The sequence below is a fragment of the Eleutherodactylus coqui genome, chromosome 8, assembly GCF_035609145.1.
Source record: "Eleutherodactylus coqui strain aEleCoq1 chromosome 8, aEleCoq1.hap1, whole genome shotgun sequence".
In the NCBI taxonomy this organism is placed as follows: Eukaryota; Metazoa; Chordata; class Amphibia; order Anura; family Eleutherodactylidae; genus Eleutherodactylus; species Eleutherodactylus coqui.
Window position 1 is genome coordinate 20,262,401 of NC_089844.1, and position 72,089 is coordinate 20,334,489.

The 72,089-nt window shown below is 47.1% G+C and overlaps 2 protein-coding genes across 2 annotated transcripts; both read left to right on the forward strand.

Annotated features, from left to right (window-relative positions):
• The first annotated feature begins 20,221 nt into the window (after window positions 1-20,221).
• On the forward strand, window positions 20,222-44,213 carry MARCO (macrophage receptor with collagenous structure). The gene is made up of 13 exons (XM_066577776.1): window positions 20,222-20,290; window positions 29,488-29,589; window positions 31,377-31,643; window positions 32,575-32,637; window positions 34,726-34,824; window positions 35,347-35,391; window positions 36,211-36,300; window positions 37,334-37,378; window positions 39,224-39,304; window positions 41,096-41,140; window positions 41,473-41,562; window positions 43,247-43,291; window positions 44,155-44,213. The coding sequence occupies exons 1-13, from the start codon at window positions 20,254-20,256 to the stop codon at window positions 44,211-44,213; spliced, it is 1,068 nt and encodes a 355-aa protein (XP_066433873.1). The 5' UTR covers window positions 20,222-20,253.
• Window positions 44,214-44,336: 123 nt separating this feature from the next.
• On the forward strand, window positions 44,337-48,850 carry LOC136577442 (macrophage receptor MARCO-like). Its single transcript, XM_066577335.1, has 4 exons — window positions 44,337-44,423; window positions 46,780-46,812; window positions 47,043-47,204; window positions 48,228-48,850. Exons 1-4 carry the CDS (start codon window positions 44,354-44,356, stop codon window positions 48,356-48,358), a joined length of 396 nt encoding a protein of 131 aa, XP_066433432.1. The 5' UTR covers window positions 44,337-44,353; the 3' UTR covers window positions 48,359-48,850.
• Window positions 48,851-72,089: the final 23,239 nt, after the last annotated feature.

Sequence of the window (72,089 nt, forward strand, 5' to 3'; positions counted from 1 at the left end):
CCATCAGGCTGCCGTGGCGTACTGTTACACAGTGGGGCGGGAAAGGTTTAAAAAAGCCAGCAAAAACTGTAAGGGCTTCCACCCACTGGCGATAGTTTCTCCACTGCGATGCGATTCTAAAGTTAAAGTCTCGCATCGCAGTGCGAGAAAAAAAATCGGCATCACGACGACATATCGCCAGTCAATCACACAAGCCCTTAGCTATTCATTCATGAATAGCTATATCTTAGTGTGAATAGCTATGTGTGATTGGCTGAGCGCTCAGCCAATAGCTAAGCAGTAGCTGCTATTGGCTGAGCCCTCAGCCAATCTGCACAGCCCTTTCAGGAGGTGGGAATTTTTAAATCCCCGACTGCTGAAAGAGCTTCATAGCAGTGCCGGGGAGCCAGCAGGAGGACGCGGCTGAGCGCAGGAGAGGTGAGTAATAAATTTTTTTATTTTTTCACCACTTATTGATGATTATTGGGGAAGGGCTTATATTTCAAGCCCTTCCCCGATAATCATTCTGCGGGGCTTGGCTGAAACCATTGATTTCAATGGGATCAGCAGCAGTGCCGATCCCATTGAAAGCAATACAATAGAATGGCACGGACGTCTGCCACAGCTGTGACAGCTGTGGCAGAGGATTCCTTCATCCCCGCGGTCCCCGCAGGGATGAAGGAAACTCCTGCCACAGCTGTGACAGCTGTGGCAGAAGTCCGCAGCATTCTCCCTATGCTTTCAATGGGGCTAGCGCTGCTGCCGCTGGCCCCATTGAAAGCACTTGCGATATGCCGGTTCTATACTGGCCTCTGTCTTGCACTGCGATGCGAGAGTTTTCTCGTGCTCTCGCAGCGCAAGAAAAAAAAATATCGCCAGTGGGTGGGAGTCCTGAGAAAAACACAGTGAAATATGCTGCAAAACGCGTTAGGACCCTCCACACCGAAGAGAATTGTTTCACAACTCACAGCGGAATTCGCAGCTGCGGAAATCAGCGTTTGGGCGCCTTCACACTGGCGATCGCGATATCGCTGCATTTTCCTAAATGGCAATGTCAATAGGACTTTCTAATGAAAAAAAACACAGCGCACAAAAATCGGAAGTTTGCGCTTTGCGATTTTTGTAGGATGCGTTTTTAACATTAGAAAGTCCTATTGACATTGCCATTTTAAAAAAAATACAGCGATATCGCGATCGCCAGTGTGACGGCGCCCGAAGGGCACATTTACACGTAGCGGATCCGCAGTATTTCTACGTCCAAAACGGTTGAATTCTGCGCAGAATAGCCCTCACCTGGCGACCGCTAACAAGTGCTGCAGCTGCCGGTCAGGTGACGCACTGACTTCCGCATAACCTGACTGACAGCCGCGGCGCTTAGTAATGGCTACTGGGTGAGAGATTGGAGGGCTGCATCGTGCGCTGCTGGTTGCGAGGTGGGAGGAGCAGCAGGCCCAAATCCGCTGATTTCAAGTCAAGATCCGCAACGGAATTCGCACCAAATCTGCGATTTATTTCACCAATTCTCAATCACAGATGATGATGGATTCCGGACAAACTGATAGTAAGTAGTTACAGGGTAAAGACTCTGCAAAGAACACAAGTGGGAGCGCACCTTCAGTTCATAGTGTGCCCAGATGAGCCGCAGCGCCCCCTGCCCCACGCTGACACCTTCATCCTCCTCTGCCAGCTCACTGCGGGCACGTCTCATTTTCTCCCTGACTGTTACCATGGTATAGAGCGCCCCCTGCTGGCTGATATCCTGCTAATGCTGCTCACTGAGTGCGCTCGCCGCCAGGTGACTTTTACTGACTCGGTAAATATTACAATCGCATCAAAGCTTAAAATGCAGCATTAAACTTTGGAAATACAGCGAGAATAAAAGCTCTAATGACGCCCGCTGTCTGCGCTCAGCCCTCGCTGATTACGGGGCTGGACGCCGCGATGACACCGCGTCCTTGTAGATCCGCTCTGCTGGATTAATTGTGAGGATAAAAGTGAATGTTACAACGCCGACTTTATGTCCGTCTTACCTCATTCACATTCGTAGGTCTGCGCAGCCATCCAGATGCAAGGAATATAGTGGACCCCATTGTATTATATCCCTTTAACCGCTTAGCGCTCATTCACACAACCGTGAGTTCGGCGTGACATGTGATGAGTGGAGTCAATGAAAGTACATGGACTGTCATCAATCCATTCACATGAGCGTGTAGATATGCACGTGGAAAAGATTGCAGCATGCTCTATTGGACCGCGTATCATGCAGTGTAAGCCCTATTCTTCTCTATGGGAAGCGTAAGCAATACATTACTTATGGGCGACGATACATAGCAGTGGGAGTGGGAGACTCGATTTTTAGGGAACAGACAGGACAATCTGCCACAAAGACCAAGATCGTTGGATGGTGTGTTGTCTTCCTGGTGGTCAAGTTCTACACATCGTGGATCGGGTTGACAGATTGCTGGGAGGACCCAGCGGACATGGTGCACATTTGCACCAATAACAAAGAGGTAGGTGGAAGGTCTTTAAAATGATTTCAGGGAATTAGGGTGTAAGGTTAGGGCGAGGACCTCCAAAGTAGCATTTTCTGAAGTACTACCTGCACCACATGCCTCACCAGAAAGGCAGCGGGAGGTAAACAAGTGGCTCCGGAGTTGGTGTAGGAAGGAGGGGTTTGGGTTCCTGGAGAACTGGGCGGACTTTGCTGTTGGCTACAGACTCTACTGTAGAGACGGGCAGCATCCCAATGGGAAGGGGCAGCTGTGCTGGGGGAGAAGATGGCTAGAAGGTTAGAGGAGTGTTTAAACTAGAGAAGGGAGGGCAACTAGAGAGATAGAGGGGAAGGGTACTGGTGTATCTTGATGCCACCAGAAGCTAGGGGTGTGACAGCTGTCACCAGAAGTGAACACCCCTGTCACACCCCTAGCTTCGCATTGGTTCACAAGATACAGCAGTACCTTGTGGGCGGCAGGGCTGCAGGGAGGAAGGCGGTAGCGCAGAAGGGAGCCCTTGGCCGGTGGGGACACTCTGCGCTGGCCCTTCAGCATAGAAATGAGAAAGGCTCCCCCAACCCCTGGGCGGGACAGTGAGAGCGGGGCCGCCAATGCTGAAGATATTATGCCGCCAGAGCACTACTGTGATGGCAGCTGACAACAGTGGGGATCGGCAAATGCGAGGCGCCGCAGGACAAGAGCGGAGTCGGCAATAGCAAGATAACAGCAGGACAGGAGCCTCCCATTTGACAGCGGGGCCGGTGCTATACTACGGCGCCAGGGAACTAGTGACTGCGGCAGCAGGGACAGGGCGCTGTGAGTGAAATTTGCACTCGGCCGTGCTAGCCATGCCGACCCCGATGCTCCTGGTGGCTGGCAGGTGTAACTGTGGACACTGCTGTGGCATCTCCCCAGCTGCTCCTCCACTTTCCTTCCCCTGCCGTTAATCTCTCCTGAACGTCCGCTCTTTGGCTGCTGCTGTGGAATCTCCCCTGTTGGTTTGCCACTCTCTGTCCCCTGCTGTCAATCAGCCCAGCCACTCTGCAAATGGCCAATGTGGAAGTGGGGGCGTCACCTGGCTGTCAAGCAGCCTAACCCTGGTGTACACCAACCACTTCCTATGGCGTCAAGGTCCACCAGTACCGAGGGGAAGATAGTGTAGACAGTGACCTGTAATTAAGTAATGGAATTGGGGACGGAGTGGTGGGATGGTTAGTTAGCCAGTTAGAACTGGCAGAATAGTTAGTAGGAAAACATTTAAAATTATTAAAAACTTCTAAAATGTATGGTGATTAATGCTAGAAGTCTGACCAATGAGGTAGACGAACTGGAAGTAATAATGTCTGAGGAAAACAATGACATAGTGAGAATAACGGTGACCTGGTTGGATGAAAACTGTGATTGGGCAGTGAACTTACAGGGTTACAGTCTGTTTAGAAGGGATCGTAAAAACTGGACAGGGGAAGAGTTTTGTCTTTATGTAAAATCATGTATAAAGCCCACATTACAGGAAGATATATGGGAGAGAGTTGAAGATTTGGAGTCTCTGTGGAGGGAAAAACAACAGTAAAATCCTCCTAGGGGTTTTCTATAGATACCAAATATAACAGAAGCAACCGAAAATCTATTACTGAGGCAAATAGATGAAACAGAAACTCACAATGAGGTGATTATTAGGGGGGACTTTAACTTTCCGGATATAAATTGGGAAGCTGAAATCTGTGGATCTAATAAAGGTAACAAATTCCTGTTGATTACTAATTACCTTAGCAAACTTGTACAGGACCCGACTAGGGGGACCGCCATTTTGGACTTAATATTAACTAACAGATTTGAAAGAATAACAGGGGTGCAGGTTGGTGGCACCTAGGAAATGGTAACCATAATATAATACATTTCCACTTGCCTTTCAAGAAAGAGTTTTATAGGGGAGGTACAAAAACACTAAACTTTGGGAAGGCAAAGTTTGACCATCTCACAGATGCCCTTAACCTTATTTAAATGGCAAATGTTTAAAAACATCCCAAAAAACTTACTATCAGCGGTTTATACTTTACAGGAATAAAATGGTTAGGAATGGTAGAAAACCAATATGGCTCAATGAAGATGTAAAGGGGGCAATAAACAACAAAAAAAACCCATTTAGTCTACTAAAACAAGAAGGCAGCGAAGAAGCACTGCCTATAAGGAAAAAAAGAAATCATGTAGAAATCAAAAGCAGCAAATGTGGAGACAGGGAGATTTATTGCCACGGAGAATAAAACTAACCCTAAACTGTTCTTCAGCTATAGAAATAACAAAAAGATTAATACTGAAAGTGTTGGTCCTTTAAAAGCTAATGTAGGAAAAATATTAGGGGTGATGGGGAGAAAGTAAATCTTTTAAATAGCTTTTTTCCCAGTGTATTCACAGAGGAAAATGAAATGTCAGATGAGATCCAGAGTGATAAAGTAAACTCTCCACTAAATGTCACCAATCTAACACATGCAAGAAGTGCAGAGCCGTATAAAAAAAATTAAAATAGACAAATCGCCGGCCTACACCCTCAGATTTTAAGAGAATTGAGTAATGTGATAGACAGACCCTTGTTTCTTAGATCTTAGGACTCTATCGTTACAGGGTCTGTTTCAATGGATTGGCGCATAGATAATGTGCCGATATATAAAAAGCCGTCAAAAGGTGAACCTGGAAACTACAAGCCATTCACCTGTAAAGCAGAGGGATGGTGAGGGAACACTTAGCTAGCCTAAATTAATTCAAGTCTCAAGGTCCAGATCAATTACATCCTAGGATACTAAAGGAAGCAGCGGAGGTAATTGCTGAGCCACTTGCCATAATTTTTGGAAATTCCTGGAAAACAGAAGTCCCAGAAGATTGGAAAAGGGCAAATGTTGTCCCTATATTCAAAAAAGGGAAGAAGGACGATCCAGGAAACTACAGGCCTGTGAGCCTGACTTTTATACTGGGAAAAAATCTTTGAACAAACTATTAAACTGCATGTATGCAAGTACTTGGATGAAAATGGAGTAATTAACCAGAGCCAGCATGGGTTTGTAACAAACAAGTCATGCCAGATGAATCTACTCTCTTTCTATGACAGAATCACTGTCTGGATTGATCAGAGAAATGCGGTGGATATAGTATATTTTGACTGTAAAGCATTTGAAAAAGTATCTCATACCATCCTTATAGAAAAAATGACCAAACATGGGATTGACAAGGCAACTGTTAGGTGGATTCACAACTGGCTGAGTGATCGTACTCAAAGAGTGGTCATAAATGAGAATATATCAAGTGGGGTGCCACAAGGCTTTGTCCTGGGCCCAGTGTTGTTCAACATTTTTATAAATGATCTGAAGGAGGGAATTGATGGAAAACTGATCAAATTTGCTAACGACACAAAGCTAGGAGGGATAGCTAACACTAGGGAAGAGAGAGAGTATTCAAAAAGATCTAGAAAAGCTTGAACAGTGGGCAGTGACTAACAGAATGGTATTAACAAGGAGAAATACAAAGGCCTACATCTGGGCAAGAAAAATGAAAAAAAAACACATACAGAATGGGAGGAATTGGGCTAAGCAGCACATGTGAAAAAGACTTGGGTATACTAATAGATCATAGATGGAACATGAGTCAACAATGTGATGCAGCAGTCAAAAAGGCAAACACAATTCTGGGATGTGTTAAGAGAAGCATAGAGTCTAGATCATGTGAGGTCATTATCCCCCTCTACTCTTCCTTAGTCAGACCTCATCTGGAATACTGGGTCCAGTTCTGGGCACCCAACTTTAAAAAAAGACATAGACAAACTGGAACAAGTTCAAAGAGTTACCAAGATGGTGAGCGGTCTGCAAATCAGGTCCTATGAGGAACGGTTAAAGGATCTGGGAATGTTTAGCTTGCAAAAAAGAAGGCTGGGAGGAGACTTAATAGCCGTCTACAAATATCTGAAGGGCTGTCACAGTGCAGAGGGATCAGCACTATTCTCATCTGCACAAGGAAAGACTAGAAGCAATGGGATGAAACTGAAAGGGAGGAGACACAGATTAGATATTAGAAAAAACTTTCTGACAGTGAGGGAGATCGATGAGTGGAACAGGTTACCACGGGAGGTGGGGAGTTCACCTTCAATGGAAGTATTCAAACAAAGGCTGGACAAGTATCTGTCTGGGATGATGCAGTGTCGTACAGCGAGGACGCACAGTAGCCAGACCAGCAGCAAACTGACACTCTGCCCCATCTTCATTCTGTTCATCCTTAGCAGACATCAAAAGTGAAGCAACTCTGCTTATAGTCCTAATTAATAATGATCTCTCATGTTGTGTCTGCAGCTCCTGTGAAGAGTGCCGTGTTTCCATGGTAACAGATTCCACATGCGCTGATCTGTTGTCATGCTCCATCCCAACTTGCCCCTTCTAGTGCAAATTTGGCAGGTCAGTTAGATGTCCTATTTAACCACACAGTGTGCCATAGTGCTGGCTGCGAGCCCGTGAGCTCCCCCACTGTCCTACATGTGTGACCACTGAAATTATTAGGCCGCTCTCACACAGGTCCTTATAAAAATGCTGTGTTTTTTAATGTTGCTTTTTACGGCGTTGAGAGCAGCGTTTTTGTGAGCGTTTGCATTTTTACTGCATATTTTGAGAAGTAACAACACAGGTAAAGAATGTTGATGACGTCACCATTTTTCCCGCCCGCTGGCGTAGTAACCAGCATTTTACAGTGTTTTAAATTCTTTCTATTTATTTCAATGGCCAAAACATAGCGTTAGAAACACATTGAAACGCTGTAAAATAGAGCATGCAGCGCTCGATTTAGCACATGTTACAAACTCTACGCTAAAGCCTTCGACTGGGAAGCCGCATTGAAATGAAAGGCGGCTAAGTACAGCGTTTAGACTGTAAAAAAATGCATGAGAGTGGCCTTATATAAAAATATTAATAGTTCATGAAAATCCCCCCGTGACATTAAAAACAATTCAGAAAAAGTGGGGAAATTAAATGAAGAAAAGCAGGTAAAAACACTTTTTCTCCAACATTTATGGGGTATCCACAGCTACTCTAACGGCCAGAGAACAATAGCACTAATACAACCGCTAGAAAAAGGAGAGGAGGAGAACAAAGGGACCTGGAGGAGAACAGAGGGACTTGGAGGAGAACAGAGGGACCTGGAGGAGAACAGAGGGACCTGAAAGAGAACAGAGGGACCTGGAGAAGAACAGAGGGACCTGGAGGAGAACAGAGGGTTCTAGAGGAGAACAGAGAGACCTGGAGGAGAAAAGAGGGACCTGAAAGAGAACAGAGGGACCTGGAGGAGAACAGAGGGACCTGGAGGAGAACAGAGGGACCTGGAGAAGAACAGAGGGACCTGGAGGAGAACAGAGGGACCTGGAGGAGAAGAGAGCAATCTGGAGGAGAACAGATGGACCGAGAGCAGGGGTCCCCAACTCCAGTCCTCAGCGACCACCAACAGGTCATGTTTTCAGGATCTTCTATAGCAAGAATACCTGTGACAATGTCTGAGGCATTGACAATAATTACATCACCTGTGCAACACTGAGGAAATCCTGAAAAGATGACCTGTTGGTGGTCCCTGAGGACTGGAGTTGGGGAACACTGACCTGTAGTAGAAGAGAGGGATCTGGAGACGAACAAAGGGGCCTGGAGGATAACAGAGGGACCTGGAGGAGAACAGAGGTACATGGAGGAGGACAGAGGGACCTGGATAAGAACAGGGGGTTCTGGAGGAGAACAGAGGGACCCGGAGGAGAAAAGAGGGACCTGGAGGGGAAAAGAGGGACCTGGAGAAGAACAGAGGGACTTGGAGGGGAAAATAGAGACCTAGAGAAGAACAGAGGGACCAGGAGAAGAACAGAGGGATTTGGAGGAGAACAGAGGGATCTGGAGGAGAACAGAGGGGCCTGGAGGAGAACAGAGGGTTCTGGAGAAGAACAAAGGGACCTGGAGAAGAACAGAGGGACCTGGAGAAGAACAAAGAGACCTGGAGGAGAACAGAGGGACCTGGAGAAGAACAAAGGGACCTGGATTAGAACAGAGGGACCTGGAGGAGAACAAAGGGACCTGGAGGAGAAAAGAGGGACCTGGAGGAGAAAAGAGGGACCTGGAGAAGAACAGAGAGGCCTGGAGGAGAACAGAGGGTTCTGGATGAGAACAGCGGGACCTGGAGAAGAACAGAGGGACCAGGAGAAGAACAGAGGGACCTGGAGGAGAACAGGGGAACCTGGAGAACAGAGGTACCTGAAGGAGAACAGAGGGCAGAGGTCAGTAGTCTGTAGGAGACAGAGGGGTCTGAATGGGACAGAAGTGTCTGGAGGGGATATAGAAGTCTGTGTGTGCGTGTGTGTGTGTGTGGGGGGGAGATTTCTGGAGAGGTTAGAGGAGTCTGGAGAGGACAGAGGAGTCTGGAGAGGATAGAGGGGCCTAGATGGGGTTTGAGAAGTCTGAAGGTTGACAAAAGAGCCTGGAGAGGACAGGAGAGTCTGGAGGAATGGAGGACAGAGGAGCTGGGCAGCAACCTACCTCCCTTTTCCCATAGTGACCACATGCATGTTCAGCTAAGCCCAACACAAGTGATAGAAGGGGATCAGCAGGAATAGATGTGTAGGGTATATGGCTGGCTTAAATATGATGGAAACTACCAAATTTCCAGTTAGAGAACCAGCAAAGGAAAGTGCTGACAATTATAACTTACTCCACTAGATGGCGAAAAATAACCATAAACTGAGGACTAAGCTGGAATTTGAGTTCCAGATCAAACACGGACACTGGCATCAAATAATGCCACCTGTGATATAGTCTTCATTCCAGTGCTAGTGGTCTGTGCCCTCCACAGTCATTGTATGTACCCCGCTGTAGTGCATACAATGTACTTTTGTTACCTTCACCAATTTCCCTTCTATGACGCTCATCGTTTACTAACCTGCTCCTCCATTATCCCTCTGCTACCCATCTTCTCCATCAACCTCCTATTACTAATCACCTCCATTACCTTTCTATTACAGTCTTCCATTAATCATCTATTACTCATCCACTACCTTCGACCTGGAGAAGAACAGAGGGACCTGGAAGAGAACAGAGGGTTCTGGAGGAGAAGAGAGGGACCTGGAGGAGAACAGAGGGACCTGGAGGAGAAAAGAGGGACCTGGAGGAGAAAAGAGGGACCTGGATTAGAACAGAGGGTTCTGGAGGAGAAGAGAGGGACCTGGAGGAGAAAAGAGAGACCTGGAGAAGAAAAGAGGGATCTAGAGGAGAAGAGAGGGATCTGTAGGAGAACAGAGGGACTTAGAGGAGAGCAGAGGGATCTGGAGGAGAACAGAGGGGCCTGGAGGAGAACAGAGGGTTCTGGAGAAGAACAAAGGGACCTGGAGAAGAACAGAGGGACCTGGAGAAGAACAAAGAGACCTGGAGGAGAACAGAGGGACCTGGAGGAGAACAAAGGGACCTGGATTAGAACAGAGGGACCTGGAGGAGAACAAAGGGACCTGGAGGAGAAAAGAGGGACCTCGAGAAGAACAGAGAGGCCTGGAGGAGAACAGAGGGTTCTGGAGGAGAACAGCGGGACCTGGAGAAGAACAGAGGGACCAGGAGAAGAACAGAGGGACCTGGAGGAGAACAGGGGAACCTGGAGAACAGAGGTGCCTGAAGGAGAACAGAGGGCAGAGGACAGTAGTCTGTAGGAGACAGAGGGGTCTGAATCGGACAGAAGTGTCTGGAGGGGATATAGAAGTCTGTGTGTGCGTGTGTGTGTGGGGGGGGGGGGGGAGATTTCTGGAGAGGTTAGAGAAGTCTGGAGAGGACAGAGGAGTCTGGAGAGGATAGAGGGGCCTAGATGGGGTTTGAGAAGTCTGAAGGTTGACAAAAGAGCCTGGAGAGGACAGGAGAGTCTGGAGGAATGGAGGACAGAGGAGCTGGGCAGCAACCTACCTCCCTTTTCCCATAGTGACCACATGCATGTTCAGCTAAGCCCAACACAAGTGATAGAAGGGGATCAGCAGGAATAGATGTGTAGGGTATATGGCTAGCTTAAATATGATGGAAACTACCAAATTTCCAGTTAGAGAACCAGCAAAGGAAAGTGCTGACAATTATAATTTACTCCACTAGATGGCGAAAAATAACCATAAACTGAGGACTAAGCTGGAATTTGAGTTCCAGATCAAACACGGACACTGGCATCAAATAATGCCACCTGTGATATAGTCTTCATTCCAGTGCTAGTGGTCTGTGCCCTCCACAGTCATTGTATGTACCCCGCTGTAGTACATACAATGTACTTTTGTTACCTTCACCAATTTCCCTTCTATGACGCTCCTCGTTTACTAACCTGCTCCTCCATTATCCCTCTGCTACCCATCTTCTCCATCAACCTCCTATTACTAATCACCTCCATTACCTTTCTATTACAGTCTTCCATTAATCATCTATTACTCCTCCACTACCTTCGACCTGGAGAAGAACAGAGGGACCTGGAAGAGAACAGAGGGTTCTGGAGAAGAAGAGAGGGACCTGGAGGAGAACAGAGGGACCTGGAGGAGAAAAGAGGGACCTGGAGGAGAAAAGAGGGACCTGGATTAGAACAGAGGGTTCTGGAGGAGAAGAGAGGGACCTGGAGGAGAAAAGAGAGACCTGGAGAAGAAAAGAGGGACCTAGAGGAGAAGAGAGGAATCTGGAGGAGAACAGAGGGGCCTGGAGGAGAATAGAGCGATCAGGGGGAAAACAGAGGGACCTGGATGAGAACAGAGGAAAGAGGAGGAGAACAGAGGGACCTGGAAGAGAACAGAGGGACCTGGAGGAGAACAGAGGGACCTGGAGGAGAACAGAGGGACCTGGAGGAGAACAGAGGGACCTGGAGGAGAACAGAGGGTTCTGGAGGAGAACAGAGGGATCTGGAGGAGAAAAGAGAGACCCGGAGAAGAACAGAGGGACCTGGAGGAGAAGAGAGCGATCTGGAGGAGAACAAATGGACCTAGAGCAGGGGTCCCCAACTCCAGTCTTTAGCGACCACCAACAGGTCATGTTTTCAGGATTTTCTATAGCAAGAACACCTGTGGCAATGTCTGAGGCACTGACAATAATTACATCACCTGTGCAACACTAAGGAAATCCTGAAAAGATGACCTGTTGGCGGTCCCTGAGGACTGGAGTTGGGAAACACTGACCTAGAGGAGAACAGAGGGGCCTGGAGGAGAACAGAGGGGCCTGGAGGAGAACAGAGGTACCTGGAGGAGAACAGAGGGACATGGATAAGAACAGAGGGTTCTGGAGGAGAACAGAGGGATCCGGAGGAGAAAAGAGGGAGCTGCAGGAGAAAAGAGGGAGCTGGAGGAGAAAAGAGGGACTTGGAGGAGAAAAGAGAGACCTGGAGACGAACAGAGGGACCTGGAGAAGAACAGAAGGACTTGGAGGAGAAAAGAGGGAGCTGGAGGAGAAAAGAGGGACTTGGAGGAGAAAAGAGAGACCTGGAAAGGACAGAGGGGTCTGGAGAGGATAGAGGGGCCTAGATGGGGTTTGAGAAGTCTGAAGGTTGACAAAAGAGCCTGGAGAGGACAGGAGAGTCTAGAGGAATGGAGGACAGAGGAGCTGGGCAGCAACCTACCTCCCTTTTCCCATAGTGACCACATGCATGTTCAGCTAAGCCCAACACAAGGTATAGAAGGGGATCAGCAGGAATAGATGTGTAGGGTATATGGCTAGCTTAAATATGATGGAAACTACCAAATTTCCAGTTAGAGAACCAGCAAAGGAAAGTGCTGACAATTATAACTTACTCCACTAGATGGCGAAAAATAACCATAAACTGAGGACTAAGCTGGAATTTGAGTTCCAGATCAAACACGGACACTGGCATCAAATAATGCCACCTGTGATATAGTCTTCATTCCAGTGCTAGTGGTCTGTGCCCTCCACAGTCATTGTATGTACCCCGCTGTAGTGCATACAATGTACTTTTGTTACCTTCACCAATTTCCCTTCTATGACGCTCCTCGTTTACTAACCTGCTCCTCCATTATCCCTCTGCTACCCATCTTCTCCATCAACCTCCTATTACTAATCACCTCCATTACCTTCCTATTACAGTCTTCCATTAATCATCTATTACTCCTCCACTACCTTCGATTAGAACAGAGGATTCTGGAGAAGAACAGAGGGACTTGGAGGAGAACAGAGGGTTCTGGAGGAGAACAGAGGGACCTGGAGGAGAACAGAGGGACCTGGAGGAGAACAGAGGGGCCTGAAGGAGAACAGAGGGTTCTGGAGAAGAACAGAGGGACCTGGAGAAGAGCAGAGGGACCTGGAGGAGAACAGGGAAACCTGGAGAACAGAAATACCTGGAGGAGAACAGAGGGTTCTGGAGGAGAAAAGAGGGATCTGGAGGAGAACAGAGGGACCTGGATTAGAACAGAGGGTTCTGGAGGAGAAGAGGGACCTGAAGGAGAAAAGAGAGACCTGGGGAAGAACAGAGGGACCAGGAGGAGAAGAAAGCGATCTGGAGGAGAACAGATGGACCTAGAGCAGGGGTCCCAACTCCAGTCCTCAGCGACCACCAACAGGTCATGTTTTCAGGATCTCCTATAGCAAGAACACCTGTGGCAATGTCTGAGGCACTGACAATAATTACATCATCTGTGCAACACTAAGGATTTCCTGAAAAGATGACCTGTTGGCGGTCCCTGAGGACTGGAGTTGGGGAACACTGACCTAGAGGAGAACAGAGGGATCTGGAGGAGAACAGAGGGGCCTGGAGGAGAGCAGAGGGGCCTGGAGGAGAACAGAGGTACCTGGAGGAGAACAGAGGGACCTGGTAAGAACAGAGGGTTGTGGAGGAGAACAGAGGGATCCAGAGGAGAAAAGAGGGAGCTGGAGGAGAAAAGAAAGACCTGGAGGAGAACAGAGGGACCTGGAGAAGAACAGAGGGACTTGGAGGAGAACAGAGGGATCTGGAGGAGAACAGACGGTTCTGGAGAACAACAAAGGGAGGTGGAGAAGAACAGAGGGACCTGGAGAAGAACAGAGGGACCCGGAGGAGAAAAGAGGGACCTGGAGGAGAAAATAAGAGACCTTGAGAAGAACAGAGGGACCTGGAGGAGAAGAGAGCAATCTAGAGAAGAACAGATGGACCTAGAGGAGAAGAGAGGGATCTGGAGGAGAACAGACAGGCCTGGAGGAGAAGAGAGTGATCTGGAGGAGAGCAGATGGACCTAGAGGAGAAGAGGGATCTGGAGGAGAACAGAGAGGCCTGAAGCAGAACAGAGGGGCCTGGAGGAGAACAGAGGGTTCTGGAGGAGAAGAGAGGGGCCTGGAGGAGAACAGAGGGTTCTGGAGAAGAACAAAGGGACCTAGAGAAGAACAGAGGGACCTGGAGAAGAACAGAGGGACCTGGAGGAGAACAGAGAGACCTGGAGAAGAACAAAGAGACCTGGAGGAGAACAGAGGGACCTGGAGGAGAACAAAGGGACCTGGATTAGAACAGAGGGACCTGGAGGAGAACAAAGGGACCTGGAGGAGAAAAGAGGGACCTGGAGGAGAAAAGAAGGACCTGGAGAAGAACAGAGAGGCCTGGAGGAGACCAGAGGGTTCTGGAGGAGAACAGCGGGACCTGGAGAAGAACAGAGGGACCAGGAGAACAACAGAGGGACCTGGAGGAGAACAGGGGAACCTGGAGAACAGAGGTACCTGGAGGAGAACAGAGGGCAGAGGACAGTAGTCTGTAGGAGACAGAGGGGTCTGAATGGGACAGAAGTGTCTGGAGGGGATATAGAAGTCTGTGTGTGTGTGTGGGGGGGGGAGATTTCTTGAGAGGTTAGAGGAGTCTGGAGAGGACAGAGGGGTCTTGAGAGGATAGAGGGGCCTAGATGGGGTTTGAGAAGTCTGAAGGTTGACAAAAGAGCCTGGAGAGGACAGGAGAGTCTGGAGGAATGGAGGACAGAGGAGCTGGGCAGCAACCTACCTCCCTTTTCCCATAGTGACCACATGCATGTTCAGCTAAGCCCAACACAAGTTATAGAAGGGGATCAGCAGGAATTGATGTGTAGGGTATATGGCTAGCTTAGATATGATGGAAACTACCAAATTTCCAGTTAGAGAACCAGCAAAGGAAAGTGCTGACAATTATAACTTACTCCACTAGATGGCGAAAAATAACCATAAACTGAGGACTAAGCTGGAATTTGAGTTCCAGATCAAACACGGACACTGGCATCAAATAATGCCACCTGTGATATAGTCTTCATTCCAGTGCTAGTGGTCTGTGCCCTCCACAGTCATTGTATGTACCCCGCTGTAGTGCATACAATGTACTTTTGTTACCTTCACCAATTTCCCTTCTATGACGCTCCTCGTTTACTAACCTGCTCCTCCATTATCCCTCTGCTACCCATCTTCTCCATCAACCTCCTATTACTAATCACCTCCATTACCTTCCTATTACAGTCTTCCATTAATCATCTATTACTCCTCCACTACCTTCGATTAGAACAGAGGATTCTGGAGAAGAACAGAGGGACTTGGAGGAGAACAGAGGGTTCTGGAGGAGAACAGAGGGACCTGGAGGAGAACAGAGGGACCTGGAGGAGAACAGAGGGGCCTGAAGGAGAACAGAGGGTTCTGGAGAAGAACAGAGGGACCTGGAGAAGAGCAGAGGGACCTGGAGGAGAACAGGGAAACCTGGAGAACAGAAATACCTGGAGGAGAACAGAGGGTTCTGGAGGAGAAAAGAGGGATCTGGAGGAGAACAGAGGGACCTGGATTAGAACAGAGGGTTCTGGAGGAGAAGAGGGACCTGAAGGAGAAAAGAGAGACCTGGGGAAGAACAGAGGGACCAGGAGGAGAAGAAAGCGATCTGGAGGAGAACAGATGGACCTAGAGCAGGGGTCCCAACTCCAGTCCTCAGCGACCACCAACAGGTCATGTTTTCAGGATCTCCTATAGCAAGAACACCTGTGGCAATGTCTGAGGCACTGACAATAATTACATCATCTGTGCAACACTAAGGATTTCCTGAAAAGATGACCTGTTGGCGGTCCCTGAGGACTGGAGTTGGGGAACACTGACCTAGAGGAGAACAGAGGGATCTGGAGGAGAACAGAGGGGCCTGGAGGAGAGCAGAGGGGCCTGGAGGAGAACAGAGGTACCTGGAGGAGAACAGAGGGACCTGGTAAGAACAGAGGGTTGTGGAGGAGAACAGAGGGATCCAGAGGAGAAAAGAGGGAGCTGGAGGAGAAAAGAAAGACCTGGAGGAGAACAGAGGGACCTGGAGAAGAACAGAGGGACTTGGAGGAGAACAGAGGGATCTGGAGGAGAACAGACGGTTCTGGAGAACAGCAAAGGGAGGTGGAGAAGAACAGAGGGACCTGGAGAAGAACAGAGGGACCCGGAGGAGAAAAGAGGGACCTGGAGGAGAAAATAAGAGACCTTGAGAAGAACAGAGGGACCTGGAGGAGAAGAGAGCAATCTAGAGAAGAACAGATGGACCTAGAGGAGAAGAGAGGGATCTGGAGGAGAACAGACAGGCCTGGAGGAGAAGAGAGTGATCTGGAGGAGAGCAGATGGACCTAGAGGAGAAGAGAGGGATCTGGAGGAGAACAGAGAGGCCTGAAGCAGAACAGAGGGGCCTGGAGGAGAACAGAGGGTTCTGGAGGAGAAGAGAGGGGCCTGGAGGAGAACAGAGGGTTCTGGAGAAGAACAAAGGGACCTAGAGAAGAACAGAGGGACCTGGAGAAGAACAGAGGGACCTGGAGGAGAACAGAGAGACCTGGAGAAGAACAAAGAGACCTGGAGGAGAACAGAGGGACCTGGAGGAGAACAAAGGGACCTGGATTAGAACAGAGGGACCTGGAGGAGAACAAAGGGACCTGGAGGAGAAAAGAGGGACCTGGAGGAGAAAAGAAGGACCTGGAGAAGAACAGAGAGGCCTGGAGGAGACCAGAGGGTTCTGGAGGAGAACAGCGGGACCTGGAGAAGAACAGAGGGACCAGGAGAACAACAGAGGGACCTGGAGGAGAACAGGGGAACCTGGAGAACAGAGGTACCTGGAGGAGAACAGAGGGCAGAGGACAGTAGTCTGTAGGAGACAGAGGGGTCTGAATGGGACAGAAGTGTCTGGAGGGGATATAGAAGTCTGTGTGTGTGTGTGGGGGGGGGAGATTTCTTGAGAGGTTAGAGGAGTCTGGAGAGGACAGAGGGGTCTTGAGAGGATAGAGGGGCCTAGATGGGGTTTGAGAAGTCTGAAGGTTGACAAAAGAGCCTGGAGAGGACAGGAGAGTCTGGAGGAATGGAGGACAGAGGAGCTGGGCAGCAACCTACCTCCCTTTTCCCATAGTGACCACATGCATGTTCAGCTAAGCCCAACACAAGTTATAGAAGGGGATCAGCAGGAATTGATGTGTAGGGTATATGGCTAGCTTAGATATGATGGAAACTACCAAATTTCCAGTTAGAGAACCAGCAAAGGAAAGTGCTGACAATTATAACTTACTCCACTAGATGGCGAAAAATAACCATAAACTGAGGACTAAGCTGGAATTTGAGTTCCAGATCAAACACGGACACTGGCATCAAATAATGCCACCTGTGATATAGTCTTCATTCCAGTGCTAGTGGTCTGTGCCCTCCACAGTCATTGTATGTACCCCGCTGTAGTGCATACAATGTACTTTTGTTACCTTCACCAATTTCCCTTCTATGACGCTCCTCGTTTACTAACCTGCTCCTCCATTATCCCTCTGCTACCCATCTTCTCCATCAACCTCCTATTACTAATCACCTCCATTACCTTCCTATTACAGTCTTCCATTAATCATCTATTACTCCTCCACTACCTTCGATTAGAACAGAGGATTCTGGAGAAGAACAGAGGGACTTGGAGGAGAACAGAGGGTTCTGGAGGAGAACAGAGGGACCTGGAGGAGAACAGAGGGACCTGGAGGAGAACAGAGGGGCCTGAAGGAGAACAGAGGGTTCTGGAGAAGAACAGAGGGACCTGGAGAAGAGCAGAGGGACCTGGAGGAGAACAGGGAAACCTGGAGAACAGAAATACCTGGAGGAGAACAGAGGGTTCTGGAGGAGAAAAGAGGGATCTGGAGGAGAACAGAGGGACCTGGATTAGAACAGAGGGTTCTGGAGGAGAAGAGGGACCTGAAGGAGAAAAGAGAGACCTGGGGAAGAACAGAGGGACCAGGAGGAGAAGAAAGCGATCTGGAGGAGAACAGATGGACCTAGAGCAGGGGTCCCAACTCCAGTCCTCAGCGACCACCAACAGGTCATGTTTTCAGGATCTCCTATAGCAAGAACACCTGTGGCAATGTCTGAGGCACTGACAATAATTACATCATCTGTGCAACACTAAGGATTTCCTGAAAAGATGACCTGTTGGCGGTCCCTGAGGACTGGAGTTGGGGAACACTGACCTAGAGGAGAACAGAGGGATCTGGAGGAGAACAGAGGGGCCTGGAGGAGAGCAGAGGGGCCTGGAGGAGAACAGAGGTACCTGGAGGAGAACAGAGGGACCTGGTAAGAACAGAGGGTTGTGGAGGAGAACAGAGGGATCCAGAGGAGAAAAGAGGGAGCTGGAGGAGAAAAGAAAGACCTGGAGGAGAACAGAGGGACCTGGAGAAGAACAGAGGGACTTGGAGGAGAACAGAGGGATCTGGAGGAGAACAGACGGTTCTGGAGAACAACAAAGGGAGGTGGAGAAGAACAGAGGGACCTGGAGAAGAACAGAGGGACCCGGAGGAGAAAAGAGGGACCTGGAGGAGAAAATAAGAGACCTTGAGAAGAACAGAGGGACCTGGAGGAGAAGAGAGCAATCTAGAGAAGAACAGATGGACCTAGAGGAGAAGAGAGGGATCTGGAGGAGAACAGACAGGCCTGGAGGAGAAGAGAGTGATCTGGAGGAGAGCAGATGGACCTAGAGGAGAAGAGAGGGATCTGGAGGAGAACAGAGAGGCCTGAAGCAGAACAGAGGGGCCTGGAGGAGAACAGAGGGTTCTGGAGGAGAAGAGAGGGGCCTGGAGGAGAACAGAGGGTTCTGGAGAAGAACAAAGGGACCTAGAGAAGAACAGAGGGACCTGGAGAAGAACAGAGGGACCTGGAGGAGAACAGAGAGACCTGGAGAAGAACAAAGAGACCTGGAGGAGAACAGAGGGACCTGGAGGAGAACAAAGGGACCTGGATTAGAACAGAGGGACCTGGAGGAGAACAAAGGGACCTGGAGGAGAAAAGAGGGACCTGGAGGAGAAAAGAAGGACCTGGAGAAGAACAGAGAGGCCTGGAGGAGACCAGAGGGTTCTGGAGGAGAACAGCGGGACCTGGAGAAGAACAGAGGGACCAGGAGAACAACAGAGGGACCTGGAGGAGAACAGGGGAACCTGGAGAACAGAGGTACCTGGAGGAGAACAGAGGGCAGAGGACAGTAGTCTGTAGGAGACAGAGGGGTCTGAATGGGACAGAAGTGTCTGGAGGGGATATAGAAGTCTGTGTGTGTGTGTGGGGGGGGGGGAGATTTCTTGAGAGGTTAGAGGAGTCTGGAGAGGACAGAGGGGTCTTGAGAGGATAGAGGGGCCTAGATGGGGTTTGAGAAGTCTGAAGGTTGACAAAAGAGCCTGGAGAGGACAGGAGAGTCTGGAGGAATGGAGGACAGAGGAGCTGGGCAGCAACCTACCTCCCTTTTCCCATAGTGACCACATGCATGTTCAGCTAAGCCCAACACAAGTTATAGAAGGGGATCAGCAGGAATTGATGTGTAGGGTATATGGCTAGCTTAGATATGATGGAAACTACCAAATTTCCAGTTAGAGAACCAGCAAAGGAAAGTGCTGACAATTATAACTTACTCCACTAGATGGCGAAAAATAACCATAAACTGAGGACTAAGCTGGAATTTGAGTTCCAGATCAAACACAGACACTGGCATCAAATAATGCCACCTGTGATATAGTCTTCATTCCAGTGCTAGTGGTCTGTGCCCTCCACAGTCATTGTATGTACCCCGCTGTAGTGCATACAATGTACTTTTGTTACCTTCACCAATTTCCCTTCTATGACGCTCATCGTTTACTAACCTGCTCCTCCATTATCCCTCTGCTACCCATCTTCTCCATCAACCTCCTATTACTAATCACCTCCATTACCTTTCTATTACAGTCTTCCATTAATCATCTATTACTCCTCCACTACCTTCGACCTGGAGAAGAACAGAGGGACCTTTCTACTACACTACTGTTCCATTCACCTTCTATCACCCAGCTACTCATCTCCTCCATTACCTTTCTGTTATCACTTTTTCCATTACCTTCCTATTACCCTTCCATTACTCATCTCCTCCATTATACTTTTATTACTCATCTATGCCATTGCCCCTCTAATACCCTTCTGTTACTGTCTTCCATTTCTTCCCCTACCCTTCTATGACCCATCTCATCCATTCCCCTATTACCCTCCTCCATTAGGCCTCGTTCACATGAGCGCTGCTTTAGTGCAGTATAGGCGCGTGAAAAGATTGCGGCTATACTGCATTAAAGGTCGTGCGAATGGGTTAATTCCAGCTATTTTAATTAGCTCGTTCACGGACTGAAAAATTCTTAGTTTGAAAATTCTTGACTCATAGAAGCTGAAAAAACTTCTGTTTTCAAGAGTGCTGACTCTTCATGGGGAACTTTTTGGGTGGAGCATAAAAAACTTTAACAGTAACTGATTGTCTCCAAAGTCTTAGTTTTTTCTGGCTCCTGACGGGAAAACTCTGCAGGTCCCTGATTACAGCTCTGAGGATGGAGGCTTCTGACATGGCTACATTCGAAATAACTGGTAACGACACAAACTGCTAGGTTATTATAATGCAGAAGGTTGTCCGCTCAGGGGAGAGCTGGCATCCGCTTTTACTCACCCAGCGCTCCCTAAAATAAGGCTGGCTTCACACGAGCGGAAGCGTATTTGTCTGCACCTGAGAGCTGCGTTTTTGCGGAATGAACAATTCTTTTTCGTGTGCGCGTCGGCGTATTTTACTGTCCCATTTCCCCGCAAGACATGTTCATTTGCGCATGGCAAACAAATGCACTGATTGAAGTGGCTAAATAGTTTCACGCAACTCCTTGCATATTGCGCGTGAATTCGCGCATCCTCCGTTGACCTCTGTGGGGACCTTTGGTGCACAAATATGCAGAAAAATAGAACATGTTCCATTAATTATTTTTGTATGACCGAAATGTGCCTGCAAAATACTGAAATGTGAACAAACCCATTGAAATCAATGGGTTCCATTCTTTGCGTATTGCGGGCACGAACATGCTCATGTGAAGCCAGCCTCAGGGTAAAAATGATGCAGCTAGTGACCCAAGAGGAGAGCAGAAGCTACCACAAATGAGCAATTATAAGATCATGTCTTCTGCTTCTTACAGGGGTTATAATGATGCGATTGTTATACCGCACTGACTCGTTATTTTGCTTTGCTGTCTTCTATTGTAGTTAAACTTCTCTTTACTCATTATTATGGTTATTATTGCTCTAATTGCTTTTATTACTTCCTTCTTCTGATTTTATAGTTAGTATCGTCTTACCATCTTCTTTTTTCCTGCTTCGTCTTACTGTTATGTTTGCTATAATTATTATCATCATCAATCTCTTTAGTGTGGGTTGCGATACGTTGTGTAGGGCTGACCAGCGTGGAGACTGTGATTGACAGGTCTCAGAGTTCACACAACCTTATTAACCTCTATTACCACTTCACATATACATTTACGGACACATCATTGTATATATAGACTTGTCTCCAGGGCTGAAGGTGGAGAACCTCTAAACCATCTTCTAGAGGTTACCAGGTCATTGGAGCGTCTTCCACAGTAGAAGTTACCAGGTCACTTCACCAACTTATAGTGATTACCAGATCACCTAACAATATTCTAGAGATTACTGGATGTCTTAAGAATCCTCCATAAGTTAATGGGTGACTGGTGCATTTTCTAAAGAATACCAGGTCAGTGAGGCATCTTCTAGAGGTTTCAGGGTGATTTGACTAACCTCTAGAAGTTACCAGGTCACTGGAGAATTTTCTAGAGGTCTCCAGGTCACTGGATAATCTTTTACAGTAGAGTTTACCATGTTACTTGAGTATTTTCTAAGGGTTATCAAGTTGCTAGAGAATTTTCTAAAAGTTATAAGGCCACTGAAGAATCTTCTACAGGTTGTCTGGCCACTGAAGAATCTTCCAGAGGTTACTGGGTCTCTTCAGTATCCTCCAGAGGTTATCAGGTCAGTAGAACATCTTATAGAGGTTACCAAACCATTGGAGAATCTACAGTAGAGGTTACCAGATCCTTGGCCCATCCTCTAGGCGTTACCAGGCCACTGGAGAATCTTTTAGAGGTTATGAAGCTCATGGAGACTCTTCAAGAGTTTAATGGATAACTTAACCATCTTCCCGTGGTTGTCTGATAATTTTGGACCACCTTCTAGGGATCACTGGATCATCTTTTAGGGTTGGCTAAATCATTGGGGCATCTTTTAGAGGTTACCAGGTCACTGATCCTTGAAGAATTAGAAAACAAGATTGATTGACCATCTTGCAGTCATTGATTACAACACTGCACTACCAGGGGTGAGGGGGACACAATATACTTGTGGGGGGGGGGGGAAGATATTATTTAATTATAAATGCTTTGTGCTTCCTACAGTTTGTTTGAGACCACTTTGCTCTGGACATAAGAAACATATAAAACAATAGTCTCCTCCCGAGACCCTGGACCGCTCTTACTGCGTCTCTGTAGACACTCCAGGTCTTCTTATATCCCCGATGTCCATGAAATATTTTTCCAAAATCTTGACCATTTTCTGTCTCCTATCCAGATGTTAGAAATAGAGAAGTAGTGACAGAAATAGACGTACTAGGGAGGAGCACAAAAGTATGAATTGTTAGGGGAAGGGGTGTAAGGCTCCAGAGAGTTCCTGAAAAGAGGAAGCATAAAAGACTTAAGGAAGCAAGAAAAATGGGTGCAGTGAGAAGAGACAGTAACTCCTGTTCTCCTACGTTCTCAGTGGTTGAACCAAGTATGAGCCACACCTGTCCTAGAAAGTAACGGACATACAGTCCATCCTACAGAAGAGGCTTCATGGTTAGTGATGGCAGGAGGCTTTAGTAATAGTCAAGGTGATTGGTGGTGGAGGAAGTGGGCAGCGCATGGACACTAATATTATGGGGAAGTACACAGGGCTGTTAATTCTGAAAGTGCCCATTTAGCAGTAGGATGACCACATGATGACCACATGATGACCACATGATGAGATCTGGGTGCAATTGATTACACATTAATAGAAACAGTCAATGCCTACAATACTCCAACAATAGTGAGCAAAATCACTGATTACATCACAGAAATCTCCCTTCTGTTATACAAAACTCTAAACTAAAAGAAAACTACAGAACGGCTTAACCCCTCAGGCTTCACACGGGCGAGAAATCGTGCAGGTTTTGTGCGTTGCCATAACTAAGGGTTAAATCCATGATCACATGAATGCCTCCAGGGATGATGGTAACATAATAACAGTAATGCTGCTGATAGTAATACTAATGAGAACAACAATAGTACCAATTATAATACTGATGCCAATAATGATGATGATGATATAATACTGATAATTAGAGATGAGCGAGTATACTCACTAAGGCACATTACTTGAGCGAGTAGTGCCTTAGCCGAGTATCTCCCCGCTCGTCTCTAAAGATTCGGCTGCCGGCGCAGGTGACAGGTGAGTTGCGGCGGGGAGCGGGGAGGAGAGAGGGAGAGAGAGATCTCCCCTCCGTTCCTCCCCGCTCTCCCCCGCCGCTCCCCGCCCCCCGCCGGCCCCCGAATCTTTAGAGACGAGCGAGGAGATACTCGGCCCAGGCACTACTCGCTCATCTCTACTGATAATGACAAAAACAGTGATGATCTGATGTAATAGTATAACCACAGTGATGATAATAATAATCATACCGGTAATGACAAGAATAATATAATATCATCCCAGTGATAATAATACTAACAGTAATGATCATAAACAGCGACTAAGAATAAGAATACTGATGGCTCCAACAATAAAACTAATAATGATACAATCCTACTAATAATTACATGGAGTACAAAGACACAATTCGCTGACAGAGATGATTCATTGGAGCCTCGGCAGTAACTCCCATCACAACAATAGACTGAAAAAGTAGCTTAGAAGGAAGCTGTAAGAATCCTGCGGTCTCGGCCCATAACACGCCCGTCTGGCCATCAATGGAGAGAAGAGGGTGCGGTCCGTCAGCATTGCTATAGCCAGCAGTGGTGGTCTCACTGGTAATGAAAACATGGGCGCCTCAAGACCTTGAAAAAACTCAATATTGATAAAATGAACATCAATCAGTTACAAAAGGCTGAACTGATTGGCTCTGCACACATTGTACACATAACATCATCCCATGTAGCCGGGGGGTTCCCAACCTTAGGCTGCATTCACATGAATGTATATCGGCTCGGTTTTCATGCCCAGCCGATATACGTCGTCCTCATTTGCAGGGGAGGAGGAGGATGGAAGAACCAGGAGCAGGAACTGAGCTCCCGCCCCCTCTCCACCCCCTCTCCACCCCCTCTCCGCCCCTCTGCACTATTTGCAATGAAAGGAGGCGGGGTGGGGGCGGGGCTAGGTTCCGAGATTTAGCCCCGCTCCCATCCTGCCTCTCCCCATTGCAAATAGTGCAGAGGGGTGGAGAGGGGGTGGAGAGGGGGTGGAGAGGGGGCGGGAGCTCAGTTCTTGCTCCTGGCTCTTCCATCCTCCTCCTCCCCTGCAAATGAGGACGACGTATATCGGCTCGGTGTGAAAACCAAGCCGATATACATTCATGTGAATGCAGCCTTACATATAAAACACGAGATCCGTATGTTTGTGTCGTGTACAAATCCACAGTTCTGGTCTGATTTGAGTGATATTTTGCGTGAGCGTTCTTCAGCACCCCGCGACAAATACTGGCGGAATTAAATATCGAAAACTCACCAACCTGCCCTGTAATTTTTGTTGCCAATAGCAACCAATCACAGCTCAGCTTTCATTTCATATACTGCTGAGGTAACATGAAAGCTGCGCTGTGATTGGTTGATATTTCCTATACTGCTGATGTAAAATGAATGCTGCGCTGTGATTGGTTGCTATTTCTTATACTGCTGAGGTAACATGAAAGCTGCGCTGTGATTGGTTGCTATTTCTTATACTGCTGAGGTAACATGAAAGCTGCGCTGTGATTGGTTGCTATTTCTTATACTGCTGAGGTAACATGAAAGCTGGGGACTCTTATATAGTAAATAATGACATTAATGAACATTTCAGCTAAAAGCAATATCACTGAAGATGATTGTACATAAGGTTGATTTGCCAATTGCTTAGCGCCTCTAATTAGATTTTGACGAACAATTGCTTTGGAACGGCTGCAAAATGGTGCAATAACATCAGTTATTATGTAGAAGAAGGAAATAACTTTGAAATAACTCTGCAATGACCAATCCCTGCGCTTATAGCGCCGTGCAATGTGCGAGTATATTACCTAGTGTGTTAGAAAGACGAATGACCAAGCTGCGATCTCCTGCCGCTCTTGTACTGCTTCGTTGTGCATTATAGTAATAGCGATGATGATGATAAAACTGATCAGAATGTAATACTGCTAATTAGTATCGAGCCAACTGAAGCAGCTGAACCTTGTATCGGGTTGAACTTTGCTAAGGGTGCGGGCAGACGAGCGTAGGCGTATTTACGTTCGCACGAGCGCAACGTATAATCGCCCGAGCGATCGTTTTTCACCGATCACGACCAGAGCTAGAAAGAGTATTTTCGTTTGTTCCTACTTTGCAAACGGTCTTTTCGGCGATCGAATATGCGTTGGCGCGTATTTCGGTCGCATATGTTCCGTTTTTTTCGAATTGCCGTTTTTATGCGCCGTAAAATCGCCCATGTGAACGAATACATTCGAAACCATTGCCTCAGATGGTCACGTATATACGTTTGGTCACAAAAACGCGCCGTTTATGCGCTCGTCTGCCCGCACCCTAAAAGTTCGGTTTGACGTGAACCCGAACCTTTGGCAGTTCATCTGTGCCAAACCCACTAATGTGGCTTCTTCTCCTCCAACTAATACTGGACACATTTTTTGCCCACATTTGGCAAACTGGATAAAATTTTGAAAATTTTGCTCATCACTACTGATAATGATAGGAATTATAGCACACAGATGATAATAATAATAGTAATACTAATAAAACTGATAATAAAAATCTAATGATAATACCATGGGGCTTGGGGGAAAAAATGGCAAATGAAGTTCAGTATTGATAAATGTAAGGTTCTGCACATGGGCAGGAGAAACGGATGTCACCAATATACACTAAATGGGGTTCTGCTAGGGAAAGGGAGATGGAAAAAGACCTGGGGGTACTAGTGGATTGTAGACTCAACTGGAGTAACCAATGCCAGTCAGCTGCTGTAAAAGCTAATAAAGTCTTGGGGTGCATTAAAGGGGTTGTCCGGCCATAATAACTTCATGTGAGCACTTCTGTTCGACCATTACAATGCACTTTGTAATATACATTGTGCACTGTAACTTGGCCAAACAGAAGTTATATACTTACCTACAGGCGTGCACCCCCCTGTGTTAATCCTCTACTCGTCCTTGGATATGACAAATCCATCTTCTTTTCTTGTCGGGCTGGCTTGCAAGGGAGGTGCCGCTGGGCATATTAACTTTTTCCACCCCACTTCTGCCCTAATCAGCAATTCCAGCAACCTGATTGGTTGTTTGGTGAATCAGTCAACCCAAACAACCAATCAGGTTGCTGGAATTGCTGTTTAGGACAGAAGTGGGGAAGAAAAAGTTACTACTACTGCTCTGCCTAAGGGTGCATTCACAGGAACGTATATCGGCTCGGTTTTCATGCCGAGCCGATATACGTCCTCCTCATGTGCAGAGTGGGAGGCTGGAAGAGCCCAGGAGCAGGAACTGAGCCCCCCCCCCTCTCTGCCTCCTCTCCACCCCTCTGCACTATTTGTAAAGAAGAGAGGCAGGGCGGGGGCGGGGCTAATTCACGTACCTTAGCCCCACCCTGTCCCGCCTCCTGTCATTGAAAATAGTGCAGAAGGGCGGAGAGGAGGCAGAGAGGGGGCGGGAGCCTCAGTTCCTGCTTCTGGCTCTTCCAGGCTCCCCCCCCTGCAGATGAGGAGGACGTATATCGGCTCGGCGTGAAAACCGAGACGATATACGCTCTTGTGAACGCACCCTGAATGTGTAAGGATGGCGGCCATCTTGGATTCATTCAGCATGTCAGTTTCACAGAGAGAAGACAAGGAAGATAAAGGGTAAGTTGAATAATGTTTTTGTTTGTATAATGATGGATGTTCTAATACATTTACTTTACAGGTCAGTTGTGGGGAAATTAACCATGGGCGGCCGGACAACCCCTTTAAAAGGGGTATAGGGGTGAGGGATGAGAACATTATTCTCCCACTATATAAGGCACTTGTCAGGCCTCACATGGAATACTGCGTACAGTTCTGGTCACTGGTGCTCAGGAAGGATGGTACAGTACTGGAGGGGGTTCAAAGAAGGGCAACTAAACTAATACATGGAATGAAGGGACTGGAATACCCAGAGAGGCACCAAAACTGCGATTATTCACCCTAGAAAAAGACGGCTAAGGGGCGACCAAATAACTATGTATAAATACATGAGGGGACAATACAAGGATCTCTCCCATGATCTGTTTACACCCAGGACTGCAACGGTAACAAGAGGGCATCTGCTTCGTCTAGAGGAAAGTAGGTTTTACCACCAACATAGAAGGGGGTTCTTTACTGTAAGAGCGGTGAGATTGTGGAACTCTCTGCCTGAGGAAGTGGTGATGGCAAAATCCATAGAGGAGTTTAAGAGGGGATTAGATATCTTTTTAGAACACTGTGATATTACAGGATATAGACATTAGGTGACCAAGGGGGGTTGTTGATCCGGGTCTTGTAGTCAGGTGGGAAAATGTAAAACGTCGATCCAGGAATTATTCTGATTGCCATTATGGAGTCAGGAAGGAATTTTTTCCCCCAAAAATAAGGGGTAAATTGGTTCTGCCTCATTGTTTTTTTTGCCATCTTCTGGATCAACAAGGGGGTTGGAAACAGGCTGAACTGGATGGACATTGTCTTTTTCAGCCTAACATACTGTGTTCCTACGTATAACAGTAAGGCTGGATTCAGACGAATGTATATCGTCTGGGTTTTCACGCCGGCCGATATACGGCATCTCTCTCTGCAGGGGGGGAGCCTGGAAGAGCCAGGAGCAGTGCTCTTAGCTCCCACCCCCTCTCTGCCTCCTCTCCGCCCCTCTGCACTATTTGCAATGAGGAGAGGCGGGACAGGGGTGGGGCTAATTTGTGGAACTTAGCCCCACCCCATCCCGCCTCCTTTCATTGCAAATAGTGCAGAGGAGGCAGAGAGGGGGCGGGAGCTCAGTTCCTGCTCCTGGCTCTTCCATCCTCCCCCCCTGCAGATGAGGACGACGTATATCGGCTCGGCGTGAAAACCGAGCCGATATACGGTTGTCTGAATCCACCCTAATATTGCTGATTATATTATTATAATACTTGATATTATTAGTATCATCACTTGTATCTGTGTTAATAGCAGCAGTATTATCATCATCAGTATTAGGGCGCCCACCCACTGGCGTTTTTTTTACCTGCGTTTTGCGTTTTGCGTTTTTCCTGCACAGGCATAGAGATAACATGTGTTCCTGTCCACTGGCGTTTTTTTTGCGTTGCGTTTGCGTTTTTAACATAGGAACTGTCAGTTGCATATGTGTCCTTATTTTTCTCCTAATGCACCCATGAATGTCAATGGAAATTAACGGAAAAGCCGCGAAAACGCCGCGAAAAACGCGCGGAAAAATCGCGGGAAACGCAAACGCCAGTGGGTGGGCGCCCTTACCAGTACTACATTAGTTACTTATGTGTTTTTTTTCCTTATGGTATGTACTGACACAATTTTAGGGTTATTCACACGAGTGTATATCGGCCACTTTTTTCACGTCCGACCAATATACACTACCATCTGATGCATTGGATTCCAATGCATCAAATCACACAGGCTTATTCCCCCAGCGTACAAGAGCCCGGCTGGGCGTTTTTACGTTGGGCAGGAGAGATAGTCCTGGAACTATCTTCCTGGCCGGACTACGGCCGCTGCCATTGACTACTATAGGAGCCAATGACAGCAGCCGGAGAAAGAGGTGGGAGGGAATTTCGCAGTTTGACTGTTTGCAATGGGAGGGGGCAGGGGCAGAGCTAATATCCGCCCCTCCCATTGCTGGCTGTGGACAAGAGGCAGGAGAAGAATCATAGAGTCTATAATTGGCTTAGCTCCGCTCCCCATCCATTGCAAACAGCCGGAGGGGAGAAAAGAGGAGGTGAGCCGGCGAGGGGGAGGGAAGGGGGAGACAGTTTAGCCCGATGGCGTATACTCTGAGGCCATGTATCACATGGTAGCGTATATTGGCCGGCCGAGAAAACGCCAGCTGATATACGCTCGTGTGAATAAGCCCTTAATCTGTAGAATGGTAATAATAGCATGTGAATTTAAATAAATATCAATTTTAATAAATTCTAATCCTATGAATACTAATAATATGCTACTAATGACAAAAGCGTAATAATAATAATGATAAGTTATATAATAGTGCTAATACTGATAATACTGAGTAATGTAATAATCCTGCTGCTAATTACACTATTAATACTGATGATGATAATCATAATATACTGCCAATAATCAAACGCGTACTAGTGATAATAACTGATAATAATAGTGATATAACGCTACTAGTGCTCATATAATAAGACACTGTTACTCATAGACCCGGTGATGCGGCTATGATGATTCTTCATTGTATGTAATACCCGCCCTCTCTAGCGCAGATCTCACTCACTGAACCAATGATAATCGGCCTTTCTTCTTTACAGATGGGGAACCAAAAAAGAAACATAAAGATAAATTTCTGCCAATCTTCCTGTTTGTTTATGTGACCCTCCTGACGGGTGGATTTGTGTACTTGGCTTTCCGAGGTAGGAAGGATCGTAAGATACTCAATCATGTAGGGGGGATTTATCAATGCCTTTATTCCCATTTTTTTGGCCTAAAAAAAAGTTGCAAATTATGGCAAAACTCCATATTCATGCAAAAATTTGTGACTTTTCTCAGCACGCAACAGTTTTATAGTATGCAGATAAAAGTGGGAGTGGCTTTACTGGGAGTGGGTGTGGTCTCCATCTTTTCAATAAATTTATCAATACTGAATTCAGAAAGAGGAGCACATTTTGGCAGAAATCTGCTTAGAAACAAGAAGACTGACGGCAGGCAGAGAGCACATGGCCATCTAGTCTGATCTCTATATAGAGACATAGAAAATGATGGCAGGCAGAGAGCACATGTCCCATCTAGTCTGATCTCTATATAGAGACAGAAAATGACGGCAGGCAGAGAGCACATGTCCCATCTAGTCTGATCTCTATATAGAGACATAGAAAATGACGGCAGGCAGAGAGCACATGTCCCATCTAGTCTGATCTCTATATAGAGACATAGAAAATGACGGCAGGCAGAGAGCACATGTCCCATCTAGTCTGATCTCTATATAGAGACATAGAAAATGACGGCAGGCAGAGAGCACATGTCCCATCTAGTCTGATCTCTATATAGAGACATAGAAAATGACGGCAGGCAGAGAGCACATGGACCATCTAGTCTGCGATCTTTATAGAAACATTGAAGACTGTTGGGAGGAGGAGAGCACATGAACTATCTTGTTTGACCTCTGTATAGAGACACAGAGGATCACAGTAGGAGGAGAGCAACTGGTCCATCTATTGTGACCTCTATAGAGAAACACACAAAATTGATGGCAGAAGGAGAGTACTTGGTCCATCTAGTCTGCCACCTATATAGTGATATAGAAGATGACAGCAGGAGAAGAATACATGGACCATATAGTCTGACATCAATATAGAGGCATAGAAGAGGACAGCAGAAGATCACTTGGTCCATCTAGTCTGACCTATCTTTGGAAGCACAGAGAGTGACAGCAGGAAGAGAGCACTTGGTCCATGTAGTCTGCCTTTATGTTATTTATACCTTCAGAAGAGTTTCTGGTATAACCCCTTAAATAAATGTGGGCCATAGACCCTACACACATACAGCGGGGCGTATTTCGGTAGATCAGCAGTTCATACACTGGTCCAAATAAATTATATACCGGTATTACTGCACAAATGTATTTGAAGTCTTGCGCCTCTTAATTAATTTGTTGTGTCTAGCGACACCGCCAGACTACAACGTAGGACAGCTCTGAATTGCTGCTATAAGGTACGACAGTTTGTGGCATACATTATAGTAAATGTGATGGGCTGCATGCGGCCCCACGTGCTCCAACATTGTGGTTTTTGCATGCCAGAAAACTAGTGTCTAACTATACAAAAAAATAAACGCAAGTACACGCCATGCAGAACTGTAATTCTCCAGTTACTGAAGTCCAAAGGAACTCCATATTCACCCTCTAGTGGTTGCTGTTTACAGCTGTATACAGTGAGCTCCCCCTAGTGGAGGCTGCAGGCATAGAGAATGTTATTATGTAACTATGTCTTTGCAGTGAGTTTGAAGCTGTATAAAGATGTAGTATATTACTCAATGGGACAGAATGTTGGATACAAAATGACCTGATGATGAAAGGTGGAGATTCAGGTTAACCCCTCTTATACACACTGTTGATGGGATTGGGTAGCTACATCAGAGGGTTATGGGTAATCTTCTTCTGTACGGCTTCCTCATGCTGACCTATGATATGTTTTCATGATAGAAACGGCTCTTCAGAAGGAACTTGCTGCCTTTAAAGAAGGTTTCTGCAGCTTGAGATGTCCTGAGGGGCCCCATATTTGGGGGACATTCACTGGTGGTCCTGAGGGATCAGCTATGGACTCTGATGTGGAGGAGATGATCCACAGCCTGAACACAACCTCATTGTCAGCGGGGAACTGGCTACTGGCTCTAGAGGAGAAGATCCGCTTCATGCATGTCAAGAACACAGAGCTCAGCCTGAGAGTCAACAACATCTCGTTAACGGCAGGTAATGAGGAGCCATGAGGTGACCAGGGGGGCCACAGACCTCCGATCAACTCCTAAAACCATAACTCACAGTAAAGGAAGCCAAGTGTGCATCACCTGATACTGCAGGGCGGCCCAATCCCCATGTCCGCCAGCAGCATGCAGAAAGCCAGACTGCAACTCATAAAACCAGCGACTTCACAATGAAATCTCCACGGACTATTCAGTATCTGTATAAATCCTCTACTTCTCTCACAATGATCCTGAGCTACGTCACGTCTCATGCTCCACACACATCCAAAGCTGCAGTCACATTTCCACTTCTGGTGAGAAGCCTCCCCTACAGATGCATTGTACACCAGTCACTTCCATAGCTGCACTCAAAAATCTAGCAGTACACCTTGCATTTAAAGGGGTGATCCCATCTTGGCTTTTTTAATGGCTGAGATGGGAAAAATGGGTTTTCTGTCCCCACCAACTGTCACATGGAGAATTGTGACTGCAGCTGTGGGTGTGAGTGCAGTATTAAGATTAAGTAACAGCAGAATTGTGACTGCAGCTCTGGATGCGATTGTAGTTAAAAGGGGTATTCCAATCTTGAGAAGAGCCGAGCAGTTCAGCTGAGTGTTGTTTCCGTAGCTCTCACTGAAATGAATGGAGTAGCGCTGTGCTACACTGTTTCCATTGCTACTATTCACTTCAATGAGAATTATGGAAACAGAACTCGGCTGAACTACCCGAATATTTGGGAACACTCATTTAACTACAGTTACATCCAGAGCTGTAATCACAATTCTGCTGTTGCATAATCTGTAATGTAATGAGCAGCGCCACGTGGCAGATTACGCAGGGGGGCACCGGCTGGGTTGGTTCTCAGGATTACGGGACTTTGTTTTATTAGGGTGCTATTACTGTTATTTGGAAGAATTAGAATGTATTTTGTGTTATTACAGGACGGCCTGGAAGTGATGGGAGACCAGGAGAGCGAGGACCCCCAGGAGAAAAGGGGGAAAGAGGTGGGAAGATCTGCAGAGGACACAGCGGCAGAGCCGGTCCTATATGTCCACTGAGGAACTGCTCAGTAGTTTATTATACTTGTCTTATTATATGTTATTGTATATACTGTGTATTATATATAATGTCATCCACTTTACAGTTTGTCCGGACAGCAGGGCGCAGTGCCCTGGCAAGCTCTCGTGACTGGCTATAGGAATGGTGGTCTTCTAGGCAGTGGTACGGATGATGAGTGGGCTCAGGAAGAGCCTGGTCCTAGCAGAGATGTGCATTGGCAAACTGATGCGCTGCGGCACTAGTGAGACATAGATTAAAAGGAAGGCTGGGCACCAATAGGGTAGAGAGTGGGTGGTTGTCCAAGTGGTGCCTACCATAGTTGCCTGTTCCGCCCAGGAGAATTGCAGCGTGTTGGCCACAGACTGGATCAGCGAGAGCGATGGTGGACTACAGGATGGAGCAACTTACTGGAGGCTAGGAGATTTGACAAGGAGCCCAAGGAGTTGTGTGCAGAGGGCTGCCGGGTGACCTCCGAGGGGAGCAGTGCGGCTGTTCCACTGAACTCCCCCTAGTGGTAGCTGCCATGGGTAGTAATTGGGGCAAATCATGTGCTACCTCAATGACTGATGGTAGAACTGGTACTAGGGAGGCTGGAAGTGGGTGATGTTATGGAGCAGCATGCAGGTCGCTGCTGATGTAGTAGAGGCTGGGTGAGATCTAGGGGTGTCTGATGTGATGGTGGAGATAAAACCTGCGAAGTGGGTGGGGCTTCAGTAAACTTACAGGAAAGTGGGTATTTAATAGGGGAATCATGGGTGGGGATTAAAAGTGTCCTGTGAGTACATGCAGATGTTTGGAGACATGGCTGGGTCAGTAGCTAGGTCCAGTCAATGCAGTGATATAAGCTGTCAGATTTAGAGAAGAGTTATGGTGGAGGTCCAGTTATCTGGCGGCCCAGCGTGCAGCCTCGTGGGTTCAGATGTGAAGTGTTCCTCAGTCTGATTGGGGCCCTTGAGAGCAGGGCCAACAGTGCAGTGACCTGGAACCCTTGATATCAAGGTGTGACTGATGGGAGGAATATAATGCTAGAACAGGGCTCCCCTCTGTTCCCCGCTGCTACCCTCCCGCCACGCCTCCCCCCGGCGCCCCCCCAAATCTTTTCACCCGAGTACGGAAGTACTTGAAAATCGCGGTGCTCGATCGAGTAATTACTCGAAACGAGTATATTCGCTCATCTCTAATGAGGAGTAAGCCTAAGCTTAAATACATATCCTGGTGGGAGGCGGCAAGTATCAAACAGGCTGTCTAGTCCTAGGGAGGGGAAAACCATTTTACATATAGAAGACAGTGGTGGCAGGTCACTGGGAGCAACAATAAAAAAACAGGCTCTCCGATGCCCCTTTTCCCATTACCACAGTGGCCATACATTGCCCCTCCAACCCCGCCATCAGTCATGGGTCACCCTCCCTAGTCGGTAAGGTATCCTACAAGAGAATGGGCAGCCGGGCTCTAGAGGAGAAGCAACATCTGATGTTGACTGGTTTGACCTTTGGGTCCTGTGAGGAGTAACACAGTCCTGGGGTGAAGCGCCTGAAACAGGAAGCTAAGATAGAGAATTACACAATATTTCATCATTATAGAATGTTCAGATAAAATTCAGCAACATTTAAACAATAGCGACACTTTGTATGTGAATGAAGCGATTCTGTATGTGAATGAAGCGATTCTGTATGTGAATGAAGCGATTCTGTATGTGAATGAAGTGATTCTGTATGTGAATCAAGCGATTCTGTATGTGAATGAAGTGATTCTATATGTGAATGAAGCGATTCTGTATGTGAATGAAGCAATTCTGTATGTGAATGAAGCGATTCTGTATGTGAATGAAGTGATTCTGTATGTGAATGAAGCGATTCTGTATGTGAATGAAGCGATTCTGTATGTGAATGAAGCGATTCTGCGATTATCTTCTTTTAAAGGGAAGCCACACAAGAAACATCCGCCATTACTGGTGGATACTATGTGGATCCTAGAGAACTCCATCATGTAGGTTCCAGACTTCTGTACGGTCACATTGCATTGTTTTGTTATAGGACTTTCTGGCCAGAAAGGAGAGGAAGGAAGTAGCAGACTAGTAGGTCCTCCTGGACTGCCTGGACTTCAAGGACCAACTGGACATCCTGGGAAAGATGGTGAGAATTATCAAGTAACTCAGTCCATTGCAGAGAGATGAGCGCTCCTAGTGGTGGTGGGAGGGAGATGCGACAGATTTTGATGGAGAGGAGAACAATGAATAGCAGAACACGACAGCATCCATCCAGGTGATAATATATTCAGTGATCCTGGATGGGTGCTGTCATATTTTGCCATTCCTGGTAAAAAGCTCTTTTTGGGATTCATGAACTGTATGCTGTGCATCCACATTTATTCCTGGTTAGGGATAGGAATATTTGGCGTGTGCCGTGCAGAAGGGGCATTATATCCTGTGATCTAGTAAAAATCATAGCTATTTGCTACTGTAGATGTGTGTAGGGTATCTATGCATCCTGCCCTAGTATAGCTCACACTCTGCACAGCAAGCTGAGGTTGGAAAAAGGAAAGAGATGGGTATTGTATGCCACCAGGTGGCACCCAGTGGTACTGCATTTAACTTTGTCAGTGTCCCATATCTGAAAACAGTGGTGTTAGATGACTGACTATTCCCTGTTCTGCAGGAATGAAGGGTGAGACTGGAAATCCGGGACAAAATGGGGAAAAAGGTAAGGGGTCTGAAGAAACTCAGTTATGAGGAAAGACTCAAAGGATAAAATGTATTTAGTCTTGAGAAGAGACTCATAAGGGGGATAAGACAAAGTATGTATCTGTAAAACAAAACCTACAGTGACAAGACATTGTAAGTTGGATTATCTGCAAAGACGAGGATGAATGTCCAGCAGTGACCAGGCTTCTTTACTGTAAGAGCGGTGAAGATGTGGAGGAGTCACCTCAGGATCAGATCACTACTGGAGAGGACAAAACCCAAATAACGTGTATGTGAATGTAAGGAATCCTTGTATGGATGCTGATGCAGCCTGATTGCCACCTGTTAGGGCACGTTAGCTCGGACGTTATGGTCTTTTTTATATGCCTTCCGTTTGATCAGCAGGGAGAAATTATATGCCACCCTTCCTCCACTGTCATCACCCCCTCTCCTCCCCTAGACAGAGGTCAGTGTCAGCCATAGTAACCTGGCATTGTCTCTCATATATAAATCACCATGGGATGCTATGCGATGCTTTGCACATTCCATGGTCTGAGGGGATCTCTGTACAAAGGCCATGACCTGACAGTAGAACCTAGTGCTGATCATCCTTCAGCCCAGACCCCCACATCACCTGCTCCAGAGGATCCATGAGCAGCTCAAGGATAGGTCTTACAGACGCTGACTCTTCACATTGGTTTAGTATGATGCCAGGAGCACCGCAGCAGAGATGTTCACATCGTCTCTTTCCTTCGCATTGTGTCATTGACTCCTCAGCAAATTATGTCTTCAAGAGTCAACTACTATGGCAGACATCTAATAGTTCTGTGTTATGCAGGTTCTGTGGGCGCTCCTGGTCCTTCTGGGCTCCCTGGTGCACAAGGGCCAAAAGGAAGCAAGGGGGAAACTGGTATAATTGGTGTTCCAGGTAAGGAGTTAATAAATGAGATCAAAATGAGCAAAGTCACAGGAAGGAATTAACCAGTAGAGAAAGAGGGAGGGAATGAGCAAAAAGAGGAAGGAATGAAAAGAAAGATGAAGGAATGAGAAAAAGGCAATAAGCAGTAAGGCGGAGGAATGAACAACGAGAGTAAGAAATCAGCAAATAGAGAAAGAGCACGGAATGAGCAGTAGGAAGGGAAAATGAAAGGTAGAAGAGATGAATGAAGAGTGAGAAATTATCAGATAGATGAATGAGTAGGAATGAGCTGTAAGAGGTGAGAATGAGAAGTAACAGGGAGGAATGAATAGAAAGGTGGGAATGAGCAGTAAGAGGGGAATTAACAAGTAGACAAAGCAAAAGAAATGAGCAGTAAGGGGGGAAAGGAGCTGTAAAATGGGGGAATGAGCAAGGAAGAGGAGAGCAATGAGTGGGAAGAGAACGGGAATGAGCGATAACACTGATAAATCAATAATGATGGGAGGAATGAGTGATAGAGAGAAATTAACAAGTAGAGAAGGGAAGAAATAAGCGATAAAGGAAGGAATGAGCAATAAAAGAATGAAATAAAATACAAGAGAGGAATGAGTAGTAAGAAGGAAAAATGAGCTGTAAGAGGGAAGAATGAGCGATAAGAGGGACGAATGAGATGTGAAAGGGTGGGATGAGTAGTAATGGGAGGAATGAGCGGCGAGATGGAGAAATGAATGGTAAGAGGGAGGTATTAACGGTAAGAAGAAGGTAGGAGCGGTAAGAGGGAGGAATGAATAGTATTTGGAAGAATGAGAGGTATGATAGAGGAATAAGTGGTAAGAAGAATGAATGAGAGGTAAGAGGGAGGTATCAGACGTAAGAGGGTGGAATGAGAAGTAAGAGAGGGGATAGAATATGGGAATGAGAGGTAAAATGAAGGAATGAGCTGTTAGAGGTTATATCAATAGCATTCGTTGCTCCACTATTCACATTCTAAGTCACTCCCGGAGCCGGGCTCTATAATAACATCCGGTTTTCTCCTGTGAAGGATCGCCTGGAATAAAGGGAGAGAACGGGCAGAAAGGGGAACAAGGTAATATAGCCATATACAACACTGCTATATACAGAGCTCACCTCTATATACTCACCCTGAGCCCTCCTATATACAGAGCAAATCTCTATATGATCACCCTGAACCCTCCTATATACGGAGCAAATCTCTATATACTCACCCTGACCCCTCCTGTATACAGAGCAAATCTCTATATACTCACCCTGAGCCCTCCTATATACAGAGCAAATCTCTATATACTCACCCTGAGCCCTCCTATATACAGAGCAAATCTCTACAGAGGCAATTCTCTATATACACAGTACATTTAAAGAAGAGGCGGCTCTGCATACTCTGTATACCTATAGAAGAGACGGGTCTGTATACAGTATATACCTATAGAAGAGGCTGTTCAGTATACAATGTATCAATGAGTGGTGAAGAGGATACAGATGGCAACATTGTAACAAGTGTAATAACAGAGGGCGCTGTTGTCTTAGAGTAGCTGCTCACTGTAAGGACATTACAGAGACTTATACCGCCATCTAGTGGCCAGAAACAATATCTGTATATGATGATGCTGATTGATGCAAATCCTGGACATGAGGCTCTTCTAGACCTGACAGCGCGGACCTCCTGATTGTTCCTAATACCAGTGGTCAATATGACTACAACTGAATGATATCTCCATTCAGCTGTGCTTACCTCCGGATACTCACCCTGAGCACTGCTATATACAGAGCACACCTCTATATACTCACCCTGAACCCTCCTATATACAGAGCACACCTCTATATACTCACCCTGAACCCTCCTATATACAGAGCACACCTCTATATACTCACCCTGAACCCTCCTATATACAGAGCAGACCTCTATATACTCACCCTGAACCCTCCTATATACAGAGCACACCTCTATATACGCACCCTGAACCCTCCTATATACAGAGCACACCTCTATATACGCACCCTGAACACTGCTATATACAGAGCACACCTCTATAAACTCACCCTGAACCCTCCTATATACAGAGCACACCTCTATATACTCACCCTGAACCGTCCTACATACAGAGCACACCTCTATATACTCACCCTGAACCCTCCTATATACAGAGCACACCTCTATATACTCACCCTGAACCCTCCTATATACAGAGCACACCTCTATATACTCACCCTGAACCCTCCTATATACAGAGCACACCTCTATATACTCACCCGGAACCTCCTATATACAGAGCACACCTCTATATACGCACCCTGAACCCTCCTATATACAGAGCACACCTCTATATACGCACCCTGAACACTGCTATATACAGAGCACACCTCTATAAACTCACCCTGAACCCTCCTATATACAGAGCACACCTCTATATACTCACCCTGAACCGTCCTACATACAGAGCACACCTCTATATACTCACCCTGAACCCTCCTATATACAGAGCACACCTCTATATACTCACCCTGAACCCTCCTATATACAGAGCACCCTCTGTATACGCACCCTGAACCCTCCTATATACAGAGCACACCTCTATATACTCACCCTGAACTCTCCTATATACAGAGCACACCTCTATATACTCACCCTGAACCCTCCTATATACAGAGCACCCTCTGTATACGCACCCTGAACCCTCCTATATACAGAGCACACCTCTATATACTCACCCTGAACTCTCCTATATACAGCGCACACCTCTATATACTCACCCTGAACCCTCCTATATACAGAACACGCATCTATATACTGACACTCTCCTACACAGTGAATACTACCGTAGAGATGACTCAGGTACTAGAAGTGTCTGCTGTGTATATAGTATGAGCGCTATACACGTTATATACCGCTGTCCTGTGATATTTTGGCTTTCAGGTCTCCCAGGTCAGAAAGGAGATGATGGAAGCAGCGGGAAGGTGGGACCCCCAGGACCAACAGGACCCTCCGGGAGAGATGGTGAGAAATGATGGGACGGTGAGGGGCAGACCAGTGACCTGAACCCTTGGATGGGGGGAGGGGGGAGCTGGAGCTTCTACATATACCTGATGGGGCAGGTTGTGGTATGGGCAGCAGGGCAGGGGCTAAGTAACCCATCCTCTGTCCCAGACACCAGGATACAGACGCTGGGGGTTATTTACGTAGACCAGCGTTTCACATGCCCGTCTAAGACCTGCACTTGGGTACGGGTGACAAATGTATCAAGAGGCGCCAGATGAAATAGGTGCGCCAGCTGGGACCAGGAATAGGTGTCTGTTATAATCTACGTGCAATGGACCATGATGGCCGCGCCCCTAACGCCGCACCCTGCCCATTTTTTTTAAAGTAGTGGGGGGTTTCGTAATTGTCTGACAAGTCACAATTTTGACATTTGCAACAAAATAGTGACATTTCTCTGCCAGAATTCTGGGGCTACTGAAATAATAAATTGACCCCATTAACCCATTTTCTGCCCTAGATGCCCAAGAAATCATCAATCTACGCAGGAGTGTGGCTGCAGCTCTATATGTGACTGGAGTATAAGGCATGATGTAATGCAGGATTGTGGCTGCAGCTCTGGATGTGACTGGAGTATAAGGCATGATGTAATGCAGGATTGTGGCTGCAGCTCTGGATGTGACTGGAGTATAAGGCATGATGTAATGCAGGATTGTGGCTGCAGCTCTGGATGTGACTGGAGTATAAGGCATGATGTAATGCAGGATTGTGGCTGCAGCTCTGGATGTGACTGGAGTATAAGGCATGATGTAATGCAGGATTGTGGCTGCAGCTCTGGATGTGACTGGAGTATAAGGCATGATTAATGCAGGATTGTGGCTGCAGCTCTGGATGTGACTGGAGTATAAGGCATGATGTAATGCAGGATTGTGGCTGCAGCTCTGGATGTGACTGGAGTATATGTTACATATGGCAGGATTAGCTTCACACGGAAATTCTGCTGGCAATCTTAAGCCCGAGCCGAAGCAGCAAAGTGGATGAGATTTGCAAAAATCTCATCCACACACTGCGGACAAACCATTGCAGCCAAGCTGCGCGGAATTCAAAGCCGCGGCATGTCAATTTTATCGCCGTTTTCGCTGTGGACTCTCTGCTCTCTATGGGGAGGGATGGAATACAGGCGGCAAAGCCGCTTCAAAACCCGCGCTGGATCGTGCGGGTTTGAAGCTACCTTTCTGCTGTGGAAATCTCATGGGATTTCCGTGCGGTCCCGATGTGGACATCCCGCGAGATTTCCACGGGATTTCCACCCCATGGGATCGCAGCCTTATGGATACAGCTCTGAATGTGAATGGAGCATATGTTACATAAGGAAGGATTGTGGCTGCAGCTATGGATGTGACTGGAGTATAACATAATGTAACAGCCGGATTGTTGCTGCAGCTCCGAATGTGACTGGAGTATAAGGCAGGATGTGATGCAGCTCTGGATGGGACTGGAGTATAAGACCTAATGTAATGCAGGATTATTGCTACAGCTCTTGATATGACCGGAGTATAAGGCAAGACATAAAACACAAGATTGTGGCTGCAGTTCTGAATGTGACTGGGGTATAAGACATGATGTAACGCAGGATTATTGCTGCAGCTCTGGATGTGACTTGAGTATAAGGCATACCTGATTAGTATAGAATGAAGGACTTCCAGAGTGACTGTGTGATCTATGATATGTAACATGCTATAATCGGAGCTCCATGTGACATGACGTTGATGACTTCACAGGTGACATGTCTGAATCTTCTCTGTTCTGCAGGAGTGAAGGGCGCAGCTGGACACCCAGGACAAGACGGCCAGAAAGGTGACATCTCATTATATGGGTTATAATTAATGAGAAGTGACAGCGAACGTTCACTAATAGCGGCAGCCCCGCGGTATGTCGTCCTCTTGTGCCGCCATCGTTTCTGCTTGCTGATGTTATTCATAGCTCCATAATGTTAGTGTACATGGTGACTGCCTGATTAGTGACGTCAGGACATCATGTAATATGCGCATGGATGTAATATAGCTGTAGTTATCACATTGATGCAGAGGCTGGCTGGTCATGTGAATAATCTCCCCGGGACCGCAGCATTTTGTAGAGTTCTTCTCATATTCAGACAGAATACATTTCGCATCCATTTCCCATTACAGGTGCTGCCGGATCTCCGGGAATCCCTGGAAACCCGGGGCTGCAAGGTGCAAGGGGGCAGGAAGGGAGCAAAGGGGACAATGGAGCACAAGGTAAGTAAGGGAGAGTGATGGAAGGGAAGGGAGAGTGATGAGAGGGAAGGGAGAGTGATGGGAGGGAAGGGAGAGTGATGGGAGGGAAGGGAGAGTGATGAAATGGAAGAGAGAGTGATGAGGGAAGGGAGAGTGATGGGAGGGAAGGGAGAGTGATGGGAGGGAAGGGAGAGTGATGAAATGGAAGAGAGAGTGATGAGGGAAGGGAGAGTGATGGGAAGGAAGGGAGAGTGATAAGATGGAAGGGAGAGATATGAGAGGGATGAAGAGTGATGGGAGGGAAGGGAGAGTGATGGGAAGGAAGGGAGAGTGATGGGAGGAAAGGGAGAGTGATGGGAAGGAAGGGAGAGTGATGGGAGGGATGAAGAGTGATGAAATGGAAGAAAGAGTGATGAAATGGAAGGAAGAGTAATGAAATGGAAGTAAGAGTGATGGGAGGGAAGGGAGAGATATGGGAGGGATGAAGAGTGATGGGAAGGAAGAGAGAGTGATGGGAGGGATGAAGAGTGATGGGAGGGAAGGGAGAGTGATGGGAAGGCAGAGAGAGTGATGGGTGGGAAGGGAGAGTGATGGGAAGGAAAGGAGAGTGATGGGAGGGATGAAGAGTGATTAAATGGAAGAAAGAGAGATGAAATGGAAGGAAGAGTAATGAAATGGAAGGAAGAGTGATGGGAGGGAAGGGAGAGATATGGGAGGGATGAAGAGTGATGGGAAGGAAGAGAGAGTGATGGGAGGGATGAAGAGTGATGGGAGGGAAGGGAGAGTGATGGGAGGAAAGGGAGAGTGATGGGAAGGAAGAGAGAGTGATGGGAGTGAAGGGAGAGATATGGGAGGGATGAAGAGTGATGGGAGGGAAGGGGGAGTGATGGGAAGGAAGAGAGAGTGATGGGAAGGAAGAGAGAGTGATGGGAAGGAAGGGAGAGATATGGGAGGGATTAAGATTGATGGGAAGGAAGGAAGAGTGAGGGGAGGGAAGGGAGAGTAATAGAAGGGAAGGGAGAGTGATGAAATGGAAGGGAGAGTGATGGGAGGGAAGGGGGAGTGATGGAGGGGAAGGGAGAGTGATGGAAGGGAAGGGAGAGTGATGGAAGGGAAGGGAGAGTGATGGAAGGGAAGGGAGAGTGATGAAATGGAAGGGAGAGTGATGGGAGGGAAGGGGGAGTGATGGGAGGGAGGATAGAGTGATGGGAAGGAAGGGAGAGCGATGGGAGGAAATGGAGAGTGATGGAAGGGAAAACAGAGTGATGGGAGGGAAGGAAGAGATGGTAATGAGAGGGAAGGTGCATGATGGGAGAGAAGGATCAGTGGCAGGAGGGAAGGAAGGGACAGAATGTGAGGGAAGGAAAGAGCAGTGACCAGAGGTAACAAAATAGACTCTGAGGGGAAGGAAGGGAAGGGACAGTAAAGGAGAGGAAGGACAGCAACAAGTGGTAAGGAAGTGAAGGGGAAGGACAAAAAGGAAGGGGCAGGAGGGAAGAGACAATGATGGGCAGGAAGGGAGAAAAGGGACGGGAGGGACAGTTGTTTTCTTGTACATTAGGTGCTGTAAAATGTTGGAGATAGTGAATTCTGGGTATATATTTGTGGTGTTGTATGTTTTGCCTCTGTTAGAAGTTATATCATATGTGGCTCTCATACTGACAGCACACAGTCCCTGATGTCTGATGTGTTACCTTCTCTGCAGGACCCCCAGGAATACCCGGAAATAAGGGACAGAAAGGAGAAGAAGGTAAAATAGCATGTGATAGTGTCTGCAATATACCGCCACACAGTGCTGATACCTGCACATACTACATATAATACTCACACCCCACCTGACACCCCAGAAGCCTGCAGTATACCGCCACACAGTGCTGATACCTGCACATACTCCATATAATACTCACACCCCACCTGACACTCTAGAAGTCTGCAGTATACCGCCACACAGTGCTGATACCTGCACATACTACATATATTACTCACACACCACCTGACACCCTAGAAGCCTGCAGTATACCGCCACACAGTGCTGATACCTGCACATACTCCATATAATACTCACACCCCACCTGACACTCTAGAAGTCTGCAGTATACCGCCACACAGTGGTGATACCTGCACATACTACATATATTACTCACACGCCACCTGACACCCCAGAAGCCTGCAGTATACCGCCACACAGTGCTGATACCTGCACATACTACATATAATACTTACACCCCACCTGACACCCCAGAAGCCTGCAGTATACCGCCACACAGTGCTGATACCTGCACATACTCCATATAATACTCACACCCCACCTGACACTCTAGAAGCCTGCAGTATACCGCCACACAGTGCTGATACCTGCACATACTACATATATTACTCACACACCACCTGACACCCCAGAAGCCTGCAGTATACCACCACACAGTGCTGATACCTGCACATACTCCATATAATACTCACACCCCACCTGACACTCTAGAAGCCTGCAGTATACTGCCACACAGTGCTGATACCTGCACATACTACATATAATACTCACACCCCTCCTCACACGCCCATTATGGGGTCCTTCCAGAATAACAGTAATTTTCTCATGTGAGATCTTTGTTTCAGGATTGAAAGGGGCCATGGGACAGAAAGGTGCCGTTGGGACTGCAGGTGAGCTCTTGTAAGGTGCCCTCTATGCCCTGTGCAGCAGTGTCAGTATATACTGCACACAGGAGGAGCGGCATTATTCAGTGGCCACCAATGCAAGCCCCTGTTACCCTCCCTGTCCCGCCTTCTCTCCTCAGGGGTGAATGGACTTCCTGGGATGAAAGGAGAACCCGGACTCCGTGGCCTTCCAGGTGCAAAAGGAGACACGGGCCCCTCTGGCCCACCAGGTACAAGCCTCTTCCATAGACATGATATGTGCCCCCCACTTCTAGTAGGCGGCCAACTAGTGCGGAAAGCGTAGGAGGAGGGGCGGGGTTTAGGCTGCCGCCATTTTGTTGGCAGGAATCTCCTAGTACCCAGCATTGGTACTCAGCGGCACCAACTATTGCTATCTCCCTGACCTCCGCGGCCCAGTAGGGGGCAGGATTTGTGGCAGAAGCAATCAGACAGAATATACAAATCTGCATACGGGCACTTTCACACGGCCGAGAAAAGCGCACGAGATTTGTGAGTTTTAAGACACAAATCTCGCATGAGTATGATTGGGGTCATATACAGCAGACATTTTTTATTTTCCCACATTGCATGCGGGCAAAAACGGTGGCATGTCCTGTCTTTGGGCGCTCCCTCTGAACATCTCGCCCGTGGTTTTCTGTAGGATCAGGAAAAACGTTGCCTGTGATGCGAGGTTTACCTGAAGTGATGCCAAGCGTTCTTGACAGAAAAACGCTTCGCATCAACGGAAAAATCGCGTGTTCCTGAGCGTGATATCGGGCCGAGTTTCACAGCTTGCTGACTTCCAAAGATATCTAGTTTAGTAGTGATATATCCCACATATAGCTAAGAAGACCCGTCACCCAGCTCTCCCAGGACCCTGAACGGCAACACTGCGGAGCTGCAATGCTGACCGCAGACTATATAATAGATACACATGATATACAGGGGCAGAACTATATCTTATATATCCAATATGTCCTCCATCGTAGCCACAGAGGCGTCGTCAGCCAGCTCTCCCAGTACCCTGAAGGACAGCACAATGGTGACCACAGACTATACAATAGATATACACGATGTACAGAGATAGCGCTATATCTTATATATACCATGTGTCGTCCATCACAGCTTCACGGAGGCTCCCACCCAGCTCTCCACTGATAAATCCCCAACTCTCATATCATGATGCAATTAGTTCAATGTCCATTCAGGAGCCTAGAAAAGCTGGAATGGACAGTGATCGACCCACAGCGCTGCACCGATTCTCTATTTAAAGGGCCTATAACAGCACTTTTCGACATAGCTTATGGGGCTTAAAGGCGCTGACAGCTTCCCTTTGAGGCCGGAGGCAAACGACCGGATTTGAATTGCAGAATCCCCGATCGTCACCCGCACTGATGATCCGCGGTATTCCACACCCATTGATATAATGGAACATTCGGTTTCCGCCAGCAGACTTAAAATCGCAGCATGTTCTATCTTGGTGCGGACTCCACATGGACAGCCTCCATTGAAGTCAATGGAAGCTGTCTGCCCCGCAGCCCATCCGCAGTTGACATTGCGAATAGGTCACAGGTACCCGCGTCATCGCCTAGCCACGGCGCAGGAAAAACAAATATTAAAAAGTAACCTGTACTACGCATGACTGATAGCGAGCGTCCGCGATCATCCGCAGTACAGGAAAAGAAGGTACACAGGGTCGCCGGCCGCGGTCAGAGCTGGATTCCGCTGCGGGCTCCCACATCTGGAATCCATCTTGTTCGTGTGCTGCCTGCCTTAAGGGGGGACTACACAGAACAACTATCCTCCGAATAGGTGCTGGATAGAGCGAATGGAAGCGCAGTTGTTCCATGTAAACACGGCCACCAACCGGGTGATGAAAAAGAATTTAGTCACCAATCACTTTGCTTCAGCTCACATAAAAATGGGCGCTGTTTGATTAAAGGGGTTGTCCGAAATTTAAAAAAAAAGTTTTTCCCAAAGGGGTCCTCCAGGGTGTAAACCGGTCCCTGCTGATGTCATCTTTACAACCTGACCCGTCTCCAAACAAGCTGCAGCAGCCAATGGCAGAGCTCAGCAGTCGCGGCTGAGCGCCGTCATTGGCTGCAGCGGCAGGTTTATGGGACGTCACAGGCGGATTGCAGCCTGGAAAAACCACAGCGGAGACCGGAGCCGCGGGCGGGGGGGTAAGCTCTTTATTATGTTTAAAAAATGTTGCCCTCCCTCTTCTCGCTCATTGGTTCCCAAATACACATAAATACGTGAGCGGTCCTTGACTGAGCAGTCCCTGCTGGTCTTCAGAAAAAAAATCACTCGCGATGGAGTCTTCAGCTGGTTTTGGTCTTCGAAGATATCCTTGCTGCAGCACCAATTGTTCAGTCGGGCCAGCGAGAGACCGCCCCACGAGGGTTGTTGCAAAGACCACTAGTACCTCTTAATGTGCGTTCAGTGAAGTCAGCAGTCAATGAGCATTCGGGAGGGGGTGTAACTGGGGTCTCACCGTTATGTTCTGGAGCACTCGGCTCATCGGGTTCTGGACTATTCTGTCGGAGAACACTCATTAAGTATTGTATTGTGATTCTCTCTTAGGAGCCCCTGGGACCCCCGGACGGAATGTTCAAGGTAAGTTGGGGTTGGATACATAATTTTGGGGGTTCAGCAGCAGAATCCTAAGGTGATGATTACTTTATCAGCCGGTTAGATGGCGGCTGAGAACCGCGGGAGGGGATGGATCCGCTTTTCTAGTGCATTTATTTTTGACTCTTGGTTTATGTGGAATCTCAAAGGCAGAAGTCAGAATCTCCACAAGAAGTTGGATTCTCTGTGTATTAATTTCTCTTCGGTCTTCACAGACAATGTACGAATTATTGGAGGAGCAAAGGGTCGAGTGGAGGTGAAATACAACGGAGAATGGGGAACCATCTGTGATGACTCCTGGGAAACTAACGATGGGAAAGTCATCTGCCGGATGTTGGGGTACTCGAGGGTTGTGAGCGTATTCACGGCATCAGCAGGTGAGTTGCCTCACACACAGCTGCCTTAGCCATCGCCATAATACAGAAGCGCACAAAGCTCGAGGACTTCAGTGTCATTCCCTAATACTATGCGGAATAGGTGAAGATGTTAATTAGAACATCCTTAGTAGTCTATGGCAGTGAGGGGGTTCATTATTAGACCTCTTGTGGTCCAGGTCAGTGAAGAGGCCAATTGTAAGATTCCTGTTGCTCTAGGACAGTGACAGGGCTATTTTGAAGATCTGGGGCCATGTAGGGCAGTAAAGCAGTTAATTGGAAGATCCCTAATGGCTTATGGCTGTAAATGAACTAACTAGTGGTTTACGGATATACTGATGTTAAACAGAAGATCCCTTGTAGTCTAGGGTAGTGAATGGGTTAACTGGAAGTCCTCTGGTGGTCTAGGTCACTGAATGGGTTATTTGGAGGATTCCTTGTGGTCTAGGCCAGTGCAAGTTATTGGAAGATGCCTGGTAGTCCAGGGCACTACAGAGAACAATTGTCAGATGCCTGGTGATCTAGGTCAGTATAGGGATTAATTGAAAGATCTGTGGTGGTCTAGGACAGTACAGGGAATAATTGGATGACTTTGGTGATCTGGGGCTGCACAGAGGACAATTTTAAGATCCCTGATGGTATAGGGCAGTAAACAGATTAATTGAAAGATCCTTGATTGTCTGTGGCAGCATTGGGGTTAATTGGAAGATCCCTGATGGTCTAGGGCAGTAAAGTGGTTAATTGGAAGATCCCTGGTGGTCTAAGACAGTACAGGTAATTGGAAGATCCCTGGAGGTCTAGGGTTTGTCCCCGGTTTCCAGTAGTTCCTAACCCAGGCCCCGCGATGTGCTGCTGTAGCTTTAGAGCCGTCCTGTGTCATGGTGTTCAGCTTGCATCCCTGTGAAATCATAGACCGGATGATGTGGACACATCACATCCACACACCTCTCTGCACAAGTAAGGCTCTGCCATACTACAACCTGATCATCGATCATGTGACCACTCACCCCATTATTTCGTTCATAGGGACTGGAAAGATCTGGCTGGACGATGTGCAATGCACCGGTGATGAGCAGAGTATCCTGCTATGCCCGAAATCAGCATGGGGAACTCATAACTGCAACCACAACGAGGATGCCGGGGTCGAATGTGCCTAAGAGAGTGCGAGCTGCCCCTTCACGTGGACCTTAAAGGAACTGTAAACCCATATAGCCATAAAAGTGGTCATTACTGATAGGCTTCGGGGTCGAGGGGTGTGGGGGTCTGTGCCGTACTGATTCCCCTGCTCTCTATGATCCCGGGTACCTACAGCCAGTACTAAGGGGTGATTATTACATACGGTCTTGGGCCGTGGCGACTCAAACGAACCTCACTGTTTCCTCATGGGGGAAAGCTCACAGGAATACCAGCACATTCTTCTGATTGTTGCTAGTCGCCTGCGACTTTCTTCCCTACAACAAAACTTTGAGTTTGTTTGGTGGTCGCGGTTACTCATAGTTTTTGCCATAAATGTTGTGTAGTCAGAAGTTGCTGAGGACCCCTTCTACAGAGAATAAATCCATATGCAGTGAACGCCCCCTAATGGTGGCTGAAGGAAGTCAGCAGAATGGAGTCTGAAGATGGAGACATCATGTGATTAATCACAATTCTAGACCTGATCTGTAATAAAGATGTTCTGTTACTCTGTGTGTGTTCTCTCCAATCCACTACACGGTGTCCGGAACGCTGCAGAACTGATGACTGTGTATGCATTGCATTAGGAAACTCCTCAGACTTTTTCACTTTTTTTTACATTTTGTTATATTGTGGCCTTGTGCAAATGAAAAAAAAAAGAATCAAGTTTTCCCCCCTCATTCTGCACTCAGTACCTCATAATGACAAAGTGACAACAGAATGTTAGAAAGCTTTGAAGATTTTTTTTTTTTATTAAAAACTAACATTTTGCATTGACATAAGTATTCACACCCCTTAGTATGACACTTGAAATGTAGCTCTGGCGCTCCCGTCTCTCTTGATCATCTTTCATATGTTTCTACGCCTTGATTGGAGTCACCTGTGGTAAATTCAGTTGATTGGACATAATTTTAAAAGACACCCCTTGTTTATGTAAGGTCTCACCGCTCACAATGCATGTCAGAGCTGACGCCAAGCCATAAGGAAGAAAGAACTGTCTGTAGAGCTCAGAGACTGGATAGTGTGGAGGCTCAGATCTGGAGGCTACAGAAACATTTCTGCTGCACTGGAAGTTCCCTGGAGCCTCCAAAATTCCTACATGGAAAAGGTTTGAAACAACCAGGACTCTTCCTAGAGCTACCGATCCACCAAACTAAGTGATTGGGGAGAAGAGCCTTGGTAAGAAGTGACCAAGAACACAATGGTCACTTTGGCTGAGCTCCAAAGATCCTGTGTGCAGATGGGAGAAACTTCCAGAAGGTCAACCATCACTGCAGCCTCCAGCAATATGGGCGTTATGGCAGAGCGGCCAGAAGAGTGTGGCTGCTCTTACAGTAAAGTGATCACACTATGGGAGTTTCTACTGTAAGAGCGGTCACACTATGGACCTCTGCTGTAAGAGCGGTCACACTATTAAGGTCTCTGCTGTAAGAGTGGTCACACTATAGAGGTCTTTACTATAAGAGCGGTCACACTATGGACCTCTGCTGTAAGAGCGGGCACACTATGGAACTCTACTGTTAGAGCAGTCACACTAGGGAGGTCTCTACTATAAGAGCGGTCACACTATGAAGCTCTATACTGTAAGAATGATCACACTATGGAGCTCTACTATAAGAGCGGTCACACAATGGAGCCTCTACTGTAAGAGCGGTCACACTGGAGCTCTCTACCGTAAGAGCGGTCACACTATGGAGTCTCTACTGTAAGAACAGTCACACTGCGGATTCTCCACTGTAAGAGCAGTCACACTGTGGAGCTATACTGTAAGCGCGGTCACACTATGGAGCCTCTACTGTAAGAGCGGTCACACTATGCAGCCTCTACTATAAGAGCGGTCACACTATGGAGCTCTACTGTAAGAGCGGTCACACTATGCAGCCTCTACTATAAGAGGGGTCACACTATGGAGCTCTACTATAAGAGCGGTCACACTATGGAGCTCTACTATAAGAGCGGTCACACAATGGAGCCTCTACTGTAAGAGCGGTCACACTGGAGCTCTCTACCGTAAGAGCGGTCACACTATGGAGTCTCTACTGTAAGAACAGTCACACTGCGGATTCTCTACTGTAAGAGCAGTCACACTGTGGAGCTATACTGTAAGCGCGGTCACACTATGGAGCCTCTACTGTAAGAGCGGTCACACTATGCAGCCTCTACTATAAGAGCGGTCACACTATGGAGCTCTACTGTAAGAGCGGTCACACTATGCAGCCTCTACTATAAGAGGGGTCACACTATGCAGCCTCTACTATAAGAGCGGTCACACTATGGAGCCTCTACTGTAAGAGCGGTCACACTATGCAGCCTCTACTATAAGAGGGGTCACACTATGCAGCCTCTACTATAAGAGCGGATACACTATGGAGCTCTACTGTAAGAGCGGTCACACTATGGAGCTCTACTGTAAGAGCGGTCACACTATAGAGCTCTACTGTAAGAGCGGTCACACTATGGAGCTCTACTGTAAGAGCAGTCACACTATGGAGCCTCTACTGTAAGAGCGGTCACACTATGGAGCCTCTACTGTAAGAGCGGCCACACTATGGAGCTCTACTGTAAGAGCGGTCACACTATGGAGCCTCTACTGTAAGAGCGGTCACACTATGGAGCTCTACTGTAAGAGCGGTCACACTATAGAGCTCTACTGTAAGAGCGGTCACACTATGGAGCTCTACTGTAAGAGCAGTCACACTATGGAGCCTCTACTGTAAGAGCGGTCACACTATGGAGCTCTACTGTAAGAGCGGTCACACTATGGAGCTCTACTGTAAGAGCAGTCACACTATGGAGCCTCTACTGTAAGAGCGGTCACACTATGGAGCCTCTACTGTAAGAGCGGCCACACTATGGAGCTCTACTGTAAGAGCGGTCACACTATGGAGCCTCTACTGTAAGAGCGGTCACACTATGGAGCTCTACTGTAAGAGCGGTCACACTATAGAGCTCTACTGTAAGAGCGGTCACACTATGGAGCTCTACTGTAAGAGCAGTCACACTATGGAGCCTCTACTGTAAGAGCGGTCACACTATGGAGCTCTACTGTAAGAGCGGTCACACTATAGAGCTCTACTGTAAGAGCGGTCACACTATAGAGCTCTACTATAAGAGCAGTCACACTATGGAGCTCTACTGTAAGAGCGGTCACACTATGGATCTCTACTGTAAGAGCAGTCACACTATGGAGCCTCTACTGTAAGAGTGGTCACTCGATTGAGATCTACTATAAGAGCAATCACACTATGGAGCTTCTACTGCAAGAGCAATCACACTATTGAGATCTACTTTAAGGGCGGTCACACTATGGAGCCTCTAGTGTAAGAGCGGTCACACTATGGAGCTCTATACTGTAAGAATGATCACACTATGGAGCCTCTATTGTAAGAGCGGTCACACTATGGAGCTCTACTGTAAGAGCAGTCACACTATGGAGCTCTACTGTAAGAGCGGTCACACTATAGAGCTCTACTGTAAGAGCGGTCACACTATGGAGCTCTACTGTAAGAGCGGTCACACTATGGAGCCTCTACTGTAAGAACGGTCACACTATGGAGCTCTACTATAAGAGCGGTCACACTATGGAGCCTCTACTGTAAGAGCGGTCACACTATGGAGCCTCTACTGTAAGAGCGGTCACACTATAGAGCTCTACTGTAAGAGCGGTCACACTATGGAGCCTCTACTATAAGAGCGGTCACACTATGGAGCCTCTACTGTAAGAGCAGTCAAACTATGGAGTTCTACTGTAAAGGTGGTCACACTATGGAGCTCTATTGTAAGGGCGATCACACTATGGAGGTCTCTACTGTAAGAGCGGTCACACTATGGAGCTTCTGCTGTAAGAGCGGTCACACTATGGAGCCTCTACTGTAAGGGCGGTCACACTATGGAGCTCTACTGTAAGGGTGATCACATTATGGAGCTCTACTGTAAGGGCGGTCAAACTATGGAGCTCTACTGTAAAGGTGGTCCCACTATGGAGCTCTATTGTAAGGGCGATCACATTATGGAGCCTCTACTGTAAGGACGATCACATTATGGAGCTCTACTGTAAGGACGATCACATTATGAAGATCTACTATAAGAGCGGGTTACACTATAGAGCTCTACTGTAAGAGCAATCACACTCTTGAACTCCCCTAGGTGGTGCTGGTGAGCTAAGTGGAGCTCTGTACACTGCAGGTAGGAGTCTCTGCAGGATATGTGCCTGGAGTCTCTCCCTAGGGAGGTGAGAGGTTCTCTGGGATGAGTTTCAGCTAAAAAAGAATCACTGTTCCTTGTAGGTGCAGTGACAGAGAAGCACGGCTGGTTCCAGAAGGTGGTTCAGGTAACCCTGGATTAAGATGGTCTGAGAGGGTTTGCCAAAATGTGGACCCTGCTGCAGGAACCTGCACAGAATTGGTGAGAGCATGGGGAAAGGAAACCGTGAGATGTCCTCATCCTGTACTGTTGGGGTGAACACCGTCTGGGGGACCCTGTTAAAGACTACAGTATGTGGATTAAGCTTTTTAATAAAGAATATTAGATGACCGGGAAGCAGTTAAAGAAACTGCAGGACGAGCTTCAATCTGCTTGAACAAAAGCAAATAATACATCTCAGGAGAAAAAGGAGCTGTACAATCAGCCGAAGTACAGAGACTTGTCATCAAAGGCATAACTGCCAAGAAGAATCTCATCCTCCAGGAAAGCGGCCCGTTTGCCGAGAGATTGAGAAACCAAAAAAGGTTTGATGCAATGAGAAACCCAACAGAGCGAGAACTACAGCGGGTCTGTTTGTCAGATGAAAGTGATCAGGAGGAATTAGAGGAAGAATTGGCAGAGGGGCTCGTGCTAGGAACAGCCATGTGCAGCAGCAATGGCGTCTCCATGTGGAACGCCAGAGGAGTTACTGCGCAGCACGTAAAGTTAGTCTCCAAGTGAGGAGAAAAAGGAGACCCCTATGGAGTTCCAGAGCGGTGGGGAGACGTCATCTGGAACCCCCGTGAGACAACCTGAACCAGCAGGTTCTTCAGATGAATCATCCCAGGAAAGTAATGATTACATAGACTCTGGCGGTTATTTAATGGCTGAGATAAAAATAATTGAATCCCCGGTGGACTTCATACAGTTCTTTGGGGAAGAATTACTGGACACCGAGGGAAAGAAGAGGCGAAGGAAGAAAAAATGCAAAGCAGCTGAGATGGGGAGATCAAGATATGTTCCGTTTTCCATTAATAAGAATATCCCCGCTCTTCAGGAAAACCCAATATTGGTAGTGGTGTCAGGATCTGAACAAGTAGGGTATAATGATAAAGCTCTTAAAGTAGTGGGAACGATATGGAGGTGGAAGTTAAGGGTTTCCCCGCTGTTCAGACTAGCCTGATACCTGCAGTGGTGCCAGGGCCTAAACAGGGGGGAAATAGTGGTGTGTCCTCGGCCAAGAATATGCAGCATGCCCCAAGGAAGGAGTGTGCAGTACAGGAGAGACATCCCTGTCATCCTCCAGCCCCCCTGTTCAGATCAGCCTGGTACCTGTCATAGTGGTGGCATCTGGGTAAGGGGGAAGTCTAGTGGCCCAGCGGGTCCTACAGAACACTCATGGTACACTTCTTCTGTTTCACCTGTCTGAATGCCATCCCTGGATCCAAAAGGTGCAGTCTGTTGGAGAGACCCAGTGTCTCCCCTTCTGCTCTAGTCATAGAGCTCAATCCTGATGTCAGCTGGCCTCCCATTGGCTGACAGTCAGGTTTAATCTTACTGGTGCAGAGCCCAAGGGCAGGAAGCAAAGATACAGGTCCCTATGCAAGAGTGCGGGAGAGAGAGAGGTTATAAAAGGAAGTGACGCAGAGCACATAATCAGACACAGCCAAATGTGAGCAAGGAGTGCTTGCAGTTCCGTGGTCAGAGAGAAGGAGTAGTTCCGTGAGTTATCGTTTCCCAAGGTCAAGTGTGGTGACCAACCTGCTCCCTTGGCATCCCACAGCAGAGACAACAGCAGATCCTTTCAGAGGTCCATCTTCATCTAACAGTGAGTTATAGCTATCTGGTGAAGTACAAGATAGGATTAGCCATACAGCCACTTCTCCCTCTGCTTCCTTTTTAGGATTTTCCTACAGTCAAATCTAACCAAATTGTTTCATCTAAGTTCAATAGTGGGGAAATTGTTCAGTAAATCAATCTTCAGGAAAACAAGAGAGACAGAGAGAGACCGTTAAAGTTAGAGTATCATCAATTTGTCATTACTGTGTCTTGCTTGTTATTACTGCATTCTTGAATACGGAATGTTTTGATGGAACCTATCGGAGAAGAGGAAGTTCGAGTGGCCTTTGACAGGCTTACGCTCAAGAAAATGCCAGCTCCGAATGGCTAACCATCCAAGTTTTATAAGACCTTTAAGGAGCATCTGGCTTCTCTGCTCTGATAATTCTGTTAAAGGATAAGGATCTGTTCCGGATTGAGAATTGGCATCCTACAGCGTTTGTCAATACGCACTGGAAGGTTCTGGTTAAGATACTTTTCAGATTGGTAGTTTGCCCCAGGCTACTTTCATGAGCTCAGCACTGTTCTGTTCCAGGCCGAAGACCTTTTAGCGCTGTACTGCGTGTCCGGGGGCTGTGGAACAGGGCAGGATGGGTAACTGGAAGCAGTTCTTGCTGTCCTCGGATCAGACAAAGGCTTGTGATATGGTTAATCATGAGTACCTCTGGTCAGTCCTTCTGAGATATGGTTTACTGGGAAGGTTTGTAGACTGAAAAAGGCCAGCCAGAAGGTTGACCAATGGAAGGGATGGTCTCATTGAAACTTTCCTGCTCCCTTTGTTAATCTACCAGGGCAGTGTGTGTGTCTTGCCAGAGCCTCTATGGTCACGGGTCTATATTCTGTTTTTTCAGCTGTTATGGGGAAATAGGCTAAAATTAGTTGAGTGTGAGGTCACATACCATAAAGGAGACTAGGAGGATTGGGTATGGTCAATCCTGTGGTATTCCTTGTGAATACCTTTCTTAAAGTAACTTCTGGAAATCAGGAATGGCTTCCTTGTGGTTAGCCTCTTCCAAGGCATGGTTTCAGCCTTTCTTCCAGAAATGGGAGACAGAAGGGCAGATAAAAGACTTTCATACAAACCCATGGACATCTCCGCGGCTGAGGCTTTCGGGCTGAAGAGATCAGGACCCTGTAGAGGAGGCTTATTGACAGGAGGGTGTTGGTCTCCTGCCTTCAAAAAACACTGGCCCTCAGTGATTGCCCAAGCCAGGACCTAAAAGTAGGGTTAGCTTTGCTGAATTCAGTTAGAGTCACATTGAAGGACTGGGATTTGGCTTGGTGCGCTTTCCATGGTAAGTTCGATATGAGAGACAATTTGAAGAATAGGAGCTCAGAAGAAAGGGACTGTCCCAAGGAGGAGTGTGGCTCCATATTAGAGACTATGGAGCACTTCCTGCTTCATTGTCCTTTTAGTATAGAAGTTTATAGAAGGGAGGGCACTTCCACCGGTTGGCCTCAGCTAGCTCTGTTTTTTTATGCTGAGTGGGCATGTGAGGCATTTCGGGTGGTCGGGAGAGATGCACTTTATACCGAGTTAGTCTAGTGGTTAGGTATTACACGTCGCACGCCAGGTGTTTAGGTGAAGGATAAAGGGCTTACAAATACCGGACTTGGATCCTATGGCTGAGTGTTTTGAAATTGTAGTATTGTATTATTAAAAAAAAATAAAAAATTGATGTCTTGATATTAAGGCATCATATGTTCTGTAAATATGGTGAAACATCAAGTGTATATGGTATATAGTGAGTAAAGTTTAAAAAAAAATATATATATATATATATATATACACAGTATACGGGTATTTTGTGTTGGTATTGTATAATATCTATGTGTTATGTATAGTTTATCTAGAGGGGGAGGGGTGATGGTGAGTGGTTTTAATAGTTTAGATGAATAATGCGGTAGGTAATATGGGGTAAAATAGAAAGATGGCCGGCATGACCTTCATCATAACCTTTCCCATGATTTCTTTGTTATAACTTCCCCACCATATTTACCAGCAAATAATATATATATATATATATATTCTCCCATTTCAGCAGCTATGCCAATTCTAGTTAGATAGGGCCTAAGTCAACCTCTTCAGGTTAAGCCAGGATCAATATGAAGTTCAAGATGGCAAGCAAGCTCAAACAAGTCTGAGGAAACACAAGAAGAGGTTTTAGTTAGTTTCTTTTTGTTAACTTCTGATTTTCTTGTAATTTTCTGTTTGTGTTTTATACTTTTAACCCCTTAGTGACCGCCGATATGCCTTTTGATGGCCTCATTAGCTGGGCTTTATTCTATACGGCCGTCAATTGACAGCCTCACTGTGGAATAAAGCCCCGGGGTCTGTGGACGTGATAGCTCCCAGCTGTCAACTGCCGGAGATAGCCAACAGCCTGGAGCTGTCATGAGGGTCTGTGATATGTGATCCCTGGTCATGTGATCGCCCTTCGCTTCATCAAAATTCTATATAAAGAGCTGCCTCTTCAAGCTGCAACTAAGTCTTGAAATATTACCCTATTGTTCGGATAAAGGGGTGTTCCTTCTCTTAGTGGCTCAACTAGGTACTCGGCTAATAGGCAGGAATAGGATGTATGAATGTGTGGGTTTTGAGTATGATCCCTATCATTTATCATACTAGATGCATCGTTCGTGATTCCACCCTGCTGATGCATCTATTTATCCTTCTATAGCGCCCATTTGGACATTTGGCACTATTTATACTGGACATTGTTAATAGGAGTATAACTCTACCTCCGGGGCTGCTCGGTGTACTGGGACACTCCTATAGCCTGGCCGCATATACTCACCATTGGTTCCTCCAACAAGGAGGCACGGATAGAGGGTTATTTTGTGTGACCCTGGCTACTGGCCCTGTGGGATACCTACGGTCTTTCTGTATGTCATGGCTATTTGTGTATTGCCCTTAGGTTTTAGTTTTAAATTATTAAAGGTTAAGTTTTAGGGATGCTTATCTGTGAAGGGCAAATTTAAATATTAAGTTCCATCTGCCTCAGTGATTCCACACAAGTTCTATCGCTCTATTTTTTCACCTAAATGAAGTACAATATGTGGCAAAAAAAACAATGTCAGAATCACTTGGATATGCAAAACCTTAACGGAGTTATTCTATGTTAACGTGACACACGTCATATTTCCAAAATTTGGCCTGGTCATTAAGGTGCAAACAGGCTTGGCCACTAAGGGGTTAAAATAAATTCTAGGAAGTAAATTCTAGATTTGGGCTAGGGCTGAATCATGAATCGCCACATACATTTGTTTAAGGCGGTATTCATATAGCTGTACTTTCTCTCTGTGCGTTGTCTGTGTGTTTCCCATGTACATGGACCCATCAGTACATGGACCCATCAGTACATGGACCCATTAGTACATGGAGCCATAAGTACATGGATCCATCAGTATATGGACCCATCAGTACATGGACCCATTAGTACGTGGAGCCATCAGTATATGGACCCATCAGTATATGGACCCATCAGTGCATGGACCCATTAGTACATGGAGCCATCAGTATATGGACCCATCAGTATATGGACCCATCAGTATATGGACCCATCAGTACATGGACCCATTAGTACATGGAGCCATCAGTACATGGATCCATCAGTATATGGACGCATCAGTATATAGACCCATCAATACATGGACCCATTAGTACATGGAGCCATCAGAATATGGACCCATCAGTATATGGACCCATCAGTACATGGACCCATTAGTACATGGAGCCATCAGTACATGGACCCATCAGTACATGGATCCACAGTATATGGACCCATCAGTACATGGACCCATCAGTATATGGACCTATTAGTACATGGAGCCATCAGTATATGGACCCATCAGTATATGGACCCATCAGTACATGGACCCATCAGTACATGGACCCATTAGTACATGGACCCATCAGTACATGGACCCATCAGTATATGGATCCATCAGTATATGGACCCATCAGTACATGGACCCATCAGTACATGGACCCATTAGTACATGGAGCCATCAGTATATGGACCCATCAGTATATGGATCCATCAGTATATGGAGCCATCAGTACATGGACCCATTAGTACATGGACCCATTAGTACATGGAGCCATCAGTATATGGAGCCATCAGTACATGGATCCATCAGTATATGGACCCATCAGTATATAGACCCATCAGTACATGGAGCCATCCGTATATGGATCCATCAGTATATGGATCCATCAGTATATGGACCCATCAGTACATGGACCCATTAGTACATGGAGCCATCAGTACATGGATCCATCAGTATATGGACCCATCAGTACATGGACCCATTAGTACATGGACCCATCAGTACATGGACCCATCAGTACATGGATCCACAGTATATGGACCCATCAGTACATGGACCCATCAGTATATGGACCCATTAGTACATGGAGCCATCAGTATATGGACCCATCAGTATATGGATCCATCAGTATATGGACCCATCAGTACATGGACCCATTAGTACATGGAGCCATCAGTACATGGATCCATCAGTATATGGACCCATCAGTATATAGACCCATCAGTACATTGAGCCATCAGTATATGGACCCATCAGTATATGGAACCATCAGTACATGGACCCATTAGTACATGGACCCATCAGTATATGGACCTATCAGTATATGGACCCATCAGTACATGGACCCATCAGTATATGGACCCATTAGTACATGGACCCATCAGTATATGGACCCATCAGTACATGGACCCATCAGTATATTGACCCATCAGTACATGGACCCATTAGTACATGGAGCCATCAGTACATGGATCCATCAGTATATGGACCCATCAGTATATGGACCCATCAGTAGATGGACCCATCAGTACATGGACCCTTCAGTACATGGATCCATCAGTACATGGACCCATCAGTACATGGACCCGTCAGTACATGGACCCATTAGTACATGGACCCATCAGTATATGGACCCATCAGTATATGGACCCATCAGTACATGGACCCATCAGTACATGGACCCATCAGTACATGGAGCCATCAGTACATGGATCCATCAGTATATGGACCCATCAGTATATGGACCCATCAGTAGATGGACCCATCAGTACATGGACCCATCAGTACATGGATCCATCAGTACATGGACCCATCAGTACATGGACCCATCAGTACATGGACCCATTAGTACATGGAGCCATCAGTATATGGACCCATCAGTACATGGACCCATCAGTATATGGACCCATCAGTACATGGACCCATCAGTACATGGACCCATCAGCACATGGATCCATCAGTATATGGACCCATCAGTATATGGACCCATCAGTAGATGGACCCATCAGTACATGGACCCATCAGTACATGGATCCATCAGTATATGGACCCATCAGTACATGGAGCCATCAGTACATGGACCCATTAGTACATGGAGCCATCAGTATATGGACCCATCAGTATATGGATCCATCAGTATATGGACCCAACAGTACATGGACCCATTAGTACATGGAGCCATCAGTACATGGATCCATCAGTATATGGACCCATCAGTATATAGACCCATCAGTACATGGAGCCATCAGTATATGGACCCATCGGTATATGGATCCATCGGTATATGGACCCATCGGTATATGGACCCATCAGTATATGGACCCATTAGTATATGGACCCATCAGTACATGGACCCATCAGTATATGGACCCATCGGTATATGGACCCATCAGTATATGGACCCATTAGAGTTGCTGAGGCTATTGACAGCAATTTTCCACAACGATGGTCCTTGTGAAATAAATCACTACATTTCCTATTTTGGTCCATATGACGGATGAGAATAACACCTGCAATGCGCGCCGTCTGCGCAGCCCGGACATCATAGAAACAGGTGTGCAGTGCGATGTGAGTTGCGCCTGAGATTCTATGGTGCAACTCTCATACGGCTGTCTGAATTCGACCCAAAGTTGATGAAAAACAGAGAATTCCAAGCCAAACAGTTGTTCATTGGGTGCAATTTAACATTTCGTCTCCAACCTCTGTGTAATTGCGGCGCTGACAGCATGATCGGTCAGGGTCACGAGCGACGGACCCCAGCTGATCGACTATGGATGACCAGTCATCAATAGTATTTCCCTAGAAAACCCCTTTAACAAGTTGCTTCTCCTGCCTTCACCAAGAGCGCCGCTCACTGGAAGCCGCAGAACTGCTACTGATCACACAGCGAAGACACGGAGATTCTGCGATGGGCAAGAATTCTACAAATCCCCCAAAAACCACAAGAAAGTGGAAGCTCTACTGAAAGTGAGAGTCCGACCCTGAAGGAGGAAGTGGCAGAGGATGATGAGCATAATGATGATGATGATGAGGATGGCTTCATCACTAGGTGACTGTACTGCGCCATTATGTCTGTAGCAGAACAATCCCATAATGTCAGCACTTCTTAGACTGAGCTGTGCGGGGTCGGCGCATCCGTGAAAGGGAAATCGCTTTAAGGGCTTAAACAGACGACCGTGTTTGCGTAGTTTTTGCGTGTGTGAAACTCACGTCAGCAAAACGTTACGAACTGAACCCATTGATTTCAAGGTTTTCGTTCTCATGAGCGTGTTTCTCGCATGCGCAATTCCTGCGCACGACAAAAGATAGCTCCTGCCTTATCTTTGTGCTAATACGCAGAAAGCTGCCATAGAAGTCTATGGAAGGTTACAAAAATCAGGGGGAGAAATCAGGTAGAGGGTGCGACCACGGCAACAACGGAAGAAAAAAGACAGACGGCCCTTATTTGGGTTTAAATAGCCATTCTAATTCACGGAAAGGGAGTTTTACGCACACGTGCGAACTGGCATTGCGAGCGCAAAACATACATTTACAGGAATGTGTCAACCTGAGTACTGCCATCTCCAATGGCTCAAAAACGCTCCGTAGCGGCAGGCATATTTGCGCACACGTTCGTCTGTCGAAGCCCTATAAAAGTGAATGAAAAATACAGATTGTATGTCTGCATTCACACCTAGGATCTGCAGCAGGCGGGCGGAGTCAGACGAGCGCGGTTTTCTACCTGGTGATAAGCACAGCTGCAGAACGGGACAAACGAAACCCCTGATTTCAGTAGGATTTCAGTTGGTTTGTTTCACTATCAGGATTCCCGTTTGTTAATTTTTTGGGGCGAGAAAAGATAGGAGCCGCCCGAGTGAACACTACGCGTGGGAAAAATCGGGCGGCACCTGTCTTCCCGCGGTTATTTTTAAACTCCTGCATTCTGGTGCGGAGTTGGAAAAGCCAGCAAAGTTGCGTCCTTTGTTCAGGCGCAACTACGCTTCGTGCTGCAGAGTGTAGATGGGCCTATGCTCATCTTACACCGCCCGAAATCTGAGCCCCAGAGCAGGTTTTAGCAGGGGGCAATTATTGGCATCGGTTCTTGTAGGGGGCAGTTATTGGCATCGGTTCTTGTACGGGGGCAGTTATTGGCATCGGTTCTTGTACGGGGCAGTTATTGGCATCGGTTCTTGTACGGGGCAGTTATTGGCATCGGTTCTTGTAGGGAGTAGTTATTGGCATTGGTTCTTGTAGGAGGCAGTTATTGGCATTGGTTCTTGTAGGGGGCAGTTATTGGCATCGGTTCTTGTAGGGAGTAGTTATTGGCATTGGTTCTTGTAGGGGGCAGCTATTGGCATCAGTTCTTGTAGGGAGCAGTTATTGGCATCGGTTCTTGTACGGGGCAGTTATTGGCATCGGTTCTTGTAGGGAGTAGTTATTGGCATCGGTTCTTGTAGGGGGCAGCTATTGGCATCGGTTCTTGTAGGGAGCAGTTATTGGCATCGGTTCTTGTAGGGGGCAGTTATTGGTATCGGTTCTTGTAGGGGGCAGTTATTGGCATCGGTTCTTGTACGGGGCAGTTATTGGCATCGGTTCTTGTAGGGAGTAGTTATTGGCATTGGTTCTTGTAGGGGGCAGCTATTGGCATCGGTTCTTGTAGGGAGCAGTTATTGGCATTGGTTCTTGTAGGGGGCAGCTATTGGCATCGGTTCTTGTAGGGAGCAGTTATTGGCATTGGTTCTTGTAGGGGGCAGTTATTGGCATCGATTCTTGTAGGGGGCAGTTATTGGCATCGATTCTTGTAGGGGGCAGTTATTGGCATCGGTTCTTGTAGGGGGCAGTTATTGGCATCGGTTCTTGTAGGGGGCATTTTCAGGCATTGGTTTTGGCAGGGGGTAATTCCGAGTTCCTTTCTTTTTGCAGGGGACAGTACCAGGTGTTAGTTTTCATAGACCGCAGTTCTCAGCTGCCGCTTTGGCAGGGTGTAGCGCCAGGCGAGGGTTTTGATAAGACGCAGTTCCAGGCATGATGTTTCTCAGGGTTCAGTTCCAGGTGTTGGTTTTCTTAGCGGGCAGTTCTAGGTGTCGTTTTTTTTCATACGGCAGTTCCAGATGTCAGTTTACTTGTGGGGCAGTTCCAGGCTGGGTTATTTTATAGGGGGCAGTTATAGGGAATGTTTTTTGTAGGGGGCGCCTATATTCTGCATTTGCCTATATAATTGAACCAGTAACATTACCAAAAAACCCATCCTGCAAAAAACAAGCATCATACAACTTGTGTTGAATACTGGTCTCCAAGGAGTTAATGACTGAGGGGCTTCCCGCACCTGACCATGTTCCCCAAATATCGTCAGTATATGATAAGAGCTTACCCCACCAGCATGGCGCCAGCAGCAACTTCCCATTATCGACTGAGGCTGACTCATTGTACTCCAGCATGGGGCCAAGGAAGGGTTAACCCTCTACACACCTTAGAGACAGAGAAATCATTCTTCACATTTGCTCCTCGAGATTCTTCACTTCTGCTTTTCCTAAAACAGAAGGAAAAAGTTAACAAATTCTGAAACTACAGAAAGGAACAAAATATTGAATCCTGAGAGCGTTTACGGCGCGTGCTGCAGACGTGACCCGGCGCCACTGCTGACTCAGCAAGCAGATGAGATCTTCAGCTAGTGTAACCAGAGGGGAGCACTATCACTATATGGGGGCCTCAGAAAGGACAACTGTGGGGGCCACAGAGGGTGACACCTGGACACCAAGACAGTTGGAGCTGCTCGTGCTTGTCGGACGATTAGATGATCCTTTCTACCGGTGGTCTGTTGAGGCGTTCTGAGTCAGATCACCTGTAGAGAGGATCTTTTCGCATGGTCGGACAGGCAGGAGCAGCTCCAACGGCTCTCCTGCGTCTGTCGGAACCATTTTTTCTGGGTTTCATCCCCTTCGGAGATAAAACCCAGAAAAAAAGCAGGTTACGTCCCTTTTGTTTCCCATCTTGGGTAACCCGTGCTTTCCCCTGGCTCGGGAGGTGCGTGTGTGTGTGAGGGGGGGGGGGGGGGGGGTTGTGCCAATTATTCTGCAGCGCTTTCAGGTCATTTATTTAATAAATAACATTTAACCGACCTTGGAAGGATGGAAGGCTGAGTCAACCTTGAGCCGACTACCTAAACCACATGTGTCAAACACAAGGCCCGCGGGCCGAATTCAGCCTGCTGCCTCGTGTTATGTGGCCCACAGCTCCCCGCTGGTAATCACTGTTACCGTTGATCCCGGCGCACACTCTGACGTCAGTGTGCAGCCAGGATCCTCCTCCCCGAGTCCCCTGCTCTTCAGTTCCGCAGGACTGTGGCGGTTGCCCGTACACAGTCCGAAAGTAACGCAAATGTTGCCCTATAACTTGTCTGCAACTGACGGATGAATATGTGTTCCTCCGGCGTCGGCTAGAGGTCATGTATTTTAGCTGGCAGGCCTGAGTTTAAGCCACTACCCATGTGCACATGTGGGCATTTACCTGAGGACCAACCTCTCTTACATATCTCCAGCATGTTCAATACCATAATGTAGGTGGCACATCTTTGGACGACTGTTGGGGGTACCTGGATTCGCAGAGCTGCAAGACGATGTGAATCCTTTGTAGCAGTCCCTGTGGCTGTAGTCCCCGCAGGTTTGTTCTCTCGGCCATTATCCCTCTCTAACAGGCACATATTCTCCAGGACACATCCTCCACGGCTCCCCAAGCTGACTCCTCACTTCTTTAGCACCTCTCTCTTTCAATAATGCAGTCTCTCTTAAGGCTCAGTACTACTGGAATTACTCTACAGCTTTGCAGCTCTCCATGATCTCAAGTCTTCCAAATCTCCAACCTGACCTCTACAGCCAATCGGAAGTGGCATACAACATGCCAAAGAGAAATACATAAACTGCTTAAATGTATGATGGCCAGTAGAGGTCACCCTTATACCATCCAAATTACATAACTATAGGAACCATAACAGAGCTCATTGCAGCACAAACCTGAACCTGGGCTCCCTCCTTACACCCCCACACTTCCTCCTTCTCCCTACTCCAGAGGATGGGAACAATGGAGAAGAACAAGAATAATAAATGCAAAGAGAGCATATAAACTCCATACAGATGTTACTGATAATTAGCCATGCACCTAGAACCTCAGTGCTACAAGGTAGCAGAGCTACTCACTGAGCCACCAAGCTTCTGCCTTTTTCCTCCTCCTGCTTCTTCTCAAGAGGTGAAAAAGGAGAAGATCATCTTATTCTCCTTCTTTCTTTTCTCCCATGATCCTTCTCCTTCTTCCCCCATCTTTACTGGAGGAAAAGGAGGGAGTAGAAAGAGGAAAACAGAAGAGAAAGCATGGTGGCTCGGTCACTAGCCTTGCAGTGCTGGGGTCCTAGGTTCAAATCTGTCCAAGGACAAGCTCTCTACATGGACTTTGTATGTTCTCTTTGTGTTTCTGATGTTAGCAGTGTAGGAGTTGTAGGTTCAAATCTGACCAAGAGCAACATCTGGATGTGCTTTCTGTGTTTATTTTTCTTGTTCCTCTGGAGCAAAAAAGACAAATGTGGTGGCTCTAGTTGTCAGCAGTGGTGGCTCTAGTTGTCGGCAGTGGTGGCTCTTGTTGTCAGCAGTGGTGGCTCTTGTTGTCAGCAGTGGTGGCTCTAGTTGTCGGCAGTGGTGGCTCTTGTTGTCGGCAGTGGTGGCTCTAGTTGTCGGCAGTGGTGGCTCTAGTTGTCGGCAGTGGTGGCTCTAGTTGTCGGCAGTGGTGGCTCTAGTTGTCGGCAGTGGTGGCTCTAGTTGTCAGCAGTGGTGGCTCTAGTTGTCGGCACTGCTGCCTTGTAGTGCAGGTATGGGTTCAAATATGACCAAGGTCAACATCTGGATGGAGTTTTTCAAAGTCCATGCTGATGTTAATATTGATGGGACTTGAACCTAGCAAGGCAACTGCGCTAATGCCACCCATGCCACTCATGTCTACAACACCTGAATGAACCTGCTAGTGAAGGAAAGATAGCGAGGGGGTTGCTATTTTTTGCGTAGGCCGCTTGGAGATGGCAAATTGTGCAAAGTTCTAGATCTGCTGTAGGTGATGTTGGGAGTTGTGGGGATTTTGGCTCTTAGTAACGAGTCGCCCTGAAGAATACGCCGGGTTTATAGTCCTAATTAATTTGCATGCAGGGTCATAAGTTGTAACATAGTTCTGTGTATAATTACAGTTATTAGTTCTCCAGTTAATGAGTCGCTCCTAATTAGTGCGTTATTTACAAGGTTTTAGGATAGTTTTCTGTATAAAGTGATTCTGAAGTGTTGGAGCTTGTTCTCACAGCCCAGACAGGATGAGCGCCCCGGTTATGGCTGCTCTCCGGTTGCACCTTCTTCTGTTATTTTACAGTATCACCAGCAGGTGGCAGAATACAAACAGCATTGGCAGCCAGCACCGTAGTGCAAGGGCCTTAGACTAGGGGTGTCAAACTCATTTTCACTGAGGGCAACGTCAGCCTTAGGAAGCTTTCACACCGGCGAGAAAATTGTGCGATTTTCGCACGATGCAACAGTGGGTAAAAGCGCAGAATTCTAAAACCAATGATTTTCACTGGTTTCCTTCACATTTGCAATGTTGCGAGAGAAAAAAATCGCGGCACGTCCAGTCTTTCTGTGATGTGCGATTTTTTTTGTTTCCCTATGGAGCCTCATTTTTATTGCATCGCAAAGCACGAATTTGCGATTTTCGTACGACGCGTTTTTAAGATTAGAAAGTCCTGTTGATTTTACCTGTAAAAAATCATGGCAAAATCGCGCAAAAAAAGTGCAAGAAAATCGCAAGCGGCAGCGATGTTTTTGGGAGAAAAAGCAAAACTGACGCTCAAAAAAGTGGCTAAAAAGACGCGATTTTGCCGCAATTTTTTAAATGGCAAAATCGTGATTGCCCACGTGAAACGAGCCTTATGGTTGCCTTGAAAGGGCTGCTTGTAATTGTATATTAACGGCTTGTTGACATGGGCGTCTCCGCGCAGCGTATTACGTAGTTTTGCATGCATAATACACAGCGAGGGCTTAAACACACCAACGTTTTTTAATTCCGTTATGCAGCTGTGATAATCACGGACGCGTAATGCGACAAAACAACTGATCTCCATTGATTTCAGCTGTTTCGCTTTCATCAGCGGGATTCTTGCCCGTTAGTTATATGACTGAGAAGAGATCAGACCGGCCGTATAGCCCGCACATAATGTTAACGAGCAGGACCTATCTTCCCGCTATGTTTTTCATACTCCTGCGCTGCTACACTCCGTGCCGGCGAGCACATTTGGGAGGGGACGCTAGTGCCTTTTTCAATGGTATATCTGCTCTCTCATCATTAAGGGGCACTAATGACCTGTCCTCTGTAGTATATCTGCTCTCTCACCACAGGGGGGCGCTATTGACCTGTTCTCAAAGTGCTAGCTACCACATGAGTGTGTGAATGAGTGCTTCTCATGCTCCGCCCCTGATCACATGATGGTGACATCATCACAGGTCCTAAGGCATAAAACATGCAGAGCCTGACAGCAGCTGTGTGCTTGCAGAACCTGTGATGATGTCACCATCATGTGATCAGACACCTGTGTGGGAGGAGTCCGGGGGTCACATGATGGTGACATCATTACAGATCCTAAACCAGCACAGGCTGACAAAATGTATGTTGCACAGCTGTGTGTGTGACACATGCATCTAGCAGAGCTGTGTGTGTCTGTGACATGTGCATGTAATGTAGCAGAGCTGTGTCTGTGTGTGTGACGCACATGTAGCAGAGCTGTGTGTGTCTATGACACGCAAATGAATCAGAGCTGTGTGTGTGATGCACATATGTAGCAGAGCTGTGTGTGTCTGTGACATGTGCATGTAATGTAGCAAAGCTGTGTGTGTCTGTGACATGCACATGAAAGGTAGCAGAGCTGTGTCTGTGTGTGTGACGCACATGTAGCAGAACTGTGTGTGTCTATGACACGCACATGAATCAGAGCTGTGTGTGTGACGCACATCTGTAGCAGAGCTGTGTGTGTGTGAGACATGGCCATGTTACAAAACTGTGTGTGATGCACGCATGTAGCAGAGCTGTGTGTGTGACGTGTGCATGTAGCAGAGCTGTGTGTGTATGACGCACATGTAGCAGAGCTGTATGTGTGGAATGCGCATCTAGCAGGACTGTGTGTCTCACTGGTGCTATAATTTCCTAATAATTATTACTTCATAGTAGATGTGCTCTCATCACAGGGGGCGCTAGTGACCTGTTATCTGCAGCATATCTACTCTCTCACCACAGGGGGCGCTAGTGACCTGTTATAGATAGTATATCTGCTTTCCCCCTACAGGGGAAGTTTATGACTTATCTATAGTAAATCTGCTGTTACACCACAATGGTTGTCAGTGACCTGTTATCTATAGTATATCTGTTTCTCACCAACAGGATTTGATGCTGTTATAGATAGTATACCTGCTCTCTCACCACAAGGGGTGCCAGTGACCTGTTATTCATAGTATATCTACTCACTCACCAAATGTGGAGCTAGTGACCTGTTTTCCATAGTAAATCTGCTCTCTAGTCACAGGGGGCGCTAGTGACCTGTTATCTATAGCATATCTACTCTCTCACCAAAAGGGGCGCTAGTGACATGTTATACATTGTATATCTGCTCTCCCACCACAGAGGGTGCTAGTGGCCTGTCCTCTATAGTATTTCTGCTCTCTCACCACAGGGGGTGCTAGTGACCTGTTATCAATAGTATATCAACTCTCTCAACACAGGGGGCTCTAGTGACCTGTAGTCCATGGTATATCTGCTCTCTCACCACAGGGGGGGCTAGTGACCTGTTATGGATAGTATATCTGCTTTCCCCCTACAGGGAAAGTTTATGACTTATCTATAGTAAATCTGCCGTCACACCACAATGGTTGTCAGTGACCTGTTATCTATAGTATATCTGCTGTCTCACCAAAAGGGGCTCTAGTGACATGTTATACATTGTATATCTGCTCTCCCACCACAGAGGGTGCTAGTGGCCTGTCCTCTATAGTATTTCTGCTCTCTCACTACAGGAAGTGATAGTGACCTATTGTCGAATCTCTCACCACAGGGGGCTCTAGTGACCTGTAGTCCATGGTATATATGCTCTCTCACCACAGGGGGGGCTAGTGAACTGTTATGGATAGTATATCTGCTTTTCCCCTACAGGGGAAGTTTATGACTTATCTATAGTAAATCTGCCGTCACACCACAATGGTTGTCAGTGACCTTTTATCTATAGTATATCTGCTTTCACACCAACAGGATTTGACGCTAATGACCTGTCATCTGCAGTCATAGAATCATAGAACAGTAAAGTTGGAAGTTACCTCCAGGGTCATCAGGTCCGACCCCCTGCTCAATGCAGGATCACTAAATCATCCCAGACAGATGTCTTTCCAGCCTTTGTTTGAACACTTCTATTGAAGGAGAACTCCCCACCTCCCATGGTAACTTGTTCCACTCACTGATCCCCCTCACTGTCTAATATCTAATTTGTGTCTCCTCCCTTTCAGTTTCATCCCATTGCTTCTAGTCTTTCCTTGTGCAGATAAGAATAGGGCTCTTCCCTCTGCACTGACAGCCCTTCAGATATTTGTAGACAGCTATTAAGTCTCCTCTCCGGCTTGAGAAAGGCCTCAGTTGAAGCCGAAACGTTGCCAGTTACTTTCACATGGAGGAATAAAAATTGATTTCTGCTGAAAACATCAGATGCTGCCTCGTATGCTTCTCATATTCAGTTGACTTTTTGGGTTTTTGATCCAGACCCATACTGGGCTTTTGCATTCTACTGTTTGTAACAGTAATTAAGGGAACCATATTGGATTTTTTGAGGTCCCTATTTGAGTGCTGCAGTTGTGACATTTTCTTTTTATTACGTCTCCTCTCAGCCTTTTCTTTTGCAAGCTAAACATTCCATATCCTTTAACTGTTTCTCATAGGGTATTAGTGTATCTTGACGCCACCGGAAGCTAGGGGTTTGACAGGGGGAACGCCCCTCTCATACCCTTAGCTCCCGATAGGGTCAACGCTGGAAGGTCCTAGCAGCACAGTGTGCAAGGCTTTGTGCCTGCCCTGCTCGTAATGTAAGGCTAACAATTAATCACCCTAAGGCTGCAGGGCAGGCACAAAGCAATCCACACGCTGCGCCTCTGTGCTCCCTGACGGCCGCTCCCCCACTCACTGCTCCCCATGCTGCTGCAGTCTGCGCTTCTAGTCCGCCGCCAGGTAATCCGCAGTCTGCGATAGTGGTCCACTGCCTGGGAAGCCCCTTGCAGCTGGGATTCCTTAGTGCCCTTCCAGGACCTACAGCCGAATCAACTCAGCAGCCAATTAGGTACAGGGGTCGTCACCCGCCCTGTAAATCTTGGCTTCAACAGGATTTCCTGGTGGCATCAAGCTACAATAATGCCTTCTCATAGGACATGATTTGCAGACCGTTCACCATCTTGGTAACTCTTCTCTGAACTTGCTGCAGTTTGTCTATGTCTTTTTTAAAGTGGGGTGCCCATATCTGCTTTCTCAATACAGGGTGCTCTATTGACTTGTTATTTATAGTAGATCTTCTCTATTACCACAGGGGGCGCTAGTGACCTGTTATCTGGTCTTTCACCACAGGGATCGCTAGTGACCTGTACCATGGTATATCTATTCTCTCACCACCAGAGGGCACTAGTGACCTGTCCTCTGTAGTATATCTGCTCTATCACCACAGTGGGGCTAGTGATCTCTTATCTGTAATATAGCTTCTCTTCAGCATCAGGGGCGCTCATGACATATCAGGTCGGACTCACATGAGTGTGTTTTCCAAGTATTACACACTAGATGTACACGCGTGTGATATGCAGTAATTCATAGGCAATCAAATACATTGCTTAATCTCTGGTTCGCTCACATTTGAGTGTCAGAATTGTGAATTACATAACCGCAAAAAAGAACGCAGTATGTTTTATTCTGCCGTGTATTACGCAGGAGAGATCCTGTTGTTCTCTATGGGCGCATAATGATATTGCGCATGGGCGGTATATATATGCGTTATTGCGAAGCAACCGTGCAGGAGATTTGAACAAAGGAACCCCCAGGAAGACTAGACGACAGCGTGCGTGAAATACAATATCGCTGCCATAATCGGAGATGGGCTCACCGCCAGCTCCACAGTGGTAAGACCCTGTGTTCTACAAATATGGCAGTGTGAGCTAAGACTTATTTATAGTGTATCTGTTCTTCCACCACAGGGGGCGCTAGTGACCTGTTATTTATAGTATATATGCCCTCTGGCCTCTGGGTGCACAAGGGATCTGTTATTTATAGTATAGCTGCTCTCTCACAACCTAGAAGGAGCTAGTGTTCTGTTATCTATAGTATATATCTTTTCTCACCAGATGGGGCGCTAGTGAACTGTTTTCTCCTCTTTCACCACTGGGAATGCTTGTGACCTGTTATCCATAGTTAATCTAAGATCTGACTACACAGGGCACTAGTGACTTGTAATCTCACCGCAGGGGGTGCAATTGACCTGTTATTTGTAGTATATATGCTTTCTCACCACAGGGGGCACTAGTGACTTGTTATCTATATTATATTGCTCTTTCACCACAGGGGGGCGTTACTGACTTATCAATAGTCTATCTGCTCTCACCTGTTAAGGCCCATTTACACACAAAGATAATCGTTCAAAATATAAGTTTTGAGCGATTGTTTTGCATGAACTGCTGATGGACACTAATGTCCATTAGCAGCTTATCACCTTCATTTGCATGTAAATGAGCCTCTGAGACCTGTATGTAGGTGATCTGTTCTCTGCATTCTGCTCCTTTGTTCTGCCATGGGGCTTTCTGCTGAATATGGTGTAATCAGCACCCCTGTGGAGAATTCAGCACCATGGACAGCAAACACAGCACGCAGTCTGTGTTATCTTCTCTCTGGCTGAACAATTGATTTATTGCTCACCTAAAAATCATCGCTCAGCTGAAGAGTTAAAGGGGTTGTCCCGCGCCGAAACGTTTTTTTTTCTCTTTCAATAGCCCCCCGTTCGGCGCGAGACAAACCCGATGCAGGGGTTTAAAAAAAACAACGGATAGTACTTACCCGAATCCCCGCGCTCCGGTGACTTCTTACTTACCTTGCGAAGATGGCCGCCGGGATCTTCACCCTCGGTGGACCGCAGGTCTTCTGTGCGGTCCATTGCCGATTCCAGCCTCCTGATTGGCTGGAATCGGCACACGTGACGGGGCGAAGCTACGAGGAGCCGCTCTCTGGCACGAGCGGCCCCATTCAGAAAAGAAGAAGACCGGACTGCGCAAGCGCGTCTAATCGGGAGATTAGACGCTG

Excerpts from the sequence above, each read along its gene's own strand:
- MARCO (XM_066577776.1), top strand. The coding sequence starts at position 20,254 with ATGGAGGCTTCTGACATGGCTACATTCGAAATAACTG. Across the intron at positions 34,825-35,346 it reads TGGACATCCTGGGAAAGATG|GAATGAAGGGTGAGACTGGA; the intron begins GTGAGAATTATC and ends CCTGTTCTGCAG. Across the intron at positions 35,392-36,210 it reads GGGACAAAATGGGGAAAAAG|GTTCTGTGGGCGCTCCTGGT; the intron begins GTAAGGGGTCTG and ends TGTGTTATGCAG.
- LOC136577442 (XM_066577335.1), top strand. The coding sequence starts at position 44,354 with ATGAAAGGAGAACCCGGACTCCGTGGCCTTCCAGGTGCAAAAGGAGAC. Across the intron at positions 44,424-46,779 it reads GGGCCCCTCTGGCCCACCAG|GAGCCCCTGGGACCCCCGGA; the intron begins GTACAAGCCTCT and ends ATTCTCTCTTAG. Across the intron at positions 46,813-47,042 it reads CCCCGGACGGAATGTTCAAG|ACAATGTACGAATTATTGGA; the intron begins GTAAGTTGGGGT and ends CGGTCTTCACAG.